This window comes from Onychomys torridus, chromosome 4, assembly GCF_903995425.1.
Source record: "Onychomys torridus chromosome 4, mOncTor1.1, whole genome shotgun sequence".
Classification (NCBI taxonomy): Eukaryota; Metazoa; Chordata; class Mammalia; order Rodentia; family Cricetidae; genus Onychomys; species Onychomys torridus.
This window is the reverse complement of record NC_050446.1, coordinates 104,168,130-104,240,218: the sequence shown is the minus strand read 5'-3', so window position 1 is coordinate 104,240,218 and position 72,089 is coordinate 104,168,130. Positions and strand designations below refer to the sequence as shown.

General features: G+C 44.8%; 1 protein-coding gene across 2 annotated transcripts; it reads right to left on the bottom strand.

Moving 5' to 3' along the window:
• Nucleotides 1–37,624: 37,624 nt before the first annotated feature.
• Nucleotides 37,625–69,158, bottom strand: Stk35 (serine/threonine kinase 35). Of its 2 annotated transcripts, XM_036184964.1 has the most exons (4): nucleotides 68,663–69,153; nucleotides 67,496–68,099; nucleotides 58,351–59,100; nucleotides 41,962–42,020 (listed from the first exon to the last, which is right to left on the bottom strand). In XM_036184964.1, the coding sequence occupies exons 1-3, from the start codon at nucleotides 68,966–68,968 to the stop codon at nucleotides 58,388–58,390; spliced, it is 1,623 nt and encodes a 540-aa protein (XP_036040857.1). In that variant the 5' UTR covers nucleotides 68,969–69,153; the 3' UTR covers nucleotides 41,962–42,020; nucleotides 58,351–58,387. The 2 variants fall into 2 exon arrangements, with proteins under 2 accessions (XP_036040858.1, XP_036040857.1); XM_036184965.1 differs by lacking the exon at nucleotides 58,351–59,100 and having other exon boundaries at nucleotides 37,625–42,020; nucleotides 68,663–69,158.
• Between the last annotated feature and the right edge of the window lie 2,931 nt (nucleotides 69,159–72,089).

Genomic DNA, 72,089 nt, shown 5'->3' with positions numbered 1-72,089 from the left:
TGAGTCTCTCCTACTCTTGAAGTGATTATGCTGACTGATATCAGCTCCATACTTCATGTTGGTCATGTCCTAAATGCTGCTTGACTGTAACTACAGCAGGCAGACCATCATGTACTTATTTACTGTACTTGACTTAGGGCCTCTTGCATTTATTTGCATGTTACTTGACTGAGTCTGGATGAGAAAAACCAACAGATGCAGCTCCTGAATGTGATTTGATTCTCCTGCCCCACAAAGCTTATCTGGCAGGAGCCGTGGTTTTTTTGTGAACCTCATGTCACCAAGGGCTCACCTGGCCTAGGACCGAAGTGATCCCCCTCTGGCCTTCCCTACCCCATTACTCTAGGACAGGAGTTACATGTAAGCTAACAACACCTCCATCCGGTCGCTACCACATCCCACAGCCTGGCAAAGATGTTTTTAAAAAGCACTGCTTGTTACACAAATGAATGAACAATGTGCACGGTCTAGTTAATCTTTCCAAAGCAAGGTTCTTCCTGTTCCTGTCTTGCTTAGAAAATTTCAGTGGCTGCATGTGAACTGAAGGGTAAAATGCAGGGTTTTACCCTGACAGCCAATGCCTTTTACATCTTATTAAAGACCCATGAATACACAAATACACTTGCACAAAAATTCTGCCAAACCTTGACACTAATTCTGAAACCAAGTCTTGGAGAGGTAAAGAGATGAAATATCTTTCTTTCCTAAGTCAATTTACCAATTCTTCCCTCCTTCCTTTTCCAAATCTGGCTAGAACATCCTGATGTCCAAGGTCAGAGCTGAATTCTAGAGTTGGGAGAGGAATCTTGGAAATGGTATAGAGACCCTACCTTGGAGGACAGTCAGTAGAAATCATCCATACCTGCAAAGGTCAGTTAAGATTAGACTGAGGTTAGCAACCAACCTGTTTCCTGGCAAGACCCCAGATGCACTTCCCAAATGCTTCCAGCAGAGGGCGGCAGCACCCCTGGCTATGAATGCCAGTCATTCTTAGTGCTCTGTGGACGTGTTTAGGAGTGTCTAGGTAAGCCAAGTACAAAGTGTATGCTGTGTGTTTACAAGCGTGTGGAAGAAAATCTGAGCCTATGATTGAGTGCTCATGAGAGGAAGCGTGCTTGGTCTAGTGTATCCTACCTGTGGCTCACAGCCCAGGATAGTTCTGCAGCCCAGCACAAATCACATCACGTCTGGAATAAACCTGACCAAGAGCGTGAAAGAGCTCTCCAGGGAAAACCTGACATCTGAAGACCATGACTGAGAATGCCAGGAGAAGATGGAAACACCTCCCATGCTCGTGGATTGGTAGAATTAATATTGTGAAAGCGACCATCCTACCCAAAGCCATTTACAGACTAAATGCAATCCCAATCATAATCTTCATATCATTCTTTGTAGAAACAGAAAAAAAAATCCTGAAATCCACGTGGAACACAAAAGACCCTGAAGATGCTGAAGCAATCTTGAGCAAAAAGAACAATGCTGGAGGGATTGCCATTCTAGATTTCAGGATCTGTTACAGAGCTATAGTGATAAAAACAGCATGGTATTGGCAGAAAAAGAGACTTGTAGACCAGCGGAACAAAACAGAAGACCTAACGTGAGTACACATAACTACAGCCATCTGATATTTAACAAAGATGCGAGAAACATACGCTGGAGAAGAGAGCATCTTCAACAAATGGACCTGGGACAGCTGAACCTCCATATGCAGAACATTGAAATTAGACCCATAGCTATGACTCAGTATACAAATTAACTCCAAATGGACCAAAGACCTCAGTATGAACTCTGAAATTCTAGAGGACAGCACAGGCATAAACTACGTATGTGCAGGAAAGGACTTTGTGAGCAGGACTCCATGTGCCCAGGAATTAGTGGCAACAACTGTCAAATGGGAACTCTTAAAACTCCAAAGCTTCTGTGTAGCTAAGGGAACAATAACTGAGTGGAGAAAAAGACAATAGAGTGTGAGAATCTCTGCCAGCTATGCATCCAGCATAATACTTCTAGACACCAATATTCAGAACTCAAAAAAACCAAAAAAATCAAGAAAACAAATGACCCAGTGCGGGAAAAATGGGCTATGGATTTGAACAGAGTTCTCAAAAGAGAAAATTAAAATGGCTGAGAAATACCTACAAAAATGTACATCATTCTTAACAATTGGGGAAACACAAATTAAAACCACTTCGAGGTTTCATCTTGCCCTAGGCAAAGTGGCGAGATTTTAAAAATTCTAAAATGCAAAGAAATGCAGGCAAGGGTAATGGGTAGAAGGAAACGCTCATTCACTAATGGTGAGCCTGCAAACTGGTGCAGCCACTCTGGAAATCAATGTGGAGAGTTCTCAAAACGCTCAAAATAAATCTACCATATGACCCTGCTTTGCCACTTCTTGGCATAAGGCCAAAGGATTGACACCCTACTCCACAGCCAGGTTCACTGATGCTCTATTCACAATAGCTAGGAAATGAAAACAATCTAAATGTCCTTCGCTAGATAAATGAATAATGAAGCTCCAGTACACTGTGGATATTATTTAGCTGTTAAAAAAATGAAATTTATAGGTAAATGGTTGGAACTAGAACATATGATACTGATCCAGGTAACCCACACCTAGAGAGACGAATGCCGTACATTCCCTCTTACTGTGGACCCTCCTTCCAAATCATCAGATGTTAGTATATAGACTGGAGTAACCACAGTAACCAGGGAAGTAAAAAGGGACCATGAGGTGGGGGAGCTCCAGAGAAGGGAACAGCAGGATGCAGATGATAAGGGGGGATGGGGAAAGGGAGGTTCTTTAAATGGAGACAGAGGAGAGAGAACAATGTAGGGGCAGGAAGAGAGTGGCAAATAACACCTGGGATGTTTGAAAACAACCCAGAGAATCACATTATTTTATTTTACCTAAAATTATATGTATGTTATACATACATACATACCCATATACATACACACACACACACACACACACACACACACACACACACACACACACACAAATATATATACATGTGTGTGTGTGTATAGGACAGGGTCAAGTGAGTTTTCTGGCAACAAGCTGGCAAGGTGGAAGGAAGGACTTACATACAGAATCCAGCCTGCCAGGGGCTGCAAATACAAAAATCACACAGCATTTCTATGGAAAGATGATAGGGGCTGTTGCCAAGCAACAGGCCTCAGCTCAGGCCCTGTCTCAAGGTCAACCACCCACTCACTACTAGCCTATTTCTGGGGTGTGGGAATTATCAAAGGCATCCTGGATTTGTTACTTGCGTTAAGGTTGATGGGGGCAGGGTTCAGGATGTACTCTCAGGGTTCCATAAGTAGCCACGCCCCTAGAGAAGCAGATTTATGGGAGGCTAGAATAAGAACTCCCACTCTATCCTCAGCTTTGGCACCCAGAGAAGAGCAGGGGGTCCCAAAGACATAGAGCAAGTGTGGAGTGGATACTGGAGAGCCCAGATTTATCTCCTAATTCCTATTCCCACTAGAGAATTAGGATTCTGTCCTCTATGCACAATGAGAACAGGTATCTTTTACGTGCCTTGTAGTGTGCAAGTGGAGCCTAGGGGGTCACAGGAGCCTCTCTGGAACCTGCAAGGAGAGGTGAATCAGGCTGAGCTCTCAAATGGAACTCTAATGTCCTCCCCCTGCTTTCAGTTGCTTTATTTGGGTCTCACAGCCATGACAAGAAGTCAGGGCTCCTGACCTTTCCCCAACCCTGTGCTCCCTTTGCTTCCGGGAGAGGGAATGGGCAGTAGCAACAATAGAGTGTCTGTGGATGCCAGCTTCCCAGCCGGGACTTTGCCAGGGTGAATGGCTCCCTTTAACAGTGGCATGAAGGTTTTTTTCTCATCCCCATTGCATGGCTGAGTGGCGTCTGGTCCTTTCTCTCCACTCCATCCTCCTTAGCACTCCGTTTTCAGAACTGAGCATGGATCTACTGCTCCACGCTCTCTTGCCAGCCTGCCCCCAGCTGGAAAGTTCATCTTGGGGGGCAAGCCCATGTTGTTAACAACCGTTTTTATTTCCCTACTCATCAGGTGTTCAATGACAGGAAGGAGAGGAAGGAAGCTATGTAATTAGGAAGCAATTTCACCTTTAGCTGCCAGTATCCATCTTCCTTATATTAGTCAAGGTTGTCTAGAGGAACAGAACCCATAGGATGAGTAGTATACTTAATAAATTATATATGTACACATGCACATATATTCTACTAAATCAGCTTAGGTTAAAGTAGTAACAAAGGTGTCTCACACCTGAGAGGTTGAGAACTGGGCCATTGCTCCATCCTTGGGGCTGGGTGCTTCAGAGGTTGGAGTCCCAGAGTGGTGTCTTACACTCAAGAGGCCAATGATCCAGTAGCTGCTCAGTGCAGTGCCTAGAAACCCAGGTTCTGACATCAGCAAAGAAATGAACAATAGGCAAGGGAGCAGCAGCAAAGGAGGGAGCCAGGCAGGCAAGAGGGACGGTCAGATGAGCAAGAGGTGGATTAATTTTCCCTTTTCTGCCCTGCCCTTTTTCATCTGGGCTGTTACCATGTGGCACCCACATCCAGGGTGGGCCTCCCATGTCAATTAAGGCCCGATTCAGCTGAGGCTCCCTACTCAGGGGCGTCTAATTGTGGCAATTAGGCACGAAAACCAACCATCACAGTCTTCCTAATAGTACTCTGAGAAATTCACATCATACAGGGTCTCCGTGACTTGAATCTTAGTTTCCCTTCGCAATGCAGAGAGTAATAGCGAAATGCCAACAGCAATTAGTGAGCTCTTTCTCAGTGTGAGGGGCCACTCACAGTACCACATCTGCATTGCACTGTTTAACCTTCAAGGTCCACTCAGTACATGGGGATGGCTCCAGCCATTGGTGGACAGCAAAGTGAGGCTCCGAGAAAGAGGAACTTGCCAATGATTGGCGAAGTGGGTTTGAATTGAGATGAGCCCAGACTCTCCTGCTTTGTCATCAGCCTGTGGAGGTCTCTTCCTCAGGCTTTCGCCAGACTCACTACCAAGGCTGGATGTGTGCCATTCAGCCATATCAGACTAACGCCTCAGTGAAAAAAAGATGCCAGGACTGAAGAACTGGCCGAGATGCCAATTTCCTAGGTGGCAACCTGGTAACGACTCCTCTGACTCCAAACCCACCTCCCCAGCCTTCCTGGGACCTCCAGTAATCTCCCAACAAATTCCCCTTTGACCCAGGATCCATGTACCTAATAGGGGAAAGAATGAGAGATGACACCCCAGGTAGCTGCTTCTGTGGAACCAAACACCCCCAAAGCCTGAATGGGTTAAAACATCAAATAATTTCCAACAATTCTGGGCTCTGCTGAGAAGTTCTAGTCCAGACCAACTCACCTGACATTAGCTGGTCTAGGATGGCCACATTTATGCATCTGGCACAACTGGAACCGCTTCCCTTCTCATAGCCTCCACGCCTCCCACTGGATAGCTCAGACTCTAGCACCATAGTCTGAAGAGAATCTGTTGCTTTCTAAGTCTCTGTCACGTTCACCATTGTTGCTGCTGGTCAAGCAGGCCACATGTCAGTGACCAAGTCAGAGTGAGAAAACACCACCAAGGAGCAGATGGACACACGAGGGCTGGAGGTGGTTTGCAGAGGACTTGGGTGGGTTCCCAGCGTCCACATGGTGGCCCAACCATCTGTAACTCGGGTTCCAGGGGATCTGACACCCTCTTTTGGCCACCACAGGCATTGCATGCTCATGGTACATATGCATGCATACATGCAGGCAAAACACTCATACACATAAAATAAAAATAATTAAATCTTGAAAAAAAATAAAGAAATGGCTGTGGTCACCATTTACCACTGGCAAGGAGTCAGAGGCATGAGGTGTGATGAGCAGATGGGGAAACCCAGGGGCACAATAGGAAAATGGCTTTAAATGGGAGGCAGAGCAGGGAGTCCATGGTTCAGGGCTGGGTTTAGTTTCTCTTTTCCTTTTTTTTTTTTTTAAATTTTTGTTTTTCAAGACAAGGTTTCTCTATGTAGCCATGGCTGTCCTGGAACTCACCTTGTGGACCAGGCTGGCCTTGAACTCACAGAGATCCACTTGCCTCTGCCTCTCAAGTGCTGGGATTAAAGACGTGTGCCACCTTTGCCTGGTTTGGTTTAGTTTTTCTCCGAGGACATGTAAAACAAGTTGATTTGATAATATCTCGTGCAATAAGGAAGATGTAACAGTAAAACATTTGTTGTGAGAATAAACTGGTCTTGTTCCCTGTGCCGAGTGCCAGCCTGGGGTAATTGCCTTCTGCACAGAAAAATAAGATGGACTCGGAAACATTTTCCAGAGTCCAGAAAGGTTGCCTTCTTTTAAAAAATCAATTACGAGTTCGCGCTTGAGAGAAAACACTTCACAGAGCATTTACATTCTAAGTGGATCCAGCTCCTGGCTGAAACGTACCTGGAAACCCTTCTAGTAGAGAAGACAGGTGGAAATCTCCAGTTACCCTGCTTCAGCTGCGGGTGATTCAGTAATGAATCGCTTTGTTTAAATCTGGAAGAATCTGTAAATCAGGTTTCCCTCTGCTTCCTGCCCTGCCCCTCCCCCAAGCACATACCTAGAAAAGGACTGAAGCATCCCATTCCCTCCAGGTCTGCCGCACCAGAGGCCAAGCTCACCCTTGGTTCTGCTGCCTTCTCACGCCGCACAGCCGGCTAACGATGCCTCGGCTCTTGACCTTGGCTTTTCTCTGTAGTGCAGGATCACTAGAAGTGTTCCACAGGGTTAGATGACACGGAGCTCCGAGGGCAGCCGCAGAGGGCAGTGCATTGCACAAAAGCAAGGATGAGGAGCTGCCATGAGGAACATTGGCTATGGACCTCTGGCTTCAGACTGCCCATAAGTCCCAGGTGCTGGGCAGTCAAGCAAAGCAGTTCCCAAGAAGAGGTGATGAGAACCCAGCTAAGATGAAGTGGGAGGGATATTAGCCCCACTTTTCATAAGCTAGTTGAGGTGTCCTTGGGAGAGTTAAGTGGTGATTGGGGCACATTTGGCTGAGTCACTGCTCTGTGACAGACTTCCTGGGGAGTTGAAACACACAAGTCTACCCAGACAGGGAGTTCATGAGAGATCAAAGTACAGATACCACTGAAGTCTGGCCTAGAACCAATTCGTTTTATTGGGGTTACTACAGGAATCTTGGTGAGGTGAGGGGTTACTTACAGGACCAGACATGACTCAAAGACAGCTGCACCCCAAAGCCCACCCCAGCATGTGGGACAGCTCACAAAAGCTGGGAACCTGGAGCACACTGCACGGCCTGCAGGATGCTCAACAGGTTGGAGAGCATCCTTTCCAGGTGGCTCAGTTGGTCTGAACCTCTTCCAGGCAGCTTGAAGGATCTGGTCAGTTTCAGGAACTTCCTGAAGTCATTTTGAGTTGCTTACTAGAAGTCTGTCTGAAGGCGCTTCCCAGCGGATTAGATGTTTCGATCTCAGAGGAATCTGCTGAACGACAGAAGTGGGTGGACAAGGACTGTGGAGTGTGGCTGTGCACTGGGCAAAGGGAGCCATGTCAGACAGCCCCCTTCCACAAGGCCGGTGTGTCCTGCCTTCAGAAAGAAGAGTCAGAGGTGCTGTAAAGGGAAAGTGGGCCCTGGCTGGCCACTGCCTCTCTGAGAGCAGTGACAGCACCAGGCAGAGCCAGCAGCCCTCTGGTCACATCATTCCCAGGTCATTGAGCCTCAACTCCTCCAGTTTAAAATGAGGGCAGGGACGCACAGTTTCTGAGGTATTGCAGTGATGAGATGAGTCTGGAATAATGTGAGGACATGAACCCAGAACTGTATTGCTGACCCCACTCCTATGTACAGAGTTCTCTTGCCAGGCTGGTTGGCTCTCCCCTTATACATACCCTGCCATCTTGACCACAAAGGACCCACATCCTCTTCAAGGTTAGGAGGCTGGTGCTGGTCCCGCAGCCCACCTCCAGCTTCTTCCCCAACTCTTACCTTGAATAGATTTCATCCCCTCTCCTTGTTTTCTCTGCCAGAGTCCCTTTGCCCCCAGGCCCACCCAGACCTTCCCCTCAGGGCCTGTGAACATCCTACGTCTTGGCTCACCCTTCTTTAGTTAGGATCCTCCTCAAACACTACCACTGCAAAGAAGCCATCCTGACCCTGATCCTCTTTGCCCCACGACTTTGACTTCCCAGAGTTTTACCACCTGACAGATCCTTGGTCTTATTTACACTCATCTCCTGCACTGGGTTCTAAGTGCCCGCAGGGTAGGAACTGATGGTAAGAGTAACTTTGGGACCCTAGCGGCTGGCTTGTGGCTTTAATCGTGGTCCTTGCTGTTGACCTTTGAGAAAAGGTCAGCATCACTTCCTGAGGTCAGTTTGATTTGATGGTAGACAGAGGATGACCTCCCCACTGGGTCACTACGGGTAAAAAAAGAGACCCGTGGTGCTGGGTAATGCAGCTCGGGCCATGAGTCCAGTGCAGGAAAAGGCCAGTAGGCAGATAAGCAGTCAAACCCATACACTTAAGAGCCCCGAGCATGTGCAGGCAGATGGACAAGTGAGGACTTCCCAGGGCTCTGAAGCACCCAGTTACAGCATCAAATACACGCCAGAGTCCAAGCTCTTCCCATGCCCCAACCCTCCATCCATGAAGGTTCCTTTCCTAGCCAGTAGGCCAGCTGAATGGGAGCTGAACCCTGTCAGGGCAATTAGGACACACAAAGCCGAAGAGCTGATAGCCCAGGATGTGGCCTGGAGAAGTTTCTCTGGGTAAACACAGAATAAAAGATCTGCCTGCCCCTTTCACCCCTACCCAGTGCCAGGTTATGTAATGTGTTGATGCTGTGAGTGGCATCCACCCAGCCCTCTGCAAGCTGTGCCTACACCCCAGGAAATGAGTCTCAGGATGACCCAGATAGCTGGATGCTTCAGCGAGAGAGACATGTGGCATCGGAGAACAGATGGGAAGGCCAGCGTAGCCCGACCAACACACACATGCGCGCACACACACACATCCATGCATGCATGTACACTGAGTTCACACATACATTCAATGCATACATACCACGGTCCAAATAAATGCGCAAACCTGTCTTTTGGAGTCATTCACCTGGTATTTTTTACTATGTCCTTAATTTGTATTAAGTACAGTTAAAACGCAGAAACAAGATGTAAATGAGCACCTTGAGGCACTGGCATTTAGTGGAGGAAACAGACAGTGACACATCACATCGGATGCTTATTTGTGCTCCAGAGAACAATAGTCAGTCAAGAAGAAGATGAGAAGGTGTAGGCTGGCAGAAATCAGGGAATGGGCAGGGGGACCATTTCGGAAGCATGAATACAGTACAAGAGCTCCGAGGCAACAGTGTATGACCTCAAAACTGCAGACAAACCAGTGAGGCTTGAACAGTGTTAGTGAGAGAACCTGGGAAAGGGTAGGAAGTGAGAGTGGGCAAAGGACCTTGCCTTCGCCGTCAGGATTTTCACTTCAGGAAGAGAGACATGCAGCATCAGAGGAAAGATGGAGGAGCAAGTGTGGTCCTGGGCATGGGCACAGTGCAATGGCTGCATCTCAGCTCCCGGCCAAGCTGGGGACTCCTGCACCTCTTGAAACCACAGTGGGGAGTCCCAGGACATGTGCAGCTTGCCTATGAATTACTACTGTATATGCACCCTGTCCATGGACTTCAACCAGACCTTGTGGGCCATCTAGAGGGGATGAGATGAGACAGAGGAGAGCCTGTATGAGGAAAAGCCCTCCTAAGATCCCTGGCCCAGGCCCCACACCCAGGCAGGCTGGGAACAAGAGGCTGACAGCCCAGCAGCCCAGGTACTACCTGCTGCCTAGAGGTCAGAGCCTTAGGTGGACTCTCCAAGCTGAAAAGGCTAGGGGGGCAACCACCATTTTGTTTCTCCTCCAGCTCTTCATCTGTGTATTTTCACGGTGGCAGAAAAGCAGAGGAATCATGCCATGGAGACTTTCACTCTTTACCTAGGCTCCTGGATGCAGCACATAGTCAAACATGTGTGTTCTGTCTTCCCCCTTGGCAGGTGGGATGTATCTATGTCTATTTCTGTATCTATAACTATATTATATATGTATATATTTCACACCAAAATCCATCGTATAATCAACTAAACAAGGTACTCTCCCATACACCAAAATACCAAATATGTTACCTTGTCACAAACCATCATAACACAACCCTGAGTCTTGACAGCTTTTATTTATATCTTCATTCTTTTTCAGTCTAGGGTTGATTTTCACTGTTTCCATCAAGGAAGAGCCTCCTCATTTGGTTAAGTTCCTCTTGGTGGAATTATAATGACCTGAGTCCCACTGGCTACCCTTCCCAGCCTGTTTCTTTCATGGCATTGACATTTTCAAGAGAGTCAACACAGTTGTCTTGTAAAATGTCTCTCAATTTGGGCATAATGCACTGTTTCCACATGATTAGATTCTGGCTAAACATTATGGGTAATACCCTCGGAGAGGTGGGGCTGTGTCCTGCCCACTGTTACATAAGGAGGCACCACGCCAGTTTCTCCAATCATTGGTGATGCTAACTGTGGTCATTTGATTAAAGTGCTTCCATTATGAAGGTAATCTCTTTTGTAAATAATAACTCATCTGTATGATTATATTTGAGATGTGAATATGCTCTTCCACCACAAATTTTCACAAAGTGACTTTAATAGCTGTTGATCGTTTGTCTTGAATCAATCATTGCTTTAGTGGCTGCAAAATGAAGGTTTTCCTAATTCTGCTCTTTTCTCTCTATAAAAAGCTTCTCTCATCCTTCCTTCTCCTCTCTGTAGGATTACCACACACTTACGTGGGCTTTTAGAAAATTATTATTCAATGTGTTAAATATATTACTACTGTCCTTTTTTATGTTCACATTATTACAAATTTTGCTGGGGGAGTGAATCGCTTTAAGCAAATTTAATGCTCTTTCCCTTCCTTTCTGAAACGGTTTTATTGAGGCATAGTTGATTACACTAAATTACACATCTTCGAAGTGTGTGGCTTAATATGTTTTGACCTATGTTTGCATTTGTGAAGCTGTCTCCGTACACAAGACAAGGAACAAGTCCACCACCCCCTACGGTTCGCCTCAAGCAACCACTGACCTGCCTTCAGTTATTGCACACCCGTTTGCATTTTCTAGAGTCGTGTAGAAGAACAGAGTTGTAATTCTTCTGAGTTCAGTTCCTTCTGCTCAACATAATTGCTTCAGGGCTATTCTGGGTTACTGTATGCACCAAATAGTTTTTTTTTTTTTATTCCTTTTTGTTATGAATAGACTGCCTCTGTGTGGATATACCACAGTGTAATTATCCAGGTGTTGATTTGCAGACAGCATTTTGGTCCCGTTTGGGGATATTTACAAAAGGGGGGCGGGCGTCTGTGAACATTTATGTTGACCTTTGTATGGATACAGACTGCCTTTTATTTTGGACAGAAAGACAGAATGAGCGACTACACTGATCTCTAACAACTGAAGAAATATGGGAGCATCATTTTCCATCCATACCAGCAGGTAGAAAACTCAGTTCTTCTGCACACTTCCCAGCAGTGGTATGGTCGGCTTTAATTTTAGTCAGTCTATTAGATGTGTATTATTATCTCCTTAAGGCTTGTTTTGGTTACTTTCCTGTTGTGGTGGTTAAAAAAAAAAAAAAAAAAAAAAAGATTTCTTTTCTTTTTTTTTTTTTTTCGGTTTTTTGAGACAGGGTTTCTCTGAGTAGCTTTTTGTGCCTTTCCTGGAACTTGCTTTGGAGACCAGGCTGACCTTGAACTCACAGAGATCTGCCTGCCTCTGCCTCCAGAGTGTTGGGATTAAATGCGTGTGCCACCACCACCCGGCAAATAAGGATTTCTTTTGGCTCACAAATCAAGGCCACAGACATCAGGTGGTAAGGCAAGATGGCAGGAGCTGGAAGCAACTGGTCACAGTGTTCACAGCCAGGCAGAAGCAAGCAATGACCTTCTTTATGTGCAGTCTGGGCCCCAAGCTCCAGGGATGGCGCTGCCTTCCTTTAGGGTGGGCCTTCCCATCCAGATTAACAGAAGATAAGCTCACACAGATGTCCACAGGTTTGTCTCCCAGATGATTCCAGTTCCTGGCAAGTTGACAGACGACACTACCCACTACAGGATGATGTACAGCAGTTCCCTGAGACTCAACATTCCATTCTTCAGGGAAGCTCCTGAAGCAGGAAGGTAGAGAACTCAGGAGCTACAAGAAGTCCCTGAAACTGACCAGACTCATTCTGCCCATCCCTGCCAGAGTAAGTAATAAATGCTGAGTCTCAGAAGAGCAGAGCCAAGCTGTAAAGAAAACTCTCAGACTAGACCAGCTTTGCCTAGAAGAAGCAGAAACCAGTTGGCCTGTCTGGAAGAGATTGAGACCAACTGAGGCACCTGAAAAGGACTCTCTCTAACCTTTTGAGCTGCCTGCAGGCTGTGCAGTGTGCTTCAGGTTCCCAGCTTTGTGAGCTGTCTGTCACCCACGCTGGGCTGGCCTTGGTGATGCAGCTGTCTTTGAGCCATTTCTGCTCTTTTAAGTGACCCCTACCCACATTCCTGTAAGTAACCCCAATAAAACTCATTGGTTGACCAAGTTGACTTGGGTGGTGTCTGTGCTTTGGTCTTCTGTGGGTTCCCTATCTGAGGTGAGGAGATGTGTGTGTTGTATCTCCCCAGGAAAGATTTTGTCACACAACACAGGACATCAAAGAACCTCTGTGGTTGTAAGGAAGAACTAGGTGAGATACTTCTTTTTTGTTTGTTTAATACACTTTTAAAGAACCTCATACGTCAGCACTAGATCTACATTTCTTCGGCCTCTCCCTCTCTCTCCCCTCCAGTTCCTCCTGGGCTCCCCCTCCCAAATTCACGATCTCTTCTTTAGTGATCATCTTTAATTATTACATATGCATATACATATGTAATACAACATGTATAGATTATCTACTGAGTCAGTTTTGCTTATATACACATGTGTCAAGGGCTGACCACTTGGGATTGGACAGTGTATGTGGCAGCTTGTAGCTTTTTATCTAGGGGTGGGAACTTGTGGAATTTTCACTATCCATGTCGACATGTCAAAAGTTGTTGTCATCAACATAATGATGGTTAGATAACCATACTGTTGAGGGTTCATAGACGAAACTTCCCAATCACTTATAGAAGACACTATTTCACAAATATGTTCCTATGGCTCTTACATCTCTCCAACCTCTTTTCCATGAGTTTTCCTGCCCCTTAGGCACAGGTGTTCCATTAGGGGTGGATCAGTTTGGCCAGGGGAACCCACAGGCATCTATTATCTGCACTTGGTCAGTTGTGGACCTCTGTAAGAGTCTCCAGCTATTTCAAAGGGGGATACTTCTTTGGTAAGGAGAGAGGGTTAAATTAATCTGGGGTATAAGGATAAGTATTTAGAATGCAGTTAGAAATTATCCTGGTTTAGGAAAATGACAGTGGAGGGTTCGCTCAGGGCTATGACCTGTGCAGCCATGGGAAGTTGGTTAGTGTAGTGGTTTGATTAGTATGGCCCCCTAGGCTCATACTTTGTCCCCAGTTGGTAAAACTGTTTGGGAAGCTGTGGCCTTGTTAGAAGAGGGGCATTGCAGGGTTGGGCTTTGAGGGTGCCGGGGTCATTCCACGTTGGGAGGACAACTTGGCAGTGTCATCCATGTGGTTGTGGCTTTCCTGAAGGATACATGAGTGAAAGAGTTATGAAATCTTCCTCCATGTTTACACAGCACTGCTGAGGTCAGTTATCTAGCAGGGCAGTTCCTGCATGGAGGCCCTGAGAGGCCGCTACCTGAAATTGTGGAAATGAAGCCCGGATTGTGTATGATCCCTCAAGATGTCAGAGGTGTCAGAGCCATGGGCTGTCTGTCAAGAAGAGCTGCACAATGGGGGCAGCCCAAGAGAGAGAAGTATATCGGAGGCAATAAGTCTGAAGGGCAGAGCTACCCAAACCCTCTGTCCCCAGACATGGAGCTACAGGATTTGGAGTTTAGCATGCTGAGTTTCAGTCTTGCTTTGGTTAAGTATTTCCTCACCATACCCCTCCCTATTCATTCCTTTTAGAGTGGCAATGTATATGCTGGGCCATTTAATGTTGGGAGAATATAATATGCTTTTTGAATGTACAGGGGTTACCATTAAGAGATTGTCTTGAGTCTCAGTAGTCTTTGGACTTTGAAGCCGTGTTGAGGCTGTGATGGATTCTGGGGACTTTGGAGGTTGGACTAGATGCATTTTGCATTAAGATATGGGCACAAGCCTATGGGGACCAGGTGGTAGACTGTGGTGATCTGAGTGAGGATGGTTCTTTGGGGCTGATATGTTTGAATGCTTGGGCTTTAGTTGGTGGTGAGGAAGAATTAGAAGGTGTGGCCTTGTAGGAGGATGTGTCACTAGGGCTGGGCTTTGAGGTTTCAAAGACTTGTGTGATTCCCAGTGCTCTCTCTGCCCAGTGATGGTGGGCCAAGACAGGAGCTCTCAGCTCTCACCTCCTCTGCCACAATGGACTCTAAGTCTCCGAAACAATAAGTCAAACTAGGCATTTTCTTTTATTAAGTGCTTAAGTCATAGTGCTTCATCACAATAATAGAAAAGTTACTAAGACAGCTAGATTTATAATACCAGGCATGAATTCCATTCCTATTGAGGGGACTTTAATTCTAATTAAACAGTTACTGGTTACCTGAAAGATAAAAGTTCCACCATTGCACAACTGTAGTGGTCTTGCCAGCCTAGTCATTGCTGTGGTTCATTGGCTTTACAGGTGGATAGGATTACCTATTTCTCATCTCTCTTGGCAGCTAGCACAACTCCTTCTGAAACTATGACAGCCAGTCCTCAGGGAGGAGGCATCCAGATCAGCCTCAGCTTGATTCCTCGAAGTCCTGTATCTAAAGTGTGTGGTGTCTTCAGCAACAGGGCCACAACTTCCTGTTCTGGGAGGCCATCGAGGGCGGTGGCCACTGACTGGATTGTTTGAGGAGTCTCCTGGACTCCCCTGACAAACACCTTAAGGGAGCATTGGAGCCTAAAACTAGAGTTTTGTACACTTACAGCTTTCGGAGGAAGCATTATTATCCCGAGAGGCATAACTCAATTGAAATTATTTATATGTGTATACACATTGCATACATATGTAAGTAGTTTAAATAACTATAAAATAGTATGTTCCCCTGTGGCTTCTTCAATCATCCCTGTTGTTCTTTACTCTTCCCCCACCCTTCATTCTCAGGTTTTCCCTCACTCCCCTCTTCCCAGATAAACTCCCCTCCCATCATTTTTCCTACTTACCCCTTTACAGCACCTTGTGAACCCTAGCCCCTGTCTACAGCTCCTTCTCACTCCACCCAGTCCTTCTTTACTTTCCTGGTTTCCATGGCCACTCCAGGTTATATATACTCACATCTAAATACTTGGAGGTAGGAGTAAGACAGAACATGTAGTATTTGTCTTTCTGGGTCTGGGTTACCTCCCTTGGTATCATACACTCTGGTTCTATCCATGTACCTGTACATTCCATGATTTCATTTTCTTTTATGAACGAGTAGTACACCATCGTGTTTACATACACATTTCCATTATCCATTGAGGAATATTTAGACTGCTTTTATGTCCTAGTTATCAGAGCAGCCATGGTCATGGCTGAGCAACTATCTGTGGAGTAGGGTGTCAATCCTCTGGGCTTACACCAAGAAATGGCATAGCTGGGCCATATGATAGATTTATTTTCAGCTTTTTGAGAATTCTCCACACTTATTTCCAGAGTGGCTGCACCAGTCTGCAATCCCACTATTAATGACTGAGGGTTCCGTTCCTGGGATACTTACAATATTTGTTCTCCGTTTTCTGTTTGTTGGTTTTTGGCTTTGTTTTCATCTTAAAATGTTTAGATTTGCATTTCCCTAATTGCTAAAAATGAGGAACATTTCTGGAAATATTTCTTAGCTGCATGAATTATACTCATTAGTGATTAACTCTGAGTTACCAGTAATGCACAGGTGTCACATTAAAGAAAGACATCGTTCCCCTAGAACGAGTCTATAACTGAATTCTCTGCTTTATCCTCCTGCATATTCTATCCTCTACCTGTTTGCACGAGTCTGGATCTGTTGCTGGCTAAAGGATGTTTTATGAATCTGCTTGTTCCTATGTCTGTGTCTGTCCCTGTGTGTCTGTGTGTGTGTGTCTGTCCCTAAAAAGGGCTTCACTCTATTTATTAAACAGCACAAAGCAGAAGGCATCACATGAGGGAAGGAATGGAATATGTCATAGAAACCTTTAACAGAGTTGTACAAGGATTAAATCACTGGCTCCTGATTCCAACTGACCCAGATAACAAATATCAGTGTTAATCAACAAATACCCATAAATGGTTGCTTTCAACATTTATGGTAGACTTTAGAAGTTGCTCTCAACTTCTGTATTGGATGCTTTCAGCAAATGATATACATGCATTATCTGGGTCAAGGGCATAAGAATGCATATTTAAGATTATAGCTAGACATTAGCTTAGGTTTTAAAAGTTGCACAAAGGAAACCCAAGGCAAGGAAGGTTGATTACTTAAAGGCTGGTTAAACAGCTTGAGTACACAGTAGGACAGCAGTCTTAAGTCTTAAGTGACCTCAAAGTGTACTATTAACTGGCTATGAGGTCCAGCAAGTTGTTAGAATGCAAGAGATATTTTCATAATATTACATCACCACACACAGCCATTTGTATTTCTTTGAAAGCTGTTGTTCAAATCCATAGCCCATTTTTCCACTGGGTCATTTGTTTTCTTCACTTTTTTTTTTTAGTTCTTTATCATTCTGGATATTAATCCTCTTTCAAATATATAGCTGGCAAAGGCTCTTCCCCACTCTGTGGACTTCCTCTTCATTCAGTTAACTGTCTCCTTAGATGTATAGAAGCTTTCTAGTTTTATGAGGTACCGTTTGTCAATTGTTGGCCTTAATTCCTGGACAAACAGCTCTATTCATAGAGTGCTTTCCTACATATCTATTTTGTAGGGTACTGCCTGTGTTTCCTTCTATTGTTTCAGCATTTCAGGTTTCACACTGAGGTCTCGATCCATTTGGAGTTGATTTTTGTGTAAGGTGACAGATGTGGGTCTAATTTCATTCATCTAGAGGTAGACAGGCGTTTCCCCCAGCACTATTTGTTGAAGATGCTGCCTTTCCCCCGGCGTATGTTTCTCGCATCTTTGTTAAATATCAGATGGCTGTAGTTATGTGTACTCACGTTAGGTCTTCTGTTTTGTTCCGCTGGTCTACAAGTCTCTTTTTCTGCCAATACCATGCTGTTTTTATCACTATAGCTCTGTAACAGATCCTGAAATCTAGAATGGCAATCCCTCCAGCATTGTTCTTTTTGCTCAAGATTGCTTCAGCATCTTCAGGGTCTTTTGTGTTCCACGTGGATTTCAGGATTTTTTTTTCTGTTTCTACAAAGAATGATATGAAGATTATGATTGGGATTGCATTTAGTCTGTAAATGGCTTTGGGTAGGATGGTCGCTTTCACAATATTAATTCTACCAATCCACGAGCATGGGAGGTGTTTCCATCTTCTCCTGGCATTCTCAGTCATGTTCTTCAGATGTCAGGTTTTCCCTGGAGAGCTCTTTCACGCTCTTGGTCAGGTTTATTCCAGACGTGTGATTTTTATTATTTTTGAGGGTACTGTAAATGGGATGCTTCCATGGTATTGTTTCTCGGCATGTTTGCCATTGGTACACAGAAAGGCTAGTGATTATTGAACACTGATTTTGTATCCTGCCAGTGTTGGCCATTTCTAAACGCTTCCTGGTGGAATCTTTGGTATCTTTGATATATATTATCTTATCTGCAAACAAGTGATAATTGGTTCTTATTTGTGCCCCTTTAATTTCCTTCTTTTGTCTTACAGCTCAAGTGAGTGCTCCCTGAACTATACTGAAAAGGAGTGGGGATGGTGGACAGTCCTGTCTTATTCCTGATTTTAATGGACTGATTCAGGCTTGTCCCCATTAGGTCTTCACTATGTTGAGGTATGTTCCCTTTAGTTCTATTCTCTCTAGAACAGCAGTTCTCAACCCGTGGGTCATGACCCCTTTGGGGGGTCACATATCAGATATCCTGCATATCCGATATTTACATTATAATTCATAACGGCAGCAATATTAGTTGTGAGGTACCAATGACATGATTCTATGGTCGGAGGTCACCACAGCATGAAGGATTGCAGCATTAGGAAGGATGAGAACCACTGCTCTAGGATTTTTATCGTGAAATCACATTGCATTTTGTCAAAGGCTTTTTTCTTTTAGCATTTATTGAAATTATCATGTGATTTTTTAAAAAATCTTTAAGCCAATTCATATGACTTATATTTATTGACTTATGTATGTTGAGAACCATCATCCCTGTATCTCTGGGATAAAGTCAACTTAATCATGGTGAATGAGTTTGCTGATATATACCTGTATTGTTTTGCAATAATTTTATTAAGGATTTTGCATCTATGTTCATCAGGAATATTGTTCCATAGTATTTGTGTGTATGTGTGTGCACATGCATGTGTGTCTTTAACCTGCTTTTTATATTATACGATGGCTTTATAAAATGAGTTTTGAAATGTTCTTTTTCTTTTGTGAGTTAATTTAACAATTTTTGGCTGTAGATCTTTTTTGAAAGTCTGGTAGAATTCTACTGTGAATCTATCTGGGCCTGGGCTTTTTTTTTTTTTTTTAAGGCTTTTTATTGCTGTTTTAATCTTTTCTTCTTCTTCTTCTTCTTCTTCTTCTTCTTCTTCTTCTTCTTCTTCTTCTTCTTCTTCTCCTCCTCCTCCTCCTCCTCTTCCTCCTAGTTCCTCTGTTGTTTAATTTGGTTTTTTTTGGGGGGGGGCAGGGTCTCTCTGTGTCACCCTGGCTGTACTGAAACTCTCTCTGTAGACCAGGCTGGCCTTGAACTCACAGAGTGAGTGCTGTGATTGAAGGTGTGCCACCAATGCCCATTTTCTTTCAATCTTCTTCGTATATATTGATTATATATAATCAGTCTATTTAGGGTATTGAACTCTTCTTGATTTAATTTGAGTGGTATGAATGCCTCTAGAAACTACTAGAAACTTGTCCATTTCTTCCAGATTTTCTTTTTTTAAATTTTAATCTCATTCAATTTTTCTGGGCAATGATGGCACATACCTTTAATCCCAGTACTGGGGAGGCAGAGACAGATGGATCTTTGAGTTCAAGGCTAGCCTGGTCTATAGAGTGAATTCCAGGACAGCCAGGGCTACACAGAGAAACCCTGTCTCAGAAAAAAATAAAATAAAATATAAATAAATAAATTTAATTCAATGTTATATGTATGCATGTTTTCCTTGCACATATGTCTGTGCATCATAAGTGTGTCTGGTGCAGGTGAGGGAGGGCATTGGATCTCCTAGAACTGGAGTTACAAATGGTTGCAAGCTTCCATATGAGTGTTGGGGATCACACTTGGGGCCTCTGGAAGAGCAGTCAGTGTCTTTTGTTTTTTATTTTTTTTTTTTTGAGCCATTTCCAGCCCCTGGATTGCATATGCAGTCAAGTTGAGAACCAAGGTGAGCCATCACAAGCTATTGGAACTGTTATCTTATTTAAACTCTTTGAATTTTCTGGTGAAGTTTATTATTTCTTCTTTCAAGTCCTGTTGTCTGGTATTCACCCAGGTGACTCTCTCATTGGACACCATTTCTATAGGACTGGTGGGTTTGGGTCAGGATGAAGGTCATATTGTCTTGGCCTTTCATATCTGTGTTTGCATGGTGAGACCTGGACATGCGAACTTCTTTTCTTGGTTGTGTGTCTTATGTGAAGTTCTAGGCTGCCTTTATAGACTGGAAATTTGATTGTGTTCTTGTTGCTCAAGCCTGGAGAGTCAGTGTTGCTTTTGGATTGGAGGAATGGGCGCAATTCCAATTCAGTGGTAAGTAAGAAAATAGGTGAAGCTGGGTGTTGGTGGTGCACGCCTTTAATCCCAGCACTTGGGAGGCAGAGCCAGGCAGATCTCTGTGAGTTCGAGGCCAACCTGGGCTACAGAGTGAGTTCCAGGAAAGGCACAAAGCTATACAGAGAAACCCGGTCTCAAAAAACCAAAAAATAAATAATAAATAAATAAAGTAAAATAAAAACTGTCTTACTACAGAGATTTTGTGGCTGTTCAGATTTTCCATAGGGACTGGTAATGTGGTTCAATGGGTAAAGGCACTTGCCACCAAGCCTAATGACCCAAATTCAGTACCCAGGACCCAAATGGAGGGAAGGAAGGACTGACTCCCACAGGTTGTCCTCTGACCTCCACATGCACACTATTATATGTGCCCCCTTCAACACACAAAATTAATAAACATGTTAAACAAGAAAAAAAAAAAGAAGAAAATAGGTGAATGGGACTAATCGCTGGAATTGCTTGGGTTGCACTACTTAAATTTTGCCTGGCCAGGCAGTGGTGGTACACGCCTTTAATACCAGCACTTGGGAGGCAGAGCCCAGCAGATCTCTGTGAGTCCAAGGCCAACCTGGTCTAGATCCAGGACAGGCACCAAAACTACACAGAGAAACCCTGTCTCAAAAAATAAAACAAACAAACAAACAAAAAGTTTTACCTGAGAGTGTAATGATGGTATGGGTGGACCAGGGTCTTGGATACTTATTAGGTCAGCATACAGGCTGTGTGTCTGCAGCTATATCTGAGGGGTGGGTATGATCATCTATGGTTAGTGGTTTGAAAGAAAATGGCCCCCACAGGTTTATAGGGAGTGGCACTATTAGGAGGTGTGGCCTTGTTAAAGGAAGTATGTCACTGGGGGCAGGCTGTAAGGTCTCAGATGCTCAAGCCAGGCCCAGTATGGCGTTCTTTTCCTGCTGCCTGCTGATCCAGATGTAGAACTCTCAGCTCCTTCTTCAACACCATGTCTGCCTGCACACCACCATGCTTCGTGCCATGATAACAACAGACTAAAATCTCTGAAACTGAAAGCCAGCCCCAATTAAATGTTTTTCTTTATAAGACTTGCCATGATCATGATGTCTCTTCACAGCAATAAAAACCCTAACTAAGAAACCATCCAGGCTTCCAGGGACTCAACAAGCTATATAGGTACACAAATGTGTTTCTCTGCCTGGGCCTGGAAGTTAAGTGTAGTGCAGGTTGGCTAGGGTCCAGGGGACTCACCATACTAGACAGTAATAGTATGTGATAGCTGGGCTGAGCCTGGAGGTTGGATATTGCATGAGCAATCTAAGGTCTGGTGGATTCAGCAGGCTGGGCTAGGTATCCCTGCAGCCAAGTCTGGAGCTTGGAACAGTGTGAGCAGAACTCACTCGATTGGGCTGGTGCAGACAAGATACGAGAATTAGGGTAGGTCTGGAGATTGGGAGGGTGCAAGTGGACTGGAATCAGGAAGATTCATCAGGCTAGACCAGAGCTCAGGATGTCTGGCTTAGGCTAGGCCTGAATATGGTGGGCAGGATGAATCTGAGTGGGTCCAGTGGATTGGGCTGGCACAGAGGGTCGGGTAGATTCACCAGGCTGGACCGGAACACAGAATGTGCAACCAGGAGTAGGCCTGGAGATTGAACATCATCTAGAGATTTCTTTTCTCTTTTCTTCACTCCTACCCCAAACCTTTTTGTGACTTTTAAATTGTCTTGCTTTGTTTTGAAGCTAAATCTGAAAAAACAAAACAAACAAACAAACAAACAAACAAACAAAAACCTGTTTTGATGTAGGGTTTTTCTATGTAGACTAAGATATTCTGGTTTTTTTTTGTTTTTGTTTTTGTTTGTTTGTTTGTTTTTTTTTTTGAGACAGGGTTTCTCTATGTAGCTTTGCGCCTTTCCCGAAACTCACTTGGTAGCCCAGGCTGGCCTGGAACTCACAGAGATCCGCCCAGCTCTGCCTCCCACCGCCCAGCGACTAAGCTATTCTGAACCCACTACGTTGCTCAAGCTAACTTTGAACTTGCAGCAATCCTTATGTTTCAGTCTTCCTAGTGCTTGAATTATGGGCATGCACCACCACACCTATTATCTGCACTGAAAGCCATGAACTGCAGAAAAGAAAACCAAGCTTCCCTGACTTGATATATTCAATAAGAGTCTTGGATTTTTTATTTTTTTTTAATGTCTCAATTTCTTTTTTTAAATATTTATTTATTTATTATGCATAGAGTGTTATGCCTGCATTGTATGCCTGCAGGCCAGAAGAAGGCACCAGATCTCATTACAGATGGTTGTGAGTCACCATGTGGTTGCTGGGAATTGAACTCAGGACCTCTGGAAGAGCAGCCTGTGCTCTTAACCTCTGAGCCATCTCTCCAGCCCCTCAGTAGGAGTCTTGTGTCAACTTGTGTGTGTGAAAGAAGACAAGTTCTGTCTTGTTTCAGCAATTGCTGTTTGTGAATCTCCCCATCTGTGCAGCAGTGACTAATTCTCACAGGCCTAGGTAGTTATTAGCCTCATTGCATAGGAGGAAACTGGGTTCTTGAAAGGTAGAGCAACTTGGCTGGAACCTAGGCTGTCTCATAGTAGAGCCAGTGTGCAGAACCACTGAACTACAGGTGCCTCCTAGCAAAGGCTAGTGGGATATGTTGGTATTAGGTATTGATGTTAGGTATACACCAGGCCCTGCCAATGTGGGGCCAGGAATGTGTGGGTTTGGCACCACTCATGGTATGTTGTCTGGAGCTACCACTCTGTGTTCTTCCCATATTCAAATTATCTGGTCAGTGCTCCCAAAGCATTTGGGCAGGGGACCTGGTTTGTGGTTATTAAATTCCCAATATTATTTGTCTGCCCTCAGGGAACCAGAAGACCAAGCAGAGGAAATGACTGAAGGTTTTGTAAGAGGACTGTGATTACAGTCTCATGGGAAACAGGATGCAGCAGCTAAAGTCGCCTGGAAGGAAATTAGGATCTTAGGGTGCAGAGATGTGCTTCGTTCAACATCTCCCAACATGGACTCTGAAGCAATTCTCTCACAAATTAGTGTGAGGAGATGTTAGCAGGTGGTGTCCAATGTGTGAGCAATAGTCTAAGAAGCTTGAGGAAGAGCACTTAGTGCAGGACTTCTCAGAGCATTGAAGATGCACACGGGAAGTTCCAAGAGGGAAATAAAACAAATAGCATTCTTTACCATTATTTGAACTTAGGGCCTTTTATTTGAAGAGCGTCTTGTAGGGCGCCTTTGGCTTAAGAAACAAAACAAAACTAGAACATGGAAGGGGCCCTCGACCATGAGCACTTAGCCCAAATGTCTACTTTCTCCCAAGCTCCAGGCACTGACAAACAGGGAGACCCAGAGAAATTAACCTAAACTTTTGCCTTCTACCCTACTCCCAACACCAACAGGTAAGGTGTTCCCAGACCCTGAGACTTCCAACACCTACCCTAGTACTTACAGGTAAGCAACCACAGATGCTCAGCCTCTGGGTGGGGCTACCCTTCCACTCAACCAAGTCCAGATGTGCAAGTTCCAGCGCAGAAACAAAACAACACAAAGATCCAAGACAATATGTCTCCTCCAAAAATTACTAATCCCATAATAACAGATCCCAATGAGAATGACCTGAAAGAATGCCCAAAGAATTCAAATAAGTGATTTTTTAACTCTATCCAAAAAGCTCAAAGAAGAAATGAATATACTCCAAGAGAGAAAAAAAGAGATAAATGAAATAAGGTTAATACAAGAAATAAAAACAAAATTCAACAAAGAGAATAGATGAAGAAAAGTCAAACTAAAATGATACTGGAAATGAAAGTTCAATAAACCAAATTAAAAACTCAGCAGAAAGCCTCACCAGCCTCACCAACAGAATGGATCATGTGGAAAACAGATGCAGAGCTGGAAAAACAAGGCAGAGGAATTGGATCATACAATAAAGGTCAATGATAAATTCTTTAAAATTGAATAGAATATAGGAGAGCTCTAGGACACCATTATAAAGTGCAAATCTTCAAATTATGGGCATAGAAGCAAGAGGATAACACTGCGCCAAGGCTTACAATATATTTTCAATAAAATCATAGAGGAAAAATTTCCATACCTAGAGAACGAGATGCCCATTTGGGTATGAGAAGCCTACAGAACACCAATTAGCCAGGAGAAAAAAAATAATAAATTTCCATGACATAGTTAGAACATCAGAAGCACAGAGGAAGGAAAGGATATTGAAAGCTTCAAGTTACCTATAAAGGCAGGCCCACTGGAATAAATAAAACAATAATTTCAAGAACCTTAAGTTTTGAAAGACCCCATCAGTTAACCCAGTCTATTCTTCCCAGCAAAACTATCTAGTAAAATGAAAGAGAAATAAAAACCTTCCATGATAAAAGCAGAATAAAGGAACTTACGATCACTAAACCAGCTCTACAGAGGATACTGGAAGGAATGCTTCAATTTGAAGAGACAGATAAATACAACCAAGAGATCACAGGGAATAGGGTTGGGGATTTAGCTCAGTGGTAGAGCACTTGCCTGGCAAGCACAAGGCTCTGGGTTTGATCCTCAGCTCAAAGGAAAAAAAAAGAGATCATAGGGAATAAATAAACAATACCAGGAGAGTGGATCAAAAGTGGTCAAAAAAAAAAAAAAAGTCACAAAATCAAGAAAATAACAGGAATTAATACATACTTCAATAATAATAACCCTGAATATTACTGATCTTAACTCCTCCAGTAAAGTCAACCTAGCAGATTGGATTAGAAAACACAATCCACGGCTGAAAGATGGTTCAGCAGTTGAGCACGAGCTGCTCTTCCAGAGAACCTGAGTTGGATTCCCAGGACCAACACAGTGGCTCACAATACCTGTAACTCCAGTCCCAAGAGACAGGACATCCTGTTCTGGCCCCTTTAGGCACCAGCCACCATGTACATACTTCACAGACAACATTAAATAAAATTAAACTTTAAAAGGAGAACATAATCCATCTTTTTGATGCCTCCAAGAAAAACACCTCACCATCAATGGTAGGCAACACCTTAGGGTAAAAAGTTAGGAAAATATTCCTAGTAAATGAAACTATAAAACAAACAGGTGTAGCTATTCTAATGTCTGACAAAATAGCTTTCAAACCAAAACCAGTCAAAAGAGATAAAGTGGGGCATTTCATACTCATGGAAGGAACAGGCTCTAAGAGGATATTATAGTTCTAAACATGTACACACCAAACATAAAAGGTGTACAAAACTACAAGGTGTAAAAACACAGATGAATCTCAACACAGTGATGGTTGGAGAATTTTAATATTGCCAATAGCCAGGTCAGCTGGACAAAAACTAAGCAGAGAGACATTGGCAGAAAAGAAGCCACATGTCAAATGGAGATCTTCAGAACATGCTGCACAAACTCTAAAGAACACACCTTCTTCTCAGCAGTATACAGAAGTTTCTTCAAAATTGCTCACATATTATGACACAAAAGAAGTCTGAACAGATCCATAAAAACTGAAATAACGTTCTGTATTCCCACCATGGAATAAAGCTAGATGTCAACAGCATTAAAAACTATGGTGAGTAAATAAACTCTTGGCAGTTCAACAACACACTGTTGAATGGCTTTATGTGTGTTGACCCTTTCCTAAATCTCTGTGAAGCTAAATCATGGTAGATGAACTTTTTTGTATGAGCATAAATTAGGTTTGCTAGTATTTTACTGAGAGTCTTTGCTATCAAGAAATTTGTAAATTTTCTTTCTTTCTTTTTTGTTTTTTTTTTTTTTCCTTTGTCAGTTTTCCTTTGTCAGCCAGAGTAATACTGGCTTCATTTAAAAAAAAGAAAAAGAAAAAAGAAAAAGCCTGGAAGCCCGTCTTCCTTTTTTATTTCATGGACTAATTAGAGTAGTGGTGGTGTTAACTCTTCTTTGAAGTTCTGGAGGGATTCTGCAGAGACTCCGTCTGGTCCGACTGTTTTGTTTGTTTGTTTTTGAGATATTACTGCATCACTCCCATTGCTGGCTGTGGATCTGTTTATCTCATCTTGGCTTAATTTTGGTAAGTTGTATGCTTCTAGTAATTTGCCCATTTATTTTAGATTTTCCAGTTCCATAAAATAAAGATGTGGTTTGAATGAGAAATGCCACACATAGGCTCATGTATCCGAACACTTGGCTCTCAGTTGGTGGTACTGTTTGGGGTGGCTTATGGAGGGGGGTGCATTTGCTGAAGGAAGCATGTTCCTGGGGCCAGGCTTTGAGGGTTTACAGCCATGCCTCACTTCCAGTTCACGTTCTCTGCTTCGCCTATGCTGTTGAGATGTGGACCTCTTAGCTTCTTCCTTCAGCTCTCTGCCACAATATCTCCTCCACCACTATGGACTCTAACCCTCTGGGATCATAAGCCAAAATAAACTTTTTTCCTTTAAGTTGCCTGTGGTCATGGTGCTGGGAAACCTGTGTATCAACACGCAGAAAATTGAAACTAAATACTACTTACCTCTCACCCTATACAAAAACTCAACTCCAGATGAATGAAGGACCTCAACATAAGGCCTAATACCCTGAACCTGCTACTGATAAACGTAGGGGGCAACTTCAATTCTAGGCATAGGAAAGGACTTTTTAAATAGAACTCTGATACCTCAGGAAATAAGATCAACAATTGACAAATGAGGTTTCATGAAACTAAAAGCCCTGTACAGCAAAGGAAATAGCCAATCAAGTGAAGAGGCAGCCTGAGGGGAGGGAGAAAATCTGTGCCAGATATGCATGTAACACAGGATTAGCGCCTGGAATATACAAAGCACTCACAAAACTAAACACTAAGAAAACAAACTACTTAACTTAAAAACTGGGCCACAAAACTGAACAGAAAAAATCTTAGACGAAGAAATACAATGGCTAGTATACTTTTAATGAGTGTTCAGCATCCGCAGCCATCAGGGAGATGCAGACTATGATTATACTAAGATTCTATCTCACCTCAGTCAGAATGGCCCCCACCAGGGAGAGAAATGACACCAAAGGCAAGGCTGTGGGGAAGGGGTCTCAACGAGTAAAGGCACTCTGGAAATCAGTCTGGAGGCTTCTCAGAACTAGGAAATCACCCTATGACCCAGCCATACCACTCCCGGGTATGTACCCAAAGGATTTCTATTTTACTACAGCGATACCTGTACATTCATGTTCATTGCCATTCTAGTCACAATAGTTAGTACACTACATCAACCTTGATGTGAATTGGTGACAGATGGAACATGAAAATATGGTCCATATACATGAGGGACTATTACTCAGCTTTTGAAAAATGAAATAATGAAATTTGCAATTAAATGGATGGAACTGGGAAGAATTTTTACTTGGTAATGTCACCCAGACCCTGAAAGACAAATGTTGCATGTTCCCTTTCACACGTTGGTGGTAGCTTCCGATGTTTGTGTTTTAGTGTGGAGTACATGTCAGAAAATTAGTGACAGGTCAGTGGAGGGGGGGCATACTTTAAAAGGTGGGGAGAGTGGATTATAGGGAAGATGAAAGTAGAGATGGGGTAGAAAGGTTCCAGCAGGTAATGGAGTGATGGGGATGGGAACCGAGGGGACAGGGGAAGGGGTGACCAAATGGAAGTGAGCTCGAAAAAGCTACATGGAAATATACGATCTTACAACCCAAGATAGATAAGTGTGTGTGTGTGTGTGTGTGTGTGTGTGTGTGTGTGTGTGTAACGACACACATATATATATATAAAGAGGAGATAGCAGAACACATGTGATACAGAATAGTGGGTAGGAGTACAAGGAGTAAGAGTTTAAGTGGAGATATGGGAGGGGAAGCTGAGGGGTAGAGGTTGGGTTAACCCAAACTAAGAATGTATGAAGAAGCTTGATAAAACTCCACTAGTTTGTAAGCTAATTTAAGTATAATTTTAAAAAGGAGTTTGAGCCGGGCAGTGGTGGTGCACGCCTGTAATCCCAGCACTCAGGAGGCAGAGGCAGATGGATCTCTGTGAGTTCGAGGCCAGCCTGGTCTACAGAGATAGTCCAGGACAGGACAGGCTCCAAAGCTACAGAGAAACCCTGTCTCAAAAAACAAACAAAAAAAAAACCAAACCAACAAACAAAAAAACAAACAACAAAAAAAAAGAGTTTGAACAATTTTGCTTCCAGAAAACAGGTGAAACTCTCAATATCAGGACCAGGTTACCTCCCTATGAGGTGTTTGTCAGGGAGGTCTCTGAGTCATCCAAAACAAGACAGGCTATTGCCATTGCTCAATTGCCCCGCATACCTAGGTGCTAAGATCCTGCTGGTGAAGACCTACTCACTTTGGATGCAGGACACAGAAGTCCAATGGACTGACCAACAAACTCTGTCCCTAGTTTTTACAGTGATGGAAAGTGCTATGCAAGATGCTAGGGTAGAACTACATCAATGGTTTTAACCAGTGCTGGATTGTAGTTGGAGAGCTTCTCTCCAGGTGCCACCAAGCCCCTGCAGTCCCATAACCTACATATAAAATAATCAGTCAGACGCTTATATTACTTATAAACTGTATGGCCGTTGCAGGCTTCTTGTTATCTACTTCTTTTATCTTAAATTAACCCATTTCTATTAATCTATACTTTTCCACGTGGCTCGTGGCTTACTTACATCTTTCTTGTCATGGCGGTGGCTGGCAGCATCTCCCTACCAAGCCTTCCACTTCCCAGAATTCTCCTCCTCCTTGTCCCACCTACCCTATCCTTCCTGCCTGGCTACTGGCCAATCAGCACTTTATTTATTTTAACCAATCAGAGCAACACATTTGACATACAGAACATCCCACAGCACTGGATCCTAATGCTGGAGTAACTACCTGCTAGCTAGGCAAGATGTGTGTCCACTGGTACATTAATGGCAAGACAGTTTGTGGACCCAACCAACTACTCTCTTGATTAAACTTGACACATGCTTCCAGGAGGAATCTCATACCTGGTACCATAAACATGGCCAAAATATATGGCTAGGGAAAACATAGGCCCTAAGGAAGAACCTACTGATGTCCTGCTAAATGGTCATGTTGTCCAACTCTCTTCTAAATATTTGTGTTTCCATCCATAGAGTTATGTTTGGTGCCGGGTGTTGGTCGAGCACGCCTTTAATCCCAGCACTTGGGAGGCAGAGCCAGGTGGATCTTTGTGAGTTTGAGGCCAGCCTGGTCTACAGAGAGAGAGATCCAGGAAAGGCACAAAGCTACACAGAGAAACCCTGTCTCAAAAAAACAAACAAACAAAAAAACAAAAACAAAAAACAACAAAAAAAGAGTTATGTGTGGCGATATAGTGTCCCCCCAATATATTGTGCACCCTAATAAAGCTTATCTGAGGATCAGAGGAAAAAGCTAGCCACTATATTAAACATAGAAATCAGGCAATGGTAGCATATGCCTTTAATCCTAGCATTCAGGAGGCAGAGGTCTATTTGGATCTCTCTGAATTCAAGGCCACACTGGGGAACACAGCCAAGCATGGTGACACACGCCTTTAATCCCAGCACTAACCATAGAGGTTGAGAGGTTTGTACAGACTGGGCAAAGAGAGGAAGTGAGATGCCGAACAGAAAGGCATATAGGCGTGGGTATACAGGAAGTAGGTCTCTTTGGCTGAGGATTTCCAAGTGGTAAGAATGTGGCTGGTTTCTTTCTGCTTCTCTGGTCTCTCAGATAAGTTTTATTAGGGTGCACAATATATTGGGGGACACAATATATCACCACAGTTGTGTTGTTCTCAACCTTTGTCAGAAACTTATTATAGAGAATAGTGATTAATATAGAGACTTACAATGTTGAAAAATCTAGGAATAAGTGAGTGTTCAGCCATATATGGAATGTCTATACCACTCTACCCAACCGAGACTCAAGAGGACACTGAAGAAGTGGGGATGGAAAAAAATGTGGGGGCCAGAGGACAGGAGGACTATGAAAGCCTGGCCTTTGGACATGACATGGATGTTATATGAACTCATAGTAGCTGTATTTATCTGAACAAGTTGTATTTAGCAAGATCAAAATAGTTAAAAATTATATAATGAAGGATAGAGAGTCTCCTGATGTCCCTCCCCTATGTGGGAAGCAGGGATGGGGGTAACTGATGGTGCAGAAGGAAAGTGAGTCATTTTTCTCTTCAGGAGTAGGGAGTGGCCATCGGTGGGTTGCCCATACCCCAGTGGATAACCCCACATCCACATATATACAGGTAGCACTAATTGGACTTAGTAGGTCACAACAATAAAAAGACAAGAACTTGGGAGGGTGATGGGAGATAAGTTGAAGAGGCTGGGGAGAGCAGAAAGGAAGGAATGGGAATGGACATGACCAAAATGAATTGTACATATGTATTAAATATAAAATATAACTATCAATAGAGGCCCTGTATGGGTAACTAATTACCACATGCCCAATCCTATAGTATGAATTATATGTTCACTGTCTCATTAATGCTCAGAAAAAAAATCACAAAGTGGAATTGCTGCCATTTTCTAGAAGAATCATGACAGAGAATAACATACTCAAGATATCAAAACTATGAAGCAAAGAGTGGTAACCTAAACACCTACTCCCTGGTTTCTGAATCTACCACACCACCAGCCCCAAAGAAGAGTGAGCCCATCACTTCCCACACAGTTGCCAGGAGGCCTTGATGGATTTAGATTCAGGACTCTTGACTTCTCTTCCAGTTGCTTTTTCTCACTTTATGTCTAGACATGGCCATGTCAGATGGCAAGTGCCCTAGTTAGCTTGTCAACTTTACACAGCCTAGGGCCATCCAAGAAGAGCATCTCAATGGAGGGACTGCCTAAATCAGATTAACCTTTATGTATGTCTTGATTATTATTATTGAATAATAATACTGAATATTATTGCGTCTCCCATATGGGGGGATTGTCTTGATAATTAAGAGGGCCTAGGCCACTGTAGGCAGTACCATTCCTAGGCAGTATATGAAAGTTAGCTAAGTAGGAGTCAATGAGCAAGCCAGCAAGCCGTGTTTAACTTCCTGTCCTGATTTCTCTCGATGAACCGACAAGTATAACAGGACAAACCCTTTCCCCACTGAAGTTGTTTCCTGTCATGGCACTTGCCACTCCCACAGAAGGAAATGATACAGTGGCTGCCATCCCTTGTCCCTACTCACAACGGTAGCCACGGAACCAGGTGGGCAGGGAGCAGATCTCAGGGCTTGGATCATCCTCCCCACTTTTAACAGGCACAGGCACCATCCTCATTCCTGTGAACCCGACACATCACTGACCTGGCCCCATCTCATGCAGATCACTTCATTATGTAGATCACAGACTCTGATCACAAAAGCATTTATTTATTTATTTATTTGTTTCATTTCATTTCATTTCACTTCATTTCATTTCATGTATTTATTTAGACCAGTTTTCACTTATGTAGCCCTGGCTGGCCTGAGACTTATTCTGTAGACCAGGCTCTGGCCTCAAACACACAGGGATCCACCTGGCTCTGCCTCCCTGTTGGAATTAAGGCTGGTGTGTGGTTCTAAGCAGCTGAAGTAAGAGTAGCTGACACTGTGGAGAAAATATGAAATTCAAATTTCAGTGCTCATAAAGAAAGGCCACTCATCTGTGTACACATTCTCAGTGGCAGTTGTGCATTGCAGTAGAGTTGAAACACCCCAGCGGAGCCTATGGCCAACGAAGCCTAAACTATTTACTGTTTGGCTCTGGGAAGTTTGTTGATCCATGATCCAGATGAGAGAAATTAAATTGCAATATCACTATTCACACCTGGTAATGTCCTTAAGAACTTTCATCCCCATGTCTCTGGGGCTGGCTGGACTGAAGCCAGGCAGAGAACAGGTGAGGGCTCACAGGCTCGCTCTCGGTTCCTGCCCCACCGCCACAATCAGCCCTGCTGGCTCCCAAGCAAGTTCTTTCCTTGAGACTGTGGAATAATAAATAGACCCTGATTACACAGGGTCTCTCTCATTCATCTACTTAACACTTACAGGCTACTGTTTACTATGCACCTTACCAGGCACTCTTTAAGGACATACACATATTTTAAAATTTTTTTATTTAAAGAATATAATTACATTACATAATTACATTATTTCCCCTGTCATTTCCTCCCTTCAAACCCTCCCAGAAACCTCTCCTTGCTTTCTTTCAAATTCATGGCCTGTTTTTTGATACACTGTTGTTACATACACACGTATGTATATATGAATGCATGTATACATATAAATTCTGAAATTCACAAATACAACTTGCTCAGTCTGTATAATGTTACATATATGTGTTTTCAGGGATGACCGTTGGTATTAGATAATCAATTGGTGTGCTCTTCCCTGAAGACCACTATTTCTCTCACTCCCGAGAAGGGACTCTAGCCAGCTCCAGCAGGGCAAATCTTGTGTGCTAAGCCCTGCCCTTTAGGTTACATTCCTAAAGCTAGCCCCCAAGGTCTATCCCTTATTTGGCCACTTCCTCCTCCCGAGGCTGCTATGGAAATATTGAAGTCCAGCAATCAAAAGCCCCCTTAGGCTGCCATAATTTACATGTCCAATTAAAATTAAACACACTGATCTGGAGAGATAGCTCAGGGGTTAAGAGCTGTTCTTCCTGAGGTCCTGAGTTCAATTCCTAGCAACCACATGGTGGCTCACAACCATCTGTAATGAGATCTGGTGTCCTCTTCTGGCATGCAGGTGTACACTGTATAAAAAAACAACAACCTTAAACACCTCATCCTAACACAGGGTTTCTCCTTTGACCTTTATAAGCCACATTTTCCCAAGAGCCACATCTGTCTCCTCTCTAGCCAGAGGCAGTCCTTTGTCTCCAGGACAAATACCCCGGCCCCACCTCCCTTGTTCCCTCCCCCTCTCCCTGGTCCTCTATCTCCCATCTTTCTCTTACTCCCTGCTCTCTGTCCCTCTGAGGCAAATGAATCTCCTTTGTGCTGAAGCTCGGTCTTGGGGTGTCCTGAGCGGATACCCTTCACTCCACTCAGCATCCCTTGGTTGTCTGTTCTTGTGTAGGGCTGAAGTCCCAGGAGCTTTCTTGCATCAGTGTTAGCATGTCTGCTGTTCTCCTTGTTCAGTTCATGTTTAGGCAGTTGTGTTGAAGAGACTTTGTGGGCATGGCTTCTGACATTCCTTCAAGACAATATTAGAGCAAACTCCTTCTTCTCTGTCTCTTACAATCTTTCTGCCCCTTCTTCCACAATGATCTGAGTCTTAAGCTCAAAAAGCTGTGTTGTAGGAATATCAGTTGGGACTGTGCTCCACATATACACATTTATAGCTATATCTTGATGACATATACATTTGTATATAAATTATAGATGTGTACATTATATAGTAAACTGTGGTAGTGATGTACTTTAAGAAAAATGAAGCATGTTAAAGAGTCAGTGATGGCGGGGACATGTTTCTTTAAATAAGTCAGGAAGGGTCTTAGGTGACATGAACAGACCTCCTATATGAAGCAGGAATACCAATGTATTCCAGGTAGAGGGAACCATGGTATAAATGCTCAGGGTAGAAATGTTCTATGTGCTGAAGGCCAGCAGGAAAGCCAAGATGACTTACATGGAAGCAGAGACAGAGAGGATGCTGGGTGGCAAGGCTCAAGAAATAAGCAGGAGAAATAAGGACTACTATGTGGCCTGCTCTGTTGACTTAGAAGGAAATTGTGTAGATACTGACCACGATGGGTCTCAATGACATAGGAACTCCTTTGGAACCTCAGGCATGGATATGATAGGAAGACCTCATTCAAGGCTTCAAGTTGGAAGACAAGAAGGGAGACCTAAGGCCGTTGAGACTGCAGGCTAAGCAGGGTCTGGAGTGGGACTCTGGCTAAGCAGTAGGGTGGACAGGGCAGTCACCCAGACTTTGTCTCCTCCATGCCCCCAAGATGTTCCAGAGCCTCATTTCTGTCTCCCTCTGGCCCAGCCTGCCAGACCAATGTGCCTATATATTCTCCCAATTTCTTCCTCTGGGACAGAAGCTCTTGAACAGCCGTGAGTAGGCTGGAAGCAAATATTTATCAAACCACTAAGCCGAGGCTGAAGCTGAAGAGCAGATAGAACGGGAGGGGCAGGATTAGTGAGGTTCTGGGTAACTCCTTCCTCTGATGTGAGCATGACTTTGTTGGGTGTGAGAGTCAGTGATTGGCAGAATCTATGATCACCTAGAAGATGAGCCTCTGGGAATAACTGTGAGGGATTATTTTATGTTGGTAGGTGTAGGAAGACCCATCTTAATTGTGGGTGGGGCCCTTCTGTGCAGAAGATCCTAGACTGTGGAGAAACAGCTGAGTACTAGCACGTATGCATTCAGTCTCTGCTCCTGACTGTGGATGTGATGTAACCATTTGCTTCCATCTCTGGCCAGCCTGACTTCTCACTCTGTGAACTTCCTCCTTTAAGTTTCTTTTCTCAGGGTATTTTATCAAAGCAACAGAAAAGAAACTGAGACACAAACTGGCACCAAGTTGGGCCAATGCTGTGGCAAAACTGACCTGGTGGTTCTTAGGCCTTTGAGACTGTTTAATGGGACGAAAGTGGAAGAACTAGGACTTTGGACTAGAAAGTTCTTAAGTACTAAAAGCAAAATGGGCTGTTCTGATGGGAGCTTGGAAGACCAAAATCCCAAGAAATGCAGTTATTGGCCCATCTCATGAGTTCTGAGGGGACAAGCGACTCTATCTGGAACTAGGCTAGGTGCCTTTTATGTGATATTTTGGCCAAGAGTCTGGCTTCATTCTATCCATGTCCTGAGAAGCTAAAGGAAGCCCAATGTAAAGACTATGTACTCATTGGTTTGGCAGAGGAAAGGTGTGTGAGCAAGCTTCAAGTTTCGGGTAAAGAGTAACAGCAAAATGCTGTAATAGTCAGAGAGAAGAGCCATTAACAGAATCCTGTGCTGCACTGGGACCATAGTAAAGGTGTCCCCATCTGAGGCTCCAAACCAAGCTGTGGCAGTATTGTCAACTGGTTTTGAAGGCATGAAAAACACAAGACTGAAGGAGTCACTGAGAGCAGTTGAGGCCAGGTAATCTCTAACTGGGCCAGAATCCCTGTAAAGAGGTCCTGAGAGGCCATTTGTGTGCAATTGCAAAAGCGAAGCAATGAAGATCCCCAGGATACTGGAGATGGATTGTGGGATGACAGCCAAGGCAAGTTGTAAAAATGAATTGGGACCAATTGGAGAGGCCACAGAGCTGAAGGGGTGTGGCTACCCGTATATTTGGAGATCAGCCAATTTTATCACAGCCTTAGACAATAGGTAGAGAGGCTTCAGAGTTCGGTATTTGCTGGGCTGGGTTTAGGTCTTGCTTTGGCATGACTATTTGCTGTTATGCCCAGATTCTTCCCTTATGGGAGAAAAGTATTTGTTCTATGCCATTCTAAGTTGGTCACTTAAGTCTTTAGACTTTTAAAGCACTGAAATTGTTAAAAGACTATGTGGGGGGAAGTGTTATGAGGTGGCTTAGTAGGTCTTTACCTGCTCTATGTGTGCCATGACAGGCATTATGTACATGTGTGCACCCCCACATGCGTACACACACACACACAATCATAGAAGATCTTTAAAGACTTTGGAGACTTTTCAAGTTGGACTGAATGCATTTGACAGTTTAGTGTTGTGTCAAGTTGACAAGGGATAGAGTTGGGGTCAGTGTAGACTTGCTAGGGATTCTGTGCACCCCTGGGAGGGATTTTCTTGGTTAACAGATGTGGAAAGACTCTGCGGACTAGTGATCCTGGATTTAAGTGGAGAAAACCAGCTCTTGCATTTTGACTTTCAACCATTCAAGTTGAAACTAAGTCAGAATAGCCTTTCCCCCTTCAGTGGTTCCTCCCCATCCCCTATGTAGCCCTGGCTAGCCTGGAACTTGTTATGCATATCAGGCTGGATCAAACCCAGAGATCCACCTGCCTGTCTCCCTGGTGCTGCGGTGAAAGGTGTGCACCACCACACCCTGCTAAGTTGCTTCTGTTTGGGTTATTTTAACAAAGTGCCAAATAAGTAACTAAGACATGGGGTATTTTAGATCTATCCCCAAAAGGTCTAAACGACACACCTCTAGTCCTCAGAGCACAGTGCTTTCCTACTTTGTTCCAGGTGTCTAACGCTTCATGTTAGCCATGCCCAAACACCTGCCACAACCTCCTCTTTCCTTTGTAAATACTGCCCCATCTCCAATGTCAAGGACACAAGATTGGGAAAGAAAGACTGTTCATGGAAGAGAAAGGGCATCATCATGTTTTTCCTGTGAAAAAGGCTTTCTCAGTCCTTTTAGTCATCCTATTACATGGTTCTTTACTACTTTGTGGGTGAGAAAGTGAAGTCAGAGAGGTGACCTGAGGTTGAAGGGCTAGTAAACAGCAGGCCGATCTGCACCCCTTTAATCTTGCCAGGTGAGTCAGACTCTAAAGAAACCCCTGGCTATCCTCCTCCCTTTCACTGTACACTGGAGTAGGCGTCTACATTTCACACCTACTCAACTAAGTACGAGGGGATATGGCAAAAATGCATTTATTGGAAGTTTACAAATAATATAGCCTCTTGGAAAGTTAGACAAAAACAAGGTCTAGTGGTGCATGCCTCTTTAAAAACAATCTTAACACTCACATACATAAAATAAAAATAAATCTTAGGACACACACACACACAGAAACACAAACATAGCCCACTAAGCTTGTTGGTTATCTCCAAGTGCCAACTCACTACCAGGCTCAAGGAGAGAAGACTCCTTTGCTTTGTCCCTACATCCAGAGTCTGGAATGGAGTTTGCACCGTCCAAGTTTGTATCGGAAGTCTTTTCCTCTAACACGTATCCCGGCATCCTGATTCTTTCCTTTTGTTGTTGTTTCTTCCGGGACGCACAGATCTCCTTGGGAAAGACCCACAATGGTAGGCTGTATGTCCAACATTAATCTTTATTAGACAGGTGAGCCTCAACAGTGCTGTACAGTGCCAGCTCAGCTTTCCAGACCCCACTAGAAGCCCAAAGCTGCTCTTAAGGGAAAGGAACTACAGTGTTGAGGACGAACGCCATGCTGGCCCAGTGTCAAGTTCTTGTTTTGTCTTTGCTTGCTCTGAAGGCAGCCATCAGTACTTCCGCACCACACTTCCACATCACATGGGAAGACAGAGGTGCATCAAGGCTCTTATTTGTCCCAGCTGGCAAGCTTTTCATTATTACTTTAATTGTCTGTCAAGGGCAGGTCAGCAAGTCTAGCTTGCCCAAAGTGCCACAGGGCTCTAACCCTAACCCCAATAACAATGCTGTACCTTTCCACTCATCCAAAGCGGCAGCAACGAAATCACAAAACACTCATTTGCAAATAGCATATGGCTTTTAGACCCCATCAAATAACTTTATTCACACAAACGTCCCTTAATTTACAAAGCTTCAGTCATTCATACACAATAGGGGGATCCACAGTGTTCAAAGAACTTAAATATAATGTATCATACCAACCCAAGTAAGCCAAGTACAAAAAATATTCATATAAAGTTGTTCACACATAGGTCCTATATTACCAGCTTCTGTGCAAAAAAAAAAAAAAAAAAAAAAAAGAAAAAAAAAGAAAATTAGATTAACTAGTATTGAAACTAACCTTGTGCCTGGCTTTAAATCTCCCTCAAAACCAAGTCTGACCCACATGAGCATTAAGAATAACTGAAATATCCTCCGGTTTTGATGGTAAGTAGCCTTTGGGATGCAATTTAAAAACAAAAGCAAAAACAAAACCCTAAGTAGGTTTCCTTCTTCCTATGATCTCATCTGGATTTAAAAAAACAAAAACAACAACAACAACAAAAACCCACACAAAACCCACAACCGAAAGGCTCACTCCTGGTACTCTCCTCAATCCTGGAGGCCCCTAGGCAACCAATGGCAGTAGACGCGTCCCTCGGTGATGGCTGTGGATGCTGACATCAGCCAATGCTATGGAATACTTACTGGGCTCCCCTCCCAGAGCGTGTTTCCAGGCGGCTCCTTTCCCTCAAAGTCAACCCTATGCTGACCTGAAGGCTGTATGACAAATCAGAATCAGCCAGGGCAGAGGCATCAGCTTCCACAGTCTGCTGCCTGGAGAGCCGAATAACCAAGCTTGGCCAATTCTGAAGTAGACTCCCAGCAGCTGTCTGGAGCTGCCAGATGAGGAGAAAGAACCCAGTCAAGGGTCGGGATAACCCAAAGACCTACCCAGAGTTGAGCCCCTAGTGCCCCCAGATGTGGAAGGCGGGGCAAAGGAGCAAGAGAGAGGTGGGGAGAGCTCACAGTGAGGTGAGCAGGGTTGGGAGGGACAACGGAATAAGGCAGGGCAGTAGCGTGCCCTCCTTGGAGGATCGCAGTTAGACTCTTGCTCTTCCCAAGTTTGCAAAAGACACCTACAGGTTAAAACCCCCATACAATCCATCCTTTTATGCTGTCTTCTAACACAGTAAACAGCTAATAGCATAAAGATTCCCACAATGTCCTTTTTCTGTTCTTGGAAAAAGATTCACACAAAAACAATATAACCTTATTGCTGCAAACACTGGTTTTCTAAAATAGTGATATGCTAACGAGCTGAAATCTTGGAGGAAGGAATGACGGAGGTTGGGGCAAGAAGGCTATGAGGAGGGCAGGAGTGGTCTTAGCACCACAGGGTTAGGAAGTGAGTCGAGGGGCTCTGGGCTCACTCCAGGCTTCTGCCTCACCTACCACTGCAGTCACCACTGGCAGTGCCACAGGAGGCCAGGCCCTATCCAGAGTCAGATCTTCACCTAGAGTGGGCGTGCTTTTCCTCCAGCTGTAAACAGGGTATTTCTGTAAGTAAACATTAAGACATCCCTCAGGCAGCCCAAGGGCAAACCTACAAGGTGGGACTGGAGTTCCTACTCCCCGCCCCAACGCCCTGGAGCTAGGTGAGGCTAAAGCCTGACCCTTCGTCTCCTCTGACCAGAGGGGGTTAGCTGGAGCCAGTTCAGTTGGTGCAGTCAGTGTCTTCCGGCTAGAGGTATGAAGAGGAAGGACAGAGGCAGTGTGCATACGTGGGCAGCAGCGTTTGGTCCTGGTCGGGAACTGCTGGAAGGGCCACAGAGGCAAGAGGGAGGTGTGTCTGGCTACGGCCCACAGAAAGTGGGTGGGGCTCAGAGTTTTCCGTCCCCTGTGGCTATATACAGGTGGGAGAGTGTGAGTACAAGTGACATGGACACAGTGAAGACAGCCACCTGCTTCAGGCAGTCTGGACAGAGGAGGACAATGGAAATAAGGCACTATGATCTGTCCTTCACTCACAGGGAGCTGAGCTCTGAGTGCAGAGTACTCAGGCCAGAACAATCTCCCAACAGGCAATCCTCACACCCCAAAAAAGGGACAAATGTTCCAAGTTCTGCAAACTTCTAGAATGTGGACAGATCTAACAAACCTGGAGGCACCTGAGACGATGCCCCACAGAGCTACTGGCAGGCCTGCACCCCATACAGAGGCAGAAGGGGAAATAACAGAGGACAAGGATGCTGATCCCTAAGAGACAGAGAGCCAGGGAGCCAGGCTTGGAGAAGACTAGAGCCCACCAGAGGCTGACTCACTAGCCAGAGTACAGCAAGCAGGTCACCGGGCCAGCTTCCATCTGGCTGGTAGGTGACAGCATAGACTGCAAGGGGGGGGGGGGGGACAAACAGAAAAAAACAACAACAACAAATAACAGGAACAGGCACTTGGGGCTCAAGACCTGGCTCTCATCTGAGCCAGAGATAGAGGTGCAATCATCAGGCCAGAACCAGCTGGGAGCATGGAAGATAAGGTGCAGGGAAGCAGGCTACCCCTTACCAGGCTACCCACCTGCAACCTATGGGGGCTACTTTGACACCAAGAAAAGTACGGTGGGAAAGCACTGTAACCAAATTCTTGATTGTAGAGAGCTAAGAGATGGGGAAGAGAAAGAGAAAGGTAGGTAGACTAGTGATTTGCTAGGAACCCAGAGCAGGACTACAGCAGGAAGTGTGGGGTCTGAGCTCAGAGACTGCCTTTCCCATCTGCTCAGGCACAAAGAGACAGCAGTACCTAGGGGAAGGGAGGGGCATGGAACAGAAATGGAATGTACTTTGCAATTAGGGGATGCTGCTGCTCCCACCCTCCCAGGTGCTACTCTGATTATGCTCAGGAGGCTGCTTAAAATGTCACTCAAGAAGACAAGATGCTATCACAGAACAGCACAAGGTAAGGGCCTACATTACCACCTGCAGCCACGTACCCACAAGAACAGCAGCTGACCTCTGGCCAAGAAGGGGAAGAAACTTTGGTGGTGCTGAGTTGCCTGAGAGAAGGCTGGAAAATGCAAGTGGACAGAGCTGAGCAGGGTTCAGTGTTGTGATGGCCTTCCCCACACTACAGGACCAAGGGACAGCTGCTGGAAGAAAAGCTCTCCTTGGCCTCTCACTTCCCTATCCATCCTACGCTAGTTTAGGAAGATAAACAAGAATGAACAGATAGATACCTTCCTTCCTTCCTTGTCCAGAGACCCCATCCCACGTGGCCAGAACAAGGTGAACAATCTGGAAAAGTTTTGGAGCAACCAAAGGTGCATCCAAGTCAAGGGATGCACCAGAGAGAATGACAGGGTCCATGAAGCAGCTGGAGGGAAGGTATCTCCCCTTAGGAGGTTGTAAGAACACTGCAGGGGAGTTAAGAGTGAAAGGCTATGCAAACAGACAGCAGAGTCACAGGGATCTAGACTGGGGATGCTTTAAGATGGCTAGCTGCTATATGGGCCCTCTAGTAGCCAAATGGGCATCCCTGTCTGCCTCATACCTCCCTATTCAAGGCAGATCCTTTCTTTTCTCATCAGACAACAGTTACAAAGAGGTTGATCACCTAACATGAAGTCCCTGGGGGTAACAGAGATGGCGCTTGACAGTATCACCCAGTGGTGAGTGACACCATGGATCCTGGTACACAGGGCACACCTTTCACTATGAGGAAATGATGGCAGCAGCCAGTTGAGGGTACTCTGCAATGGTCAAAACCGGGGCTAGGTAGTCTCTATGACAGGCTGGACTTGCAGCACACTGGGAAGATAATCCAGGAGGCAAAATCCAGAGAAAAAGGTATTGGCCTCATAGCAGTAGCAAGAGGCCAAGGAAGACCAAGTCTGATGAGGGTTGGCACAACAGTCCTAATAGAAGATAGGCTTGTGCAAGTGGGGTGCGGGTGGGGTCTCATTATCCCCAAGTGATGGGATGATCACTCTTGGTCTACTTCCTCAGGGACCCTGGTTGGAAAGGGCAGAAGGAAGCAATTCCAACTACAGTGAGTCCTGGTGTGGCCTGAGGCTCCTAAGAACTTAAAGAGAACCAAACCCATGGTTTAGGTCTTCTTTAGAGTCCTTCTGGCCAAACCCTGGTCTCCCTCTTCTGAGAGTTTCTTCATCTCTGATCCTATCTGAGGCCTGCGGGCTGGCCATGACCAACAAGCCCATCCAAGGAGTGAGTCCAAGAGCTCCCACGTCTGGTAGGGAGGGAACTCAGAGGCTGCTTCCTTGTGTCTTCGTATCCCTTTCCAGGAGAAACACCAAAACTCGGGATAGATAGAACTTCTTTGGGAAGTGGGATGCTAGAGCAAAACTGAAAGACGTGTAAGAAAGAAAACAGAACATGAAAGATACAACTAAAATTGTCTCCTAACTTAAGAAATTAACGGATTAACATTGAATATATGCATAAGCTTTGCCCACATTCAATGTTCTTAAAAACAAAACAAAAACTCAAACAATACAAAGGTGCCTGTCCAGAGTGTAGCCTTCTGCTCTTCAGAAGTCTTGATGGTTTAATGTTTAAAATAATAATTATTATTATAACAAAGGAAAAAGAAAAGGGTAGCGTGGGAAACCAAAGCAAAAGCTTCACATTGTGGGAGGTCCAGCTGTCAGGAGATCGCCACCACCTGTGCCCTCTGCCATCCTGTCCGAGACACGATGAGACTGTGGGTCCCGAAGGATCGACCTGGAAAACAGAAGGTAGGCAAAGAGTGGACACTGGATCAGTGGGTGAGGGTACAGGGCCAGCACCCAAACCAAACTGACCCTGAAGCTGTGTGAGCTGGGTTTTCTAAGTACTTGATGTGGAGTAAGCTGAGCCACTAACTACCTTGCCATCTGTAAAGACACACTCATTTCTTGGGTAAGGAAACTGATGTGTTTGAGGTCATAATGACTAAGGGCAGACCCCGAAAGAGGGAACTTAGGCATGCTGGTTCCATCAGCAATCTGATCCCAAATCCTTTACCTTCTTTCCACTCCAGCTTCCCTGTACTCTACAGGACCTATTCCAGAGAGAAGTTCCCAACAGACCCTGATGATCTTGGTTCTGTTTGGCCTTTCTTCTCCACTCTCATCCATAACTACTGGCATAAGCCTCACAGCAACCCTTGTAAGATTTCGCTGTCCTTTACAAATGGGAAAACAGTACTCAGCATCTGAGAACCTACACTAAGTTAGCCAGCAAGTTTTCAAGAGACCACATTTACCCTCTCCTCCTAGGTCAGTTGGACTCAGAAGGTTTCCCAGCACCAGGCGATAGGCCCACTCTGGCCACAGCATCATCTACTAGGGCTAAGACTGGGCGTTCTGGAGACAAAGCAGTCTTAGTAAACAGGCTCTCAGCTGCTGTGTGCAGATTCAAGCCCTGTGTTCTTTGCTCTCATAATCTACACCTATGACATAAGCTGTTTGGAAGATTACATAAATTCAGTTATGCATAGCTTAATGATAAAAGAAATGTAGAGCCGCTTGAAAATGACAGTATTTATGGGACCACCCCATAAATTTGTCTGCTATTGCCTGAAACATCATTTGTGTCGTTGTATTACTTAGAAGAATGCCTGGTCCTGTGATCACTGACTGCTATTTGGGAATTACTTTGGTGCCAGGCCTCGGGAATAAGACAAGAAGCTGCCCTTCAAGGAAACCTAGCACATATAAGCCAATAGAGATTAGTCTTGGGTCAGCTCCATATTCTGAGCCACTTAATCACATAGCTAAGTATAGCTTTGTCTTAGGCAAGGCAGGTCATCTGGGCAGCGATGTTCTAAAGTTTTCAAGGTGCACAGTTTCACCCTATGACTGGCCCAAACAAGCCCTGTATGCTTGCAACCCTTCACTGGCTCCCTTGCTCCATGGACACACCGAGCTCATTGTCTGCAGCTTGACAAGTATGCCCTGGTTCCAGCCTAGTGTGTACCCTCTCCACTGGAGCTGTGGTCAGTACAGCCAGACGACACTGGCCCCATAGACTCAGGTCTTACAGGTGACCTAGCTCATTCACAAAAGTGACACCAGAGTGGGCCTGTCTGCCTCTGTCTCTTCCTCTAAAGTCTTCTATCTCTTTTGGGCTCTGAGTAGAATGAGTATAAAGTATAGGGCCTACAGAAGCTTCTGACATATCCAATGTGTGTGCCCATCTCCTGTGCCCGTGTCTCCAGCTAGACTCTGATTGTACCTTCAGTCATTCAGCTATCACAAGCAATTGTAGGCACCACGGGAAAGGCATCTCCCACACTGTCAGAGGACGGGAAGCAGCTGGGAAAGATGCGTTCAGAACTCAGGTCTGCTCGAGCCTGACAGCTCCCTTCTAGAAACCTAGCTATATCTCTAACTCTAAACATGGGAAAGAATTCACAAATAAGATGTTCAATTATGGGAAATTACTTCCAATCCCCAAAACTATAGACTAAATAAATGTTATAGTGAAGAATGAGAGATGGGTGGCATTTGTGCATCAGTGGGAAGCCTGTTAATGATAGTTATAAAGCTGTGTGGTAGAAAGCAGTATTATGGTTTGTCTCTATAGCTCAGGATGAAGGTTAAAGTCCTTACAAGGTAATAGGTGAAAACTTGGGGTGTTTGGATGGATGCGGCCTTTGGGAGGTAATTAGGATTACATAAGTCATTTGGGTGGGATCCCATGATTAAGCTCTCATGGCCTTTTAAGAGGGAGATCCTAGTCGGGAGGTGGTGGCGCATGCCTTTAATCTCAGCACTCGGGAGGCAGAGGCAGGCAGATCTTTGTGAGTTCGAGGCCAGCCTGGTCTACCGAGCGAGATCCAGGAAAGGCGCAAAGCTACACAGAGAAACCCCGTCTCGAAAAACAAAAACAAAAACACAAAAAAGAGGGAGATCCTAGGAGCTGAAGAGGTGATTTAGTGGTTAAGAACATTGGTTGCTCTTCCAGAGGACCTGGATTTGAGTACCTGTATGTACCCACATGGCAGCTCACAAGCAACTAGAATTCCAGTTTCATAGGATCCTATCTGACCCCCATGGAAACTAGGCATGCACATGATGCACATATATACATGCAGGTAAAACAGTCATACACACGAAATAAAGTGAGTAAATCTTAAAAAAAAAAAGAAAAAAAAGAGGGAAAGCCTACACACATACAGAAATACAAAGACAGACAGACAGACAGACAGACACACAGGCTTCTGGATACATGATGCCCTTTGTTGCCTTAAAAGAAAGCCAACAAGAAGGGTCATCCTTAGATGTGGACCTTTGGCTTAGGACCAAAACCAAGAATCACCTTTTTTCCTTACATTTAACTATTAAAAACAAACAAACAAACAAAAACAAAACTTATACACAAAAACCAGAATGCACCAAAATGAACCACACCCAACATCTCTACATAAAAGCACGTACTCTGCAAAGAGGTTAGGTGTAGAGTAAGGGAAGCATATCCCAAGGAAGGAGAAATAGAATATATAGTTATGGACAGATTGGGGGAGAGGGGTGGAATGGGAGGATTAAACTGAGGGAGGAGGAGAGGGAAGAGAGGAATACAGAAGGGAATATGGGGAGGAACAACTAACACTGAGGACCACTGGAGGGGGTCATATGGAAACTGAGCACTGTAGAAGCATCTTATAATATATACATATAAGAAAGAAATCTAAATGGAGTCAAATAATGGAGGAGAAATGCCCTCCCTATGCAGTTTTCTCCACCAAGCAAAACTTCCGGTGCCAGGAATGGGTTAAAAGGGCCCCATGGAAAGCCCTCAACAACTCAGGATATTGGTTGCTTTCTACAAACTGATGGTACAGCCCTATTGCTGAAAACAACACTTACATATCTCCTTGAACACAGGGAAGCCAACCTGGTACCTAAGCAGAGCCTTCACCCCTACTGACAAGTGTTCATGATACTGGAAGGTACTCTGCATGCTACCGGAGGAGAAAGGGAACTGCAAACCCAGCTACAAACCCTGTGATTTATCATGGTAAACTGCCTGCCATTGGAACAAACACAGTGGGAATAACCAACCACTATCTGAACGGATTAAAGACCCACTCCATGAGATGGAACCCATTTCTGACACTGCTTGGGTGGCCAAGAACCTGAGACTAGACAAGCAGGTCATAGGCCTAGAGGAAAACCAAATACCAAATTTTTCTGCTAAAGAAACACAGCAATAAAATGACTCCTAACAACTTTCTGCTATGCCTATAGATTGGTGTCTTGCTCAGCCATCAGAGAAGCATTCTCTTACAGTAGATGGGAACCTACAATTGGGCTGTGCACAGACAATGTGAGATCTCATTCTTTGTGGACAAGGAGGTGGAAAGCCAGAGGAACAAGGCCTTCCAGACACAACAGAACTCATGCACATATGAACTCACAGAGACTGTGTTAGCATGCACAAGTCCAAGCTAGATAGGGCCCAGCACTGACATGGGGAACCTGACAGAGCTTCCATCCCTAACCAAGATGCTATCTTCAATTGACAAAGGCTTCCCAAAGGAAACCTAGTTTTCTCCAATGGAGTTCGAGTATATAAACTACACCTAAAGGCACCCCCTGCTTCCCATGCCCAGCAGTAGATGGCCAACACAAAACAAATTCAATGGTATTTTTGGAGATTTTTTTTTCTGTTTACCTTACTGGTCTTTTGCACATTATAGTTTCTGATTTTATGTTTTTATGTGTTTTACGTGTTGAGTGTCTCTCTCTGTATGTATGAATTTCTCCTTTTTTTTGTTTGTTTGTTTTGGATTAAATTATGGTTTGTTTGTTTGTTTTAATTTGTCTGTTTCCTAAAGAGAGAAAGAAAAAATGAGTGGAGTTCAGTAAGTGAAGAGATGGGGAGGATCTGGGAGAAGCTGGAAAAGGGGAAACCATGACCAGAATATATTAAATGGGAAAAAAATGTTTTCAATTCAAAAATCAAAAACAAACAAAAACAGCATGCATCAAAATGAACCAGACCTGAAGTCTACTCGTGAGGAGCATGAACTCTGGAAAGAAAACTCAGATCTCTGAGGCCTACTGTTTCACTAGATGCTTTTGCTCCCCTACTAGCAATAGGAATTAAAGATTCCTCCAAAGGTCTGCTTGAGGGCTTCTTCCCAGTTTTCAACCTGGCTTCTCATACTCCCTGATGACTTGGCAGCCATTCCAGCCTCACGCAGCTTTTCCCTGTTGCTTTCTGCCTGTGTTTTCAGTAGATGAGCAGGTGGAACATAAGACAGCCAGGCACACTTTTCCAGGGAGGCCCCAGCACATGCTTACAGGAGGATGGAGGAGGCATTTTTTACTACCTCAACAAGAGCAGTAAAGACGATCTGGTTTGGAGTCAGAGCAGCCAGCCTATCACTTGTTAGATGATGAACATTAGAGCCTTGGTGGGCTCTTGCCAGCTTCCACTTCCTAGTCACAATCATGATCCTTGCCTCCCTCCCTCCCTCCCTCCCAGTTTTTTTTTTGGAAATGCAGATAGTGCATTTTACACTCTGAGGTGTGCTGGGATGAGTGGGAACTCCAGTAAGCTGCCAGCAGTCCATCTGGTTCACTCACACTCACCCATTCACTACTCGGCTGGCAGAGTGGACACTCCAACTACCATACTGTCCAATGGTCATTTTGGCTGAGGGCATCAGACCTAGAACTTAACTTTGTTTTATTGAAACAGGATCTCATTCTGGCTTAGACTAAGGTCTCTAAGTCAAGGCAATCCGCCCACCTTAGCCTCCCTGAGTGCTGGGATTACAAGCCCGAGTCATCATGACTAGCCTGGAATTCACTTCTCAAGGCTCAATTCAAGAATATCTTCTATCTTCTATACGGGATGAGAGAATGAACAGGGGTGGACAGTAGCCCTGAGCTCTGTTCAGAGGGCATAAATCTGCCACATGGTCCTAAAGACAAGCCTCTCACCTTAGCCTCTTAAGTACTTACTGGGACTACAGGTATCTACCATATTGTCCAGTGTCTCAGCGGTCATTTTGTTAGAGCAAATTTACAACTTGGTCTCTAGTGAGCCTTCTCTGAAGGTGAGAGCCTCCTTCGTCTTAGGCTTCAGCACCCACCCTTCTGCTTCCTTCCTCATCTAGCTGTCACCTAGCCTCCCAGGTCCCCCTCTGGACCTCCTCCCACAAGGCACGTCCAAAGAACAGTCTTTGCAAGGCCCCTGCTATGTGGTGAGCTGCCCGGCCTGACAGCCTCTACTCCCCACAGTGCCGGCCTCAACCTCACTATCATTAGACTAGTCTGCTGATTCTCTTAGGGCTGTCACATACCACATGGTGCTGCATGCTACAATGAGCTCATAGACCGAATGACTGAGACACTCTCAGATTAGTATGCATGGCAACACAAAACTAACTTATGAACTTCTCAGGTACATCCAACAGGACAGCATTTTAAGGGGAAAATATGGTTATAAGAACTTCTGTGCCGGGCGGTGGTGGCGCACGCCTTTAATCCCAGCACTCGGGAGGCAGAGGCAGGTGGATCTCTGTGAGTTCAAGGACAGCCAAAGCTGCACAGAGAAACCCTGTCTCGAAAAATAAAAAATAAAAAAAAAGAACTTCTGTGACTAAGCTCCTAGCCTACTGCCCACTGCCCAGTACTTACACACACTCACAGCGAGCATCTGAGCAGCCAGCACACGGAGAAAGAAAGTCCACTCATACCTATGAAGGTTGGACCACTTCTCCACGCTCTGTCATCTGGTGAGGGACAGAGCTGGGACTGTGCCCAACCCTGACGCCTGGGCTACTTTGGGACCAAGCTGAACCATTCCTCAGCTCTCTCACCATCAGAGCTGGCCAGGAGAAATGACGCATATGGAGACCATGAATTTTTCTGACATGTAGACAGTCTCCTGGTTATAGCAAGAGGCTCCGGGCTCCACCTTTTCTTCCCAACTTCTCAGCAGGAGAAATTCCCTCAAAGGGAAAGCAGATACCACACAATGCTCATGTTGAGAGCGCGCCTGAAACCCAGGTGTGACAAAGCTGAGGCAGCTGGCTCCAGACTATGTCCCTTGAGTCTACATCACGCATAGTACATGGCTCATGTCAAGAGCAGAGTGAGAACCTGGCAACTATCTATCTCTAAGGTGGCAAATAATTATTTGTAATTATTTAGTAACAAATAGTAATTAGTTTGTTAAAATGGCTTTACTCTCCAAAGGTGGCAAGCAGCTCAGGAGGTAATAATGGAGTTCTGGCAGTGCAAGAGGACTCAGACCCCACACTCCTAATTCACAGTGTCAGAAGGGGTGGCTGTGGACAGATGGCAGCTCTCAAAGGAAACAAGCAGCATCCACTAGTACCCAGGAGCCTCGCACTCCCATCTTCTACATCCCACGCACCCACTTTGTGCAGAGGAATCTGGTCTCATGGCTTCTCTGAAAAGCACGATACCTCTGGGCTGTAAGAGCACAGGTAAGTCTTAGGCAGATTCCCAGGTGGAGACCTAGTCAGACGCAGCAGGAAGAACTCCATCTCTACATGGTGGGAGAGGAGAGGCCTGGCTTCCGGTACTGCAGTTTTTTCCCTTAGAGACTTCACTTGTTCCCCAACTGCTCAATGAGGAACTTGACAACAGAGAAGGGATTTTTAATCCAAGGCTCTTCTACTCTCAGGAATGCAGCATGGGGTCTAAATCCCTGAAAGGCCTCAAATGCTCACAGTGTACTCCATCTACAGTTTTCTGGTAGACTATCTCACTATTCAGATTCTGAGATGCATCCATGACACAATATCCAATGAAAGCCAGGAGCCTGACTTATGTAGGCAAAAACTAACCAGAGGTAGCCCATGAATGCCAAGAGGAACTGCCCAGGGCTCTGGAGGTAGGCACAGGTAAACAGAACAATGTGTGTGGCTGAGATGGCAGGGAAGCAGGTCCATGAGAAAGCATGACCAGCCTCACCTCAGTATGCCACAGCTTTTGCTTTGCACAGCAAACAGAACTGGGACCCTTCTTAATGGGCACAACACCATGGAGAGACATGGGCTCTATCTCCTATCACCTGAAGCTGAATCCACAGCTAACTTACCCCCTAAGAAACACACTTCTGAAGCTGCCAGGCCCAATGGCTGTCAGGGCAGGACTCGGTAGAGAAAGGACAGGGGCAGAATTGAAAGCCAGGGTAACATGCTGTTCGAAACACAGCAGCTTTTCCTCTACTGTGACAGAAAGCTGCATGGGCAGTGAGCCAGTGGATGGCAACTGCATACTCAGGAAGCCCTTGTACATGGAGACTTGCTCATAAGACGGCAGCGGTCACTTCACCGCATTACTGACGATGCTATTTGAAGCCATCTGATTCCTTAAAGTGTGCTGCCAAAATTAATAGTATTAAAAAGTTCACCAAATGGACACAAAGAAGAATCCCTAGCCAAGATGGAAGAATCTAGATTTTTAAAGGCTCCATGGTGACCTGATAGGCAGAGCTGCTCACTGAGTCATCCTGAATGTGCTGGAAAACTTGGACCCATTGAGATCTCTGATCTGACCTTGACTAAGTCAATAAGACTTGGGGCTGGGGCTAGGGCTTTTCCTTTAGCACTTTAGCTAGTAAGCAGGTCCTGGATGAAATAAGATAGAAAAGAGGTAATTTTTTGTTCCTAGAAACAGCTCTGATAAAATGAGCATTAGATAGGTAGATACCATAACAAATACCTTGCCTCAAGCTTTTTAAGTGAGGGGCTGAAATAAAAGCTTCCAAATGCCTCAGGCCCCACAGGACCAGGTTCAACTGTAGCTGCTATGATTAGCAGAGAAGGGCTCCAGGGAAAAGTCAGGGATCCTGGGATTTCCCCAAAGGACACTTTCCCTCCAGGAGGAAGTCATCTAAGTCCTTGGCACTGAAGGCGAGGTCACTCTTCCACGCGGTGACAGGACAATTTGTGGTTATAAGGGAAAGCCTCAAGGCCAGAATGGTATAGGCAAAAAGACTGCATGGTCTTCTGATCCAGCTCAAAGCTGAGCATGCCAAGGGAAATCCTTGGGGTTCTTTATAAGGAGTCTGTGGCTTTCTTAGAGGAAAGAAGGGCTCCTCTACACATTATTAGGGAAAGGAAAAAAATGATACTCGTGGCCAGCTTATGAAGGTTTGGCAAAAAGAAAATACCATGATTTTGGTAAAATGTGGCATTGCCACTGCTGAATTCTTTGCTTGCTGAACTTCAGTGAAGACCACTGTGAGCACCATCCTGCATTTCATACATGGAAACAGCCCAGAGAAAAGAGAGGAGCTGCCCAGAGCCACTGACACAGCAAGTGGAATGTGGCTTAAATGAAGATTCCATAGCAAGTCCCTCAATGTCACTACTGTGGAATCAAGCATAGTTCATGCTCTCTACAGAGGCACCTGCCAGGTGTGCTCCTGTAGCTCCTCCCAGGTCTGACCCACTCTCCTAAAGAGCTACAGGCACTGTCCCACCCACTCTCCAGCCCTACCTTCTTTGCAAGAAGAAGTTCACCTTCTATGGACTGACAAAGCCCGAGCAGCTCAAAAGGTCAGAGATATCTGACCTTGGTGTGAGGCAACCTAGGCTAAGCTCTTCTCACATATTCCTGTGCTCTGACAACGGTCACTTGAGTTTTGCTCAGGATGCCCTTCTCCAAGTGCATCTAGACATGGGAGTCCCAAATGTTGCAGTCACTTATCTCAACAAAAGACAGCACTCTTTTTTCTGAGCTGCTACTGGCCTTAAGACGCTCTGGAACCCCCAGGGGTTGGAGGAGGGCCTGGGCTGGAGCTCCAGGCCTTGAGCTAGCGCTTGTCACTCACATAGCTAAATCGCTTCCTCTCTGGAAAGGAAGTGAGAACATGGAGAAGGACGGGGCAGCAATATCAACGCACAGGATTTAACAAAGATAAACAGCAGGAGTACTGAGTCTGGCAAGCTCAGCAAGTTGAGGAAGTGGGGTTCCCTTTCACATCCCACTTACGTTTCCCAATGATGACGAAGCCAGCTTGTCCCCAGGCCTGCATATGCTCACATGTGCAAAGAGACCTAGGAGTTCCTGGGTTCTACTGCCAAAACCTGCCTTTCCTTTGTACCATGTATCATTCAAACCAAAGTGTGAAAGGACGCTGAAAGACAGAAGCCTCTTCTCAACCAGCCAGAGGTCCAGTTAAGGCTATGGAGGCACCCCTAAGCTTTTAATAATTGTCCTTAGGTCCTAAAGACCAGCTGAGAGGACTGTGACAGTAGCTTGAAGCTCCTAGCTGATCAGAATTATAATCTAGTTAGTAGGAAACTCCTTGTTACAGCTGTCTTCAGTTCCTGCCACTACTAAATTGGAATCACCTTCCAACACAGCCCCATTCACCCAAGGTCAAGGAATGGGGTTGCAGAAGACTTCTGTTAGTCTTCCTGCAGCGTCAACCCTCAGCTCTATGAGCAGGTGGGCAAGTGGAGTTCTGGTTTTCTGTAACGGGGATAGAGCTGTGTGTTCTCTAAAGGCTTTTTATACCACAGTAGAATGAACCTAGGCCCAAGATGGTCCGGCGGGGGAGGAGGACATCTGGACTGTGTCAGTGGTGACAGCTGTACTGCACTTTAGGTAGTTGGCTTAAACCCCAGAACAAGTACATAAAGGTAAAAAGTCACCCTGTTGTTTGTCTGGGTGTGGTATTTTCACACCCATTTCTGCTGCCCCATGCAAACTCAGAGTTCCTTCCAAACATTCACCAGATCCAAACAGGCAATCTGGTTACTAACAACAAATGAGTGCTTACTTGGGACTTCCAGTTTTCTTTATGTCTGGTACAAGGGGCTGGGTCCTGCTGGCAGTGTCTGAGCAACCTGCCAAGATCTCAGCATACTCCTACTCCACCACGCCTGAGATTTGTCCTAGACTCCAGCCTTCTAGAAGGGCATGTCTTCGGCATGTCCAATAGAAAGGAGAAAAGGAAGCAAAGGGGTGCTGTACTGTCTGGTTGCTAAGGGTGTCCCTTTCCCCAGAGAATGGACAAAGACACAGACTCAACCAGCTACCACACACTGTTTTGGTAATTTTACTCACTGGACAATATGACAAATACTAAAAGCCAACATGATATAGCCAGTCTGTTTCCCTCATCACTGCTATAGCACCAGGCTTCTGAATTTAGAAAACAAACTAAAAAAATCCAGCCATCATTCACAAGACTCCTTCCCCAGCATCAAATCAAGATTTGTAAACAAGCATTTCTATCTTCCTTACTATGCCTTACGGGGTACCTGGGTGGCTCTAATACATTCTTCTCAAGTCCCTAGACATCATTTTCTTTAACAAAGAAACAAAATACAGAATTCTTTCTGACCTGTTTACATTGCAGGCTGAGTTACAGCTTTCCCCTGGTACCTCTTACTGAAAGTGAAATTCCGTTAAAGTTGGGAAATTCACTGCAGTGTTTTATAGTATTGATTTATTTTAAACTTGGTTGGCATTTTTAAGACCTGCCATGCCTCTGAGCCCTATAAATGCTAAAAGAGATCTCTATTTCCTCTGATTTGGAATGTCATGAGGTATTAGGTGAATGAATAGGGGCTGGCAACTTATCTGCTCTGCCCTACTTTGCCAAGACAAAATCTTAGGTGCTCTCCTTAGGCCTGAATCTATGCATCAGCACTTGGGAATCCGCCCTTCCTCTCACAACAGAGCTGTCCTGAGTGAACAAAGCCTCCTCTGCACATACCCAAGTGATCTCCTCGCATCTCAACTATGAAAAGATAGTCCCAAACTTCCTCAAGAACCAGCCCTAAATATTTCTCCAGAGCCATCATCTATCTATAACTAAACTGCAAGCTCTCAGGAGACAACACTGAATTCTAAATGACCAATGCCACCAATGGGTTCTAAGATAACTCCCCTACCAAACCTGACTTGGCCCCAGAATTTTCCAACACAGGGTCCCAGGCAGCCCCACCCATGAGAGCAGACAAAATGATGGCATCCGAAGCTTTAGTCAGAATCTGAGAAAGTTGCGGGATCTGCCACTGTGAATTATGGCAACAAATTCTCTTCTGCTTCAGGTCCTCATCCACCTGAAATTTCTGGCTGACTTTTGGGAACAGGCTTCAGCTAGGACTCTTTTCTCAAGCTACTACTGCACTAATTAAATGAGAACACTCCTTGGTTATCTGGGTGTCTCTATCTTACCTAGCCTGCCTCCCCTGCCAAAGTGTCCCAAAGAAATCTGGACACAGGCAGAAATCACCCAGCACAGTGCCTGTTGTCCTGCTGTGGTATGCACAGCCAAGAGCAGCTGTGTCTGTGGAGCACACCCACAGGAACTATACAGCAGGCCTATGAGGGCAGAGCTTTCTGGAAGGGAACTCATGGCCTGCTTTCAAAGCAGGAACCACACAAATGTGGTTTTCAAGAGACCGTAGAAGGCAGACTGGAAGGGTGGAAGCTCTGACCACATACACATTGTATCAAATTCTGACTCTTTGTGAGCTGCTGCTCTCTCTACAGAATGAGGACAAACACATAACTAGACAGAAGATGTAGAACAGTAAGTACATAACAACAATTCAGGGACAGAGATGAGGAGGAAGAGACATTGGCCCGGCCATTGGCCCCAACTCAGGCCTCAAAAGCAGGCTTCTTTGATAACATGAAGTTATTACTTTGGTCAGTGGGAGTGTCTTCATGTCCCTAGGGTCCCAAGAGATGGGAGTCGGAAGAAAGCTAAACCTTCAGGCAGCTTTGCCACCAGCTGGATGGTTATCAGAGTCTCGCAGTTTTACCCAAGGGATGCGATCTCTGATGGGTGGAATCAAGGATGCCAGAGAGAGCCGAGAGTATGAGCCGCATCTGGGCCTTGCTACCAACAGCCCCAGGGCAGGCCTGTTCCTTCCAGATGTTTGCATATCCATCCAGCTTGCAGGAAGAGAGGACCCCTGGGTAGGTACACAACCCATTAGAGAACTGACAGCTCAGCTTCCTACAGTCTGAGAGCAGGAGCCATCAAGAGGTGGCAACAAGGATGCCCGAGGAAGCTGCCTGGACCTGATAACCAGCTTTCCCCATTTGTGAAGGAAAACGCCAAAACACCTAGAAAGATAAAGCCCCAAGGATATATGTGTGCACTGGTCCCTAAGCCAAAGTCATCACAGTCAAAGGCAAGTTCTATTTCCTGGGCCAAGAAAGAACCAAATATGGCATCTTCCCCCAAAGTTCTCTCTTGGCACAGCTCTGTGAAGTGCTAGTGAGACCCGTTTAAGACACAGCACTGACCCCTGCTCTAGAGACAGGGACTCAAAGGAGTTAAGACAGAAAAGACAAGTTCTAAGCCTGCCTGAACCACCACCCCCCAAAAAAATTGTGAATCAATACATCCCCTGTAGCCAAGTGATCATTCAACTAAATGCCTCATTCTTATGGATGCAATAATCTACTTTAGGCCACAGAGTGGCAAGTCCCTCCTCCTCCTGCCCCCACCCCACAGGCTGTGTGTGTGTGTCTGTCCGTCCCTGTCCAATTCAATGCTCCAGAGACTAAGGCTAAATAAAATCAGCTTCTGGGACAGAAATCAAAGGCCTTGGCCCTTTAGCAACCACACCTTTCCTTGAGGCCTGGCTTGGACCAGGACATTAAATCTCATAGAAGAAACCTCCTCCCATGGGAAACCTACTAAGTTGTCTTACCCTTGCCTGCACTTCAGAATACTTAGAGCTAGACAGCCAAAGTCAGGCTGGTCCATGCTAAATTATTCACCAGATTCAATTATGACTATATCTTAAAACTTGAGTTAAAATCTACATACAGTCCACACCTTATTAGTTCTATGGCCTTCAACAACAACAAAAACCAGGTTTAGTTCTTTGATGTTAAGCAACTACCAAGACCTCATATGGAGTGAAGAATATTTTCTATGACCTCATCCCTCCACATATACCTCAGGTCATATCAACATCTGATTTCCTTCAGCAGGCTTTAGCTGTCCATTCCAAATATATGTCGCCCAAGAGCTTGGCTTCAAAAGGCCCTAATAATAGAAATCTGTGTACTGGACCACGAGCTTGGTTATTATTAATACAAGGCCCTCATATCACAACACCCTCTCTAGGAAAGTATGGCTTATGGTACCAGAAACATCAGTTTGGCTGGCTTCCTGCTTGGGATAAGGCTGTGGCTGATAGGATTCACTAAAATTACTCTCTTCTAAGTGACAAATACGGGAAAGATAGGCTTTATTGAGCACTTGTTAAATACAGGTATGCCTTTCTAGAACAATCAACAGGACAAGTTGGCTTTGTTTTAAAGGCAAATCACCCAATGTTCTTACAGAAGAAATCTACTAAGCACGAGCCTCCACCTGGCTAAGCACACACCTAAAGCCTAACTGAAACAATTAGTTTGGGGCACTTCTACAACCCCTATAAAATATGCATGGTTAATTCCATTTTGTGGGTAATAAAACCAGGGCCCAAAGTGGTGAAATACTCTGCCTGATGATCACATAGCCAATAAACCACAGAAATAAGACTCAATCCCTACACTGTTTGTAGCCCATTATCTCTCCATACGAATTCTATCTTTCCAGCCCCAAGTGCAATTTCTCCCTCTTCTCATTGTTACAAAACAGCAATAACTACTCATTCAGCACTTACCTAAATGTTATTCAACTGAGTTTTTCATGTTGGTATTCGGACCAGGTCTGATCAAATTCCCCAGCCATGACAAGTCTAACAGAAAGGTACCTAGAAGTCAGGGAATTTAAGTTCTTTCTGTCCCTTCATTTGGGACAATCCTCAAATGAATCCCTGTCTCTGTAGGGTTCTAACTACCACACACTTCTCAGATTCTCTTCACAGCAAATTCCTCAGAAAGAACTGTCCATATTACTGAGTCCCCACCCACCATCTAGTTTGGGAATTTAGGAAGCTCTACTTGTCCTAAGGACAAGAGGACACATTTGCATTTTCCATTTTCATTCTCCCTTAAAATCAATGGAGTTTTCCAGAACTTACATGATGAGTTGTCTGTACCATGTTATAATGCAGAACCAATGATTAAGGCAAGAATTAAACAGACTTGCAAAAACAATGCTAGTTATCTTTAGTTTTTGAAATTATTTTTCATAAAATATAATTAAGACAATATTTAACTGGTATATTGTAATTAATCCATCATTCATCTAAAGAGAGCACTAAAAAATGTTCCTTGGGGCTGGAGAGAGAGCTCAGTAGTTAAGTGGCTTGCTGCTCTTCCCAAGGACCTGAGTTTGGGTCCTAGGACCTAGGTCAGGTGGCTCACATAGCTTCAAGGGCCCATCACCCTCTTCTGGATTACAAAATACTTAACTAAGCCACTTGATGATTTCTTGTTTTCTTTTTGTACATACATCCTCCTCCCCTAGCTCACTATTCATTTTTCAGATCATATAATACTTGTTCCCCCACTCCAAAGTCTTCGAGATGCATTCCCTCAACTATTAGCATGTGCTCAGAGGGCACTGGGGGGGGGGGGGGGGAGAGGTATCCTGATCTTGTCTGTCTAAAAGGCCGTACCTATATACACCACTTAGCCTTTCCTAACAGAAGTTCTGTGTTCATAGCCTGTTTTCACAATGAAATATAAACTTTGAAAGTGCAAAGTTTTGGTTTTGCCCACTATTGTATCATTTATGTTTAAAACAGTATCTAGCAAAATGTTTCCCAATAATACTGAAATTAGTCTGGCAATGGGAAGGGAAACTAGGTTGAAGGCCCTTTCTAACTCTTGCCTGATTCTCTAGCTAGGCAGATCCGGCTCATCTGACCACGTACTGAACCTGAGGCACCAGTCACACCAAGCGCTCTGCTAGGACCAGGGCAAAGCAGGCGTCATCACAACAACAAAGGAACATGCACCCAAAACAAACCCCTAACCTTTCCCTCTCCTCCCAAGGGCACTTATTTCTTTTAGATGAAGTCGCTTCTCTTTAGCTATAACTTTGCCCTGGAAATCGGCACAAATCTCACGTGCTGATCCAAATAAGAGCCCAGATCTCAGTTAATTGAGACAATCCCATAATCCTAACCTAAATTCAGGTCCTTTTCCCAATGACAACCTTTCTCATATACAAGGAAACTGAATCCTAAGAGGTCTTTTTGAAATGCAGAGGCTAAGATGGAAAGCTACAGCAGAAATACAATCGAAGCTCTCGCCAGCTCACTCCACGGAGAACAAGAGAGGCGCAAGCTGCTCAGCTCGGTACAAGTCCTCTCCTGCAGAGGCATGGAGCTGCAGAGAAGCCAGGCCCTGGGCCTGCTGGCCCATCACTGTGACCATGAAACCAGCACCACCCCACCACAGCATCTCAAGACATCAGCAAACTCTAAGTACAGCTTATTTCTACCTGTCATCTCGGTAATCCAGGAAAAGGGGGCAGGTGAATTCAGGTAAGATATACCTACCCGTAATTTAATAGGAAATGGAATAAATGACTTACAGTATGTGTAATATCTAGCATATATGGTGGCCAATTTCCAATAAATATCCTGTCTTGTCCACACCTCAGACTAACTCAGGTCTAGTCTTAACTGTTCTGGGTAGAAAAATCAAACATCTCTGGATACTGTGTTCTGTATTCCAGCTGGTCCCTGTCCTCTTTCCTCTCTATATTATCTATATTCCACACTAAACCAAATTGGTCTATTCTCTCCAAGTCCTCCAGCATCAGGTTCCATGTGGAGAGAACTGGATATATGATCAGCAAAAACACAGTTTGGACAAAGTTCCTTCTCTGAAAACTACATTCCTTTCAGCACCATTATTTTACAGGGAGAATTTATTACTTGATAATAAGAAAAGGTGTTTCTAAAAATCTTGGGAGATTCCACCTCATATAATTTCCTCTTAAAGACTTCACTTCTCATTTTGTACTTAAGTAATCTGACCTATCTCCACTCACCAAGACTTGGGGGCCAGTCTGCATCAACAAGACTTACTTCTTCCTGGCCCTGCATTTTCTCTGCAACTCCAGAGTCCAACCCAGTACAGGACACACAGCCAGCCCAGCGAGTGTGTATGCACAATAACAAGAAAGCACTCACCTAGATTAAAAACACCCAAGACGTTCAGCCCTGGAGTTTAAGCAGCACATGTGACCTGGTCCATTCGGGTTTCAAGTTCAAAAGCATCAGGTCGGTCCTGTGGGTTAGCAGCTAACATGTCTTTCAAGAGCTGCTTCACCCCCTCAGACATGGAAGTCCTACGTTTCTGGGGGATATGCAACTCCATCTTTGGGTTTTCTAGCAGCGCCTCACCAACAGGGACGATCTCAGTCCCCTGTTTAATGTAGGTCCCCAGGAGCTCCTTCTTGGTTTCAGAGTCAATAAAAGTAATTCTTTCTATCATTGCCCAGATGATAATGCCCAGGGCAAAGATGTCCGCCTTGGCTGTATAGTGTCCCTCCCAGACTTCGGGAGCCATGTAGAAGTCTGAGCCACAAGCTGAGGACAGCCAGTATTTATTCACATTCACATTTTTGTTATCTTGATTGCCCTCTTTGCCTCGAGGTGCCAGCCCTGCACAGACCTTGCTCAGTCCAAAGTCTGCCACCTTGAGGATGGGGGTGCCAGACCGCTCTGTGATGAGGATGTTGTCTGGCTTTAGGTCCCTGTGCACGATGTGGTTTTTGTGCAGGAAGGCAATGGCGCTTGTAAGCTGTAGCATGAAGCTTTTGTTGGTGGCGGGGTCTGGTCTCCGGGACAGGACATACTGATTGAGGTCTCCACCTTCACAGTACTCCATGACAAACCAGAGATAGCAGGGCTCCTCAGCATAGCCCAGGATCCTTTCTCCTAAACCAAAGGACAGGAAAGAGCTTGAGTGGACATTCACATCACTAGATTAAAGAAAGAAGACGGTGATAAATAACTGTGCCAAGAGTACCTACACAACTGGCACCAAGCAAATTCTATGCACACAGTCCACTTCTACCCATAGAGAACAAGTCGAGGTATGGCAAAGGCATTAGGGCCTGGTGTCGAGCACCTAGGGTTTGAATTTCAGAACCTAAGCTTACTGCCATCTAGTTGGCTTTGAGGCCATTTTGTTTATTTATATTTTTCGAACTAACGGTGTACAAGTCTATCCATTCTTTGTAGGGCTGCTGGAATGATGAGCATAAAAAGCATACAAAAAAACTTTGTAAAGTGTGTGCTGTTTCTGCTATTACCATTTAGTTACTGGCCCAGCTTCCATGACTTCTAATCCGGACCACGCACATGTTGTTTGCGCTCTTCTTTCCTGATGCGCTTAAGCATTCTTATTCACACAAACACAATGACATCATAATTTTATTTCAGATGCACACTCCAATCCATTCTAGTTCACCATGCCTGTCCAAGAGAGGTCTGGATCGCCTCTGGCTCTATGGAGCTTGGTTGCACAGGTCTCGGACAGCAATTATCGTAAGTGGAATGTTGGCAATAAGGTCACCTTCTATGGAAGATCAGCACACATGCAACAACTCCAGGCAGAGATGGAAAAGATGATGGGCATTGGGACAAGTGGACCAGGAAGGTTTAGATAAATGGGAGACAGAGGTAGGAAAACTGAGCCTGATGGAACTGTGAGATCTGAAGCAGAAGCAGAAGGCAGTGCTGGGTTGTGTGGGTTCAAAACCAGGAAAGCGGGTGACTGGTGCTTCCATGTCAATCAAAGCAACTGATGAAACACCGAGTCGCTATGGGAAAGCTACTGGATGTTAAATACCCTATCAAGTCCAAGAAGGCAGACGTCTTATGCTGAGAAATAGAAAGATTGATACTGTGAGTGTAGACCCACACCTTTTATCCCAGTACTCGGGAGGCAGAAGCAGGTAGCTCTCTAGGAGTTTGAAGCCAGCCTGGGCTACATAGGAAGTTCCAGGACAGCAAAGGGCTACAAAGTTGAGACCTTGTCTCAAAACAAAACAAAACAAAAAACAAAAAAAAAAAAAAAAAAAAGAGGAAGGAAGACACACAGACTACAGACTCACAGACTACAGACACACAGATTACTACTGACTAGTCATTTGTTAAGTGAGTCAAGACCTGAAAACTGGTCCCTTGGCTCAGAGTATGCTATGTCCCAAAAGACAAAGCTAACACTTCCTCAGCCTCTGCAAGGAGGTTCTTTTTCCTAGATACTTACCACAGTATCATTCAATAAGCCAGATGAGTCTCTGCTTCCCCAATGGCCCTAAATCACTAAGGTACAAATAAAGTCTACCAAAGCCAGAGAGATAGGAGGAGATATGGCAAAAGTTTTTGGTTTTAGCCACAATCTGACAGACCTCACTTCCCTTGTAATTGTACAGTTTGTTTGTTTATATTCATCACAATCAAAGTTAACTCTGACAGAACCAGTTTAGGGCATATGGCTTCTTTTTACAATCAGTGTTGCATTGTTCCCTCAACCCCACTCCCTACTCTATAATTCTCTTTTGGTCACTAGCAAGCAGGCTGAGTTGACTTTAAAAAAAAAAAAAAAAAAAAAAACACAGAAAAATGAAACCACAACCTGAAGCCCAAACCCATCTAGATGGTAAGAGACAGAAAAGGGACAGCAAGAAATGTTCCCTGCCAGTACAGCCAGGGAAGAAAGCCATCAAATTCCTTCTCTAAAGACGACATCAGATAGCAACTAAACTTCTAATAGCAGACATGGATAGGGAAATTATTATTTTATACACAAAGCTGGTAACTATGGTAACTAAGAGGAATAAAAGACAACAAGTTGGCCAAAGGAACTATAACACAGATCTAGGTTGTAAGAATCCAAGGAAAGAAGCCAGGCATGGTGGCGCATGCCTTTAGTCCCAAATCGGGAGGCAGAGGCAGGTGGATCTCCGTGAGTTCCAGGACAAAAGAAGAATTCAGGAAAGAAAAGTTAGGTTAAAAAGTGCCCTAAGCTAGTCTATGGGTGGGACAGATAGAGCCTGAAGATGCTGGAGGAACCCTTTGAAAGAAATGCTGAGCTGAAGCAGCATTCTCAGAATGTGTGCAACAACATCACTGACCACGCCACATGGAAAAACTGCAGGATTACTAGACTTTCCAGTCCTTCCTTCAAGCAGACTACCTGCCTGAGCCTCTGCTAACTCATGACCAAGACCAAGGGAAAAGACACAAACAGTGTCTGGTACTGAGTGAATTTCTATGGAGAAGCAAGTCAAAACGAAGGAAACAGGATGAACACAGACCAGGAAATAGAGTCTGAATGACTGCAGACCCCAACTTTACCCTCTGGTCTAATGTATAGCTCATTGGCACAAAAGGGAAGGTAACCAGAACCTTGGGAAAACCCCTGAACTCTGAGCTTCAGAATTCTTACCATCAAATTTGAGAATTTAACATTACCTGACAAGGTTCCAGTGAATTAAGTCACAGGTGTGGAACAAATTTTGCATATCATAAGATACTTTTGGATAATTATCTACTGGCCATCACTAACATCCTCATTACAACCCAAGCCCAGGTCCCTCAAAAATCAATGGGGGAGGGGGGGGATTGTTATGCAACTGCAGAAGCCAGAAGAGGGCATCCTATCCCCTGGAGCTGGAGTTACCGGCAGCTGTAAGCCACCTAATGTGGATGTTGGGAACGGACCTAAGGTCCTCTGGAAGAAATCCTCTTAACCTCTGCACCATCTCTCCAGCCCCTGATGTTTTGTTTGTTTGTTTGTTTTGTTTTTTGAGACAGAGTCTTGATATGTAGCCCAGGCTATCCCCAGTACTGAAATTACAGGTATGCTACCACACTCAGCTTGGAAATCACTGATTTCTCAGTACTATAATATAGCCCATAGATTATGTTACATGTTAGGCAAAATAGGAAATTTAGAACTAAAAAGAAAGGTAGATTGCTCCATTGACAACATCACATTTCTTGGGCTATCATAGCTGAAGCTGACTTTCTAGCTAGACCAGAGAGGTTAAGTTGTGCAAGGGCATCATATCTTGGAAAATGGATGACCAAGTTGCCTCTGAAGGCTAAAAGGTGGGGAAGACAGATGAGCAGCTAAGAAGTCATCAGGAGGCTCTGAAACTGGGTGAGGACAGTCATGGGAAAGGGACAGGGGAAAGATTTGAAGGCTTACATAAGAATTTAGTAACTAATCTCCTATGATAATCAAAGAATTCAAAGCATTCTCTACAACTGTCTCTGCTCCAAACTGTAATCTTGATAACTACACCCTTAATCCTAATAATTACAACTATTTTCAGGTGAGAAGACTGAGGCTCAAAAGATTAACTATTTGTCTGTAGTCTTGAAGCTAATTGGGGACAAGATTCAGAAGTCCTCACTCAAAGCTCTAGTGTCTCATGGTGTTAACAGCAATTTCACACTTGAATATTCTATTTTCCTTGTTACAGAGGCTCCTTACATTCAGGCTCTTGCATATACCAAGCAACTTAAGCTTTGTCAAGTCCCTAGTGCTGGATTATCCAACTAAAGAAAATACAGATTCCTTTTTATGGTACAGGATTTTGATTGACTTAAATGTGCTTTGTGAGAGCTACTCATCAGGATGCAGCTAAATAAGGATAGAGAATCTGAGTCACTCAGGAGGATTCCTAGCCCTAAGGATAGGACTGAAGAGCAAATTCAAGGTGAACTGATACTCTACGAGGGAAGTGAAGCTCTCCCTGAGAGTTTACCCTAGAAAAAGCCTTACCCAATGCAACCCCAATTAATCAATGTTCTCAATTAAGACAGGGTGGCTTCTCCCTCCCGGGGCTGGTTCCTAAAATCCCTACACATAGAAGGAAAACAGGCAGTAACAAGAGAAAAGTCTGTACTATTGCCCTAAGGCATCCAAGAGCAGGTCAGAAAGCGGGTGCGGGGTGTTTGGCTGCTGAGATGCCTGGAAGACCCCGACAAAAGGAGTGCAGTAAGCAGGGACAAAATGAACTCAGCAAGTAGCAGTCTGCATCAGTGTGTATTAATCCATGAGTACTAAATCCTGTTAGGAAAGTATAACTACATACATTTTACAACCAAAACAACAACAAAACACAATTCTGAACTTGAAGCCGTGTTCTCCAGCATACTCCCTTAGCAGTTAAAAGAAGACTCAAATCAGAAGGTCTGCACTTGAATCCCAGGTTCAGTTACTTCTTCAGCTATTTTACACTACACAACTGCATGCACTTCACTAGTTCTGGATACATCACCCGCAAAAAAGACACTCACAGTATCCATTTCAAGAGATGCTCAGCACAGCTGAATGAGCTATGGTACAAGCCTTTACAATAGCACTTGACACGTATCAGCAAAGTTTTATTTGTTTCTGGGACAGGGTCTCACTCAGCCCAAACTGACTTAGGACTCACTCTGTAGTCCTGGCTGACCTTGAACTCAAAGCAATCTTACTATCTCATCCTCCAAGGGCTGGGTTTATAGATGAGAGCCACCACAACTGGCTTCATGCAGCAAATTTTAGTAAAATTGGGAATAAAACTTTTGGACCCTAAATCCATTGTCCTATTGTATCCCATTAATTGTGAAAGTCCCTCATGCCACTTTTATCTATGCCAAAATAGCCAAAGACCATCCACTTCTGTCTACCTGGAGGGTCTCTACATTCCAAGGCCAACCCCCAGAAGCAGAGAATTCAATTGCTTTGCTGAAGCCTGGGCAAAAGATGACTACCCTTCTCAGAGTCCCTTAGGCACTCAGATAGGAAGTCTGCAGTTAATTCATTTCCAGACTAGGTCCCCACACTAGGTCCCATGTCAGCTTCACTAGGCCACTAACGAAACTCTCAACAAGAACCTGTTTATTAGGATGCCACCACTTGTGACCTTGCAGCATAATCTCTTAGGTGTACCAGTCTTATAAAGGAAAGCCCGCAAAGCCTCTTACACAGACACCTGGTTTACAACAGCACACGTTATGCGGCAAAGACTGCTGCCCAAATGCCTGGGTCAAACCCATCTTGAGAACCAAAGAATTTTGAGTAGACAACAGAGCTTATCAAATAACAAGCAAGCTGGCCTTCCAGCTCTTCTAAGTTTCTATTTTTACGAGAATTAGTGCAGAATTTTTATGTGTTTAGGGTACATGGGGTCAATCTTTACCTGCTTGTCAGAAGGATTTAGACTAGGACAACTTTGAGTATGAAAAGAAGTAAGGTTTGCTTCCTATTTTCTAAGTGGCAATGACCTTAAGCTTTGTTTTAAGAACATTCAGGACAGGGGTTTCTAGGGATGGAAAACAAGGTGATAAAAGCAACCATTGAAGCCTTAATTCCCCTTTTCACTAAAGGACTTCAAAGGGAGACACAATTGCTGATCTATCAATCACATTTATAGGGCTGGTAATCATTTTCTAAAGCCCTAGAGCTAGTTAGCGTTGCGCCATGACTTCCTTTCAGGCAAACTCCAGGGTCCTGTCATGCTCTCAGAGCTCCTACTTCCCTCTTTGGCAAATAGGCTACGGGCTGGGGAGAGAGCCACTGGGACAGTGTTTACCCAGCATGCACCAAGCCCAGCACATAAAAGGTATGATGGTGCATGCCTTTAGCCCTAGTACTCAAGGCAGAGAATCCTTAGTTCAAAGTCATCTTTGGACATAGGAAATTCGAGGCCTGCCTGAGCTACATGGAATCCTATCCCCCATAATGTGTTCTCCCACAAAAGGCTCAAAAGGTATAAGATATTCTGACCATACTGTACTTGTGGGTAGGACTCGTTCAGTCCATCTCAGGATTTAATGCACAGACGCTAACAGAGTGGGATATGACCAAGAACACAGTTTTTCTTTCTAATTGTTATTTTTTTAATTTATTGTGGATACTTATTTGTACATCAAGTTATTTCTGTAAACTATAAAACTGCTTTTTGTGTATTCACTAGAAGCTGAGGTAAGAGGGGGAAATAACTAGTCTATTGTTCTAATACTCTGCCACTTAAAGCCTGGGCACTAGCCTTTCAAGATCACCTTTTCTGCTAACTCTTCATTCTTTTTCTCTTAATGCTCTCTACAAAGCCCCGGTTAATGAGCTAACCCTGATCTCTATGCCTTCAAACTTTTCAAATATCCATAAAGGCTATAAAATGTGTTTTGTTTTCTCGTTTTCCTTCCAGAACTACCAGAGACATACAGTTAAAAAAGTATGTTTGAAAGATGCCAATGTAGACAGCCATTTTGGGCTATCTCAAAATAACTCTATAAATTACAAGAAACAAGGCAAAGAATGGTTGCAAAGAACTTCTGGGTTTAAGGAAAGTTATCCCTGGCTATCTCCAGTATTCTTCTCTTCAGCTCTGATATCACTGGACAACAGGCTAAAAACCCAGGGCCATAGGACAGATACTTTCAGTGTGAGCAAGCAGGATCTGGCAGCTACTATTTTCTTTGCTAAGTCAACCTATGGCATGTACGCTTGACTGTCATTTTCATAAGTAGAGGCAATGTACATTAGGACTCCGAATTGAAGCCAACAATATTAAGTATGCAGCCCAAAGGGAAAAAACTAATTTCTCTAGATTTAGCTCACAAAGGGAGTTTGAAAAAACTAGTACTGCTTTCAACCTACTCTTCTGACCACACGGGAAATGTGTTCCATAGTCAAAGTTTGGGAAACTTCAGTAAGAACCCCAATCTCTAAGAAGATGAAGATGGAAGAAATTCTGAAAGCAGTCTGAACCAATGTGGCAGTGAATTCCTTATGGAATATTACTGACATCCCCAGCATGCACAACCACCTCATGACAGAGATACCCCATCTTAAAGACACTCTCCTCATGGGTTTTCAACTTGTCCAGTGTCATGAATCAGTTCAGAACAAGCCAAGACTGCATGCATGTAAGCCCCAAACTCCAGGGTATTGAAGTATGAAAACATCAACCGTTCATTAAGTATGTTTCATTCATTTGTACACCATCAAGAAACTGGTGTATAAAAGGGCTAAGAAAGTAAGTGACAAGGATGCAGGCAAAGTAGAAAACTCTCCCTAAGTCTTTAAGAAAGAAAAAGCATCCACCCTCCTGGAAATGAAGGCCTTTTCAGGCCAAGCAGCATGAGAAAGGGCCCCCAGAGAAATAGATCACACCATCCAATCCATTGTTCAGTTACTTCAAAACTCTACAGGGGTTCTCCTGGGGTCTCACAGCAAAACCTGACAGATGCTCCAGAAAGACTTCAGGAAATCACCCCATCTAGTCCCACCCATTCTCCTAGTTCAACCTTAGGTAGGGGAGGCAGCATTACATCTGCGAAGATCTTTGAGTACAGACAAGTCTGGTTCAAAACATTTCTGTTCAAGGACACAAGAACTTGAAGCCGGGAGTCTCACCCCTTCAAGCTGATTAACCTTAATAAGTTGTACTTGTTCCCTTCTAAGCCTTAGTTTCTCTATTTATAGAATGGAGACAGAATTGACTTTCACAGATATTAACTAAAATTGTTTAGAGCTCAGATTATAGTTGGGTTTCCGATTAGTCATTGTCCCCATGGACTCTCGGGCCACCGGAAGTCTCGGACTCATCTAGTCCACGGCCCTCTCACCTTTTGCAGTTCACCGGGGAATGCAAGCCCGTTGGCCTCCAGAAGCCCCATTTTCTACAAAAGCCACTTCTCAGTCATCCCCAGAGATTAGGCAAACTACTGAGACTGTAAATTGGCAGGAAAAGATGTAATGTGTGTTTTGTTATCCGAAGCTCTTGGCCCACCTGTGGGGGTTCTTACTCTGTGAGTTATTAACCTGCATGCCTCTGGGACTAAGTGAGAACCAACTGAATGATTGTCTGCCCTGGGGTGAAGGGTTGCCGTTCTCAGAGGAAACCACACTTGGAAGCAAGAGTTTGAGAACGGGACTGGAAGATATCAGGAAACTAAAAGCCAGGAGGAGAGCATGGGTGGGTGGGTCCACTAAGTTTTTTCCTCAATGTTTTGAGAAGAAAGGGCATGAGGGGGGCTGGGCAGTTCAGGCAATAACTTTTGAATCCTACTCTTCATCTATCTTTAAAACGCTAGACTTGGAATTATGGCTCACACCTACTGAGTGAATACTTAGAGGGATCACGGTTGGCACTTTGTGAGCTTGTTACAGAATGCCAGGTAATATTTGGGGAACAGACTCATTTTTGCAGCATTCAGAGAAGGTCCCAAAGCCTGGGCAAGGGCCTGAACGAGCCAGAGACAGGCTGAACGGTACTGAGAACAAGGGAGTCCGGAGAGGGCAGGACTGCTTGCTGTATTCTACCTTTGAGTGAAGTCTCCACCAGGCGCAGGTACAGCTGTGAGTTCTTGTTGCCGTGACTCATGCGCTGGGCTAACCCGTTGCGCTGCAGGACGCACTCCTCAAACTGCACAATATTCTGGTGACGGCGCTTGAGGCTGGTCAGGGCCCAGAATTCAGCTAGCGCCAATTCCACGTTCTCGGGGGCGTCGCAGCGGATCTTCTTGACTGCCACCCTGGCCCCACTGCGCCCAGCCACAGCCTCATAAACCACGCCGTAGCTGCCGCGCCCGATCTCTGCCAACAAGCTGTAGCGCGGCCGCGCAGGGCTACCGCCGCCGCCTCCGCCCTCTGGCCGCCGCCGGGCTAGGAAGGCCTCGCCCGGGGCCTCGGCCAAAGCGGGATCCATGGCCTGGGCCGCCGGCCTCAGCTTCGCGCAGAGCACCCGCTGCACTGGGCTTCGCCTTTTCCGCTCCGGGCTTTTTGTCCCTCTGCGGGCTCCGTTCTCTTTCCCCGTTTCCATGGCTGCGGGAGGCGGGGGGAGCAGCAACGGCGCCGCCCGGGCCCCCCCAGCCTCATCCCTCCGTCTAGCCCCGAGATGCGGAGGAGCGGTACCTTGGATTGTGATCTGAGGGCGAAAGAATCAATTAAAACCACTAGGCAGAGAAGGGCGGACAAGGAGCTGAAAGTGTCCAGCGTCCCACCTCCGCCGCCCGCCGCGGCCCCTTTAAGAAGGAGCCACCGCCTCGGATTGAACGGGGGAGGGGAAAGGAAAGCGGGAAAGACGGAACCACCGGGAAGTACAGAGGGAGGACCGGAAACCGAACACAAACCGTCCCCTTTCTCCATTGATTTATCCGTCAAAAGTAGAAAAAAAAAAAAGGCAGTAGGGACCTTCACCATCGAAGACAGCCGTCTTCAGAGGCGGTTTGGCCTGCTGAAACTTTGCTGATGCTTAGCCCGCTCCCAACAGCCCCTCCCCGTGTCCTGCCCGGACTTCTCCCGGTGTAAACAGTCCTTTGAATTAAACCCTACCGAGCCCAGTGGGTCGACCCAAACCCCTGGGGACAGCGGGTGGAGACTGGCAAAAAGTTCGGCTTCCGAGAACAAACCGAGACCCCCACGGCCCTCCCCGAGTGCTCTAGGGTGTGGGTCTCCCGCTTCGGCCTCTCCTCCTCCACTCGCTCTTACCTGCCCGGCGCAGTTCCACTTCCGGGCGGACCGGTTCCCCCCAGGAGCCCGCGCCGGAGGATGGTCCGTTCCGAGCCGAGGTTGTCTGCAGAGCCGAGTAGGGCGCGAGGCGGTGACCCGGGCGAGACGTGCAGCCGGTCGCGGCGCTGCTCCTGCAGTGACAGCAACGTTCCCGGGGGAGGCCTGGGCTTCCAGATCCCCGTGGCTGTCCTCGAGTTCGCGCCAGCTGAGCACTTTACGTAACCTCTTTATGTAAGCTGCACCTCCCGCCGCAGCTCTGGTCAGTGGAGATTCCTGGTGGCCCATCCCCCAGGAGGCCAGCCGAGGGCCGTGCCGCCTCTGTACAACCGAGATCAACCCAGCAGCCGCGACAGTCCGGAACCAATCACCGGCAAGAACACCCAGCCAACAAAAAGAGCGCGCCAAAATCCCGCGACTTGTACAGAGGGCCCTCGCGAGTCGTCTGCGTTCTGCAAACCCCTCTCCGCGTCTGACCTGCATAGTAGCTCCACGCCGGCACTTTATGCTGATTGGGTGAATGGCTTAGGTTTGATTGATTCACAGCTCAGGCCTGGGTTAGAATGCTGATCCTCACGCCCACTAATGACCCCAGTGATCTCAGCCGCACGTAATCCTCAATATCCTTCTCTGCCAAACAGGGTGGTCCTCACTTCCGAAGTTGCAAAGAACCAAGTGAAATACGATGGCTGACTAATTAAGTGCCCGATATAAGCTGCTTTGGGGTTGGATTTGGATCCCCTCAACCCGGCCGCCCGTTGTAGGGAGAGAGAGCACACAATGCCTGTGTAGTTAAGAATGATCTTGAACTTTTCTTCAAGTCCTGAGTAATGAGATTAAAGGCGTGCAGCTTCATACCCAGTTTATACATAGCTAGGAATCAAACTCAGGGCTTTGTGCATGCTAGGCAAGCACTTTACCAACTGAACTACACCCCCAGCCCTTCATTATACGTGGATTTTTAAATAGTTAGTGCCCTGCTCTGTACCCTAATGCCTAGATGTCCAGTATTTGTTAGCTGAATATCCAGATATTGAAGGGCATAACTAGAGTTTCTACTACATGCTATTTTAAGTCTGGAGAAAGAGCAGTGGGCATGACATTGTTTGCCCTAATTGCGGTTCTTTGCCACTGGAGGAGACAATCGACCTTGTGTCTTCATAGAGGTTACAGAGTTAAAGTACTGAGAAAAGAACAGAATTTTGCAAAATAGAGTAGACATTGTAGTCAAACAAGATAGATTAAATGTACTGTAAAAGAATTCACTAGTTTCTGGAATCTGGGAATACACCACCTAAGATAGCAGGCGCACCGAAAGCTCCTGACGTTTATGTCTGTTAAGTGTCAAGTGTACACACAGGGTAAGACTAGTAGAGAAGTCTCACCCTTTTTGTCAGACTTACATTGTTTTGCTATATTTTCATGTTCTGTGAACATATGTACATACATACCTATGTATACATTTTGTATATGTGTATATCCTTTTGTAAATCCTTTTTAATATAGATGTCATATTCCTTTATCTCTTTATATATTTTATTTCTATGAACAAAGATTTTCTTGCACAATCTCAATACAATGATTAAAATCAGGACCATTAACAATACCATGTTTTTGTTTATATGCTTTTCCTTTCTCTTCTAGTCCAATGTGATACCAGTCATCAGTCCCCATCCTATGAGATTAGGGTTCCAACAGCCTCATTTTAACTTAAATTTCTTTTCTTCATTGTTGGTTTTGCCTTTTTTGAGACTGGGTTTCTCTGTGTGACCTAGCTGTCCTGGAACTTGATCTGTAGAACAGGCTGGCCTTGAACTCAGGGGTCTGCCTGTCTCTGCCTCCCAAGTCTCAGGATCTCAGGATCAAAGGTGTGCGCCCCCACACTTGATAATGTAAACTTTTTTAAAGGTGTTATCTCCAAATATGGTTAATAACCTATTGGGGGTTGTAACTTCACTTGATTTTGAGGTAGAGGTGTAATTCATTTGGTAGCAATCTCTGGAAAATGACACTGGTCTGCGTGATAAATGGCAAGAAGCTAGTCCTGCCGTCACGAGTGGTGGGGGCATTGCTGGGAGAAGCAGCAGCAAGCCCAAAAGAGATGCTGTAAGGACCAGACTGGTGCTAAACCTTAGTCAGTTACAAAGACTGTTAGAATGTGAAACAGCCTGGGTGATGGCTCAGGGGTAGAGCCGATTGCTGAGTCAATCCGTTGACCAGATTTCAATTCCTGGAGCCGACAGAGAAATGGAAAGAGAACCACAAAGTTGTCCTCTGGCCTCTCCCCTGGTGCCCACAATCACACAGAGATTGGGGTGAAACCAGGAGGTTAAAAGATGTGTGTCTTCTGCAGCTGTTGAATCCTGGATTCAGATTTTATTCTTTATTTTGGACTTTCTTAAATTTCTAAAGTAACCTTCACTCACTGCTAGTCTTGATAGCTAACACTTATGAGCATTTTCTATCTTCCGAGCAGAGATTGACAAGAGCCTGTGACGCCTTGAGAAACACACACACAGTAATAAATAAAAATTTAAAAGTCAGTTTCTTTCCAAGTTAACTGTATGCCTGCCTGTGGCCCAGCTAATGCCATGTCCAGGTATTTAGCAAGATAAATGAAAACTTTGATTCACAAATAGACACTTTGTATCGAGTGACTCTTCCTATGAGAAACTGGAAGACACTCCTGTGTTCACCAATAAATAAATAGACAAATTGTGTCATCTCCATACAATGGGAACAAAAGTGGAATTGAGACTCGACAGCATGGATGAACCAAAATACTGCTGAGTGGAGGAATCCAGGCACACAAGAACACCTGCTGGGTGACTCTTCCACAGTTCTGGAAAGAAATCCAGCCTGATTTATACAAGAGAGTGTGGGCGATGGAAAAAATAGAAGAAAACCCTTTTTAGGATGAAAATATATATTCATTATTTTATGTGGTGATGGTTTTAATAGGAAATGCTTGAATACTTCATGGGTTTGGTCTACTTTTTAGCTTCACCTCTAAAAATAGGGGGATACTACATACTGTGTGATTCTATTAATAGAAAGCATAGTCGCTAGCATTTGGGAGCAGAAATGGAGGAATAAACTGCTGAGTGGCACAAAGGTGATGGAATTTGTAAATTGTACCACAACAAAGCTTAATTAAAAGTTGAAAACCAGCAATGCTGGGTGGTGGTGTTACACACCTTTAATCCCAGCATTCAGGAGGCAGAGGCAGGTGGGTGGATCTCTGAGTTTGAGGCCAGCCTGATCTACAAGAGTCCCAGGACTGCCAGGGTGACACAAAAACCCTGTCCTAAAAAACAAGTTGAAAAACAAAAGTCCAAGTCCCACAGCCATGGAGATTTGTGTTTTAAAGAAGTTTCTGAGGCCAGAGTGCCATGTGTCACAGCCTGCC

Coding starts and splice junctions, on each gene's coding strand:
- Stk35 (XM_036184964.1), bottom strand. CDS start 68,968: ATGGGCCACCAGGAATCTCCACTGACCAGAGCTGCGGCGGGAGGTGCA. Junction 68,100..68,662: donor AGTGGAACTGCGCCGGGCAG/GTAAGAGCGAGT, acceptor TTTCGCCCTCAG/ATCACAATCCAAGGTACCGC. Junction 59,101..67,495: donor GGTGGAGACTTCACTCAAAG/GTAGAATACAGC, acceptor CCTTTGGTTTAG/GAGAAAGGATCCTGGGCTAT.